This window comes from Somniosus microcephalus, chromosome 6, assembly GCF_052327205.1.
Source record: "Somniosus microcephalus isolate GS21.2 chromosome 6, FLI_Smic_1.0, whole genome shotgun sequence".
Lineage (NCBI taxonomy): Eukaryota > Metazoa > Chordata > Chondrichthyes > Squaliformes > Somniosidae > Somniosus > Somniosus microcephalus.
The window spans coordinates 122,290,800-122,362,888 of record NC_140992.1 but is presented as its reverse complement, the minus strand read 5'-3'; positions in this window follow the sequence as shown (position 1 = coordinate 122,362,888).

Below are 72,089 nucleotides of genomic sequence, written 5' to 3'. Positions count from 1 at the left end.
GCTGGGGAATTTAAATTCAGTTAATTAAATAAAAAACTAGTATCAGTGATGGTAACCATGAAACTATCGGATTGCCGTAAAAACCCACCTAGTTCACTAATGTCCTTTGGGTAAAGAAATCTGCCGTCTTTACCTGGCCTGGTGTAAACATGACTCAAGACCCACAGCAATGTGGTTGACTTTTAACTGCCCTCTGAAATGGCCTAGCAAGCCACTCAGTTGTACCAAACCACTACAGAAAACAAGAGTAAAGCAGAATGGACCACCCGGCATCAAACTTGGCACTGGCTTCAGACATGACAAAAGCACACCCAGCCCAGACAGCCCTGCAAAGCCCTCCTCACTAACACCTGGGGACTTGTGCCAAAATTGGGAGAGCTGCCCCACAGCAACAGCCTGATATAGTCATACTCACAGAATCATACCTTTCAACTAATATGCCAGAATCCTCCATCATCCCAAGAGCAGGACAGACCCACCAGGGGTGGCGGCACAGCAGTATACAGCCAGGAGGGAGTGGCCCTGGAAGTGCTCAACATTGAGTCCGGACCCCATGAAGTCTCATGGCTCCAGATCAAGTATGGGCAAGGAAGCCTCCTGCTGATTACCACCTACTTCAGCTGATGAATCAGTACTCCTCCATGTTCAACACCACTTGGAAGAAGCACTGAGGGTAGCAAGGGCACGGAATGTACTCTGGGTGGTGGACTTCAATGTCCATCATCAAGAGTAGCTCGGTAGCACCACTACTGAAGGACATAGTTGGGCCTCCGGCAGGTGGTGAGAAACCAACAACAGGGAAAAACCTACTTGATCTCGTCCTCATCAATCTACCTGTCGCAGATGCATCTGTCCATGATAGCATTGGTAGCAGTGACCACGGCACAGTCCTTGTGGAGAAGAAGTCCCGTCTTCATGCGAAGGACACTCTCCATCGTGTTGTGTGGTACTACCACCGTGCTAAATGGGATAGATTCAAAACTGTAAGGTTCACAAAATTCTACAGATTCCCCCAAACCAAGAAGAGAAGAGATTTTTGGACTGTTTAAAAGAATATTGGACAAAAGGAGGCTTAAAGTTAAAACCCCAGGATTTTGGTCATTTAAAAAAAAAAGGCATGTCCAGGCCTGTGGAAGGCTGCGACAAAGGAGTTGGAATGGGACACTGTAAAACACACAGTTTGAGTATTTGGCATAGGCCAGATTGTCTGGGAATGTTCTGGACCGTCTCAGTCATTCATACATAAAGACAATAGGCCTACGGAAGGACAGTTCCCGCTAAAAATTACAGAGCCATCAAGAACATGAATAATACAGTACATGCCACTGATCAACAAAAGGGACCCTGACCCCAGCAGTCGAAGACAATCAAACAACATTTTAAACCACTCAGAAAGACATCCAAAAACCACTTCACGCACTTAAGCCAATTTCGAAGCAATCCCAAAACCAGTTAAATAAATGGGACCAATCAAAATTACTGAGCCCGCCCAAAATCTAACAAGATTAGCAGGCTTCGTTTAGTATAAACTAAAGACCTGTCTCCACAAGAAATCAGTTCGATCAGTTCGAGCAGTACAGTTACAGACTTTTCGGAACAACAACAGAGGCACAGCTCATTCGAAAGGCACATCAGCCTCGGGACAATCAATCGACGGAAGGACAACAGAAGGAGAATGGAAAGGAATCGCGGCAACCAAGGGCCCCAAGAAACAAACAAACGACAATATTACCAACAACTAAATAATATTGGGCCACCGCGACCAACAACATAGAAACATTGAAGATAGGCGCAGGAGTAGGCGTAGGCCATTCGGCCCCTCTAGCCTGCTCCGCCATTCAATGCGATCATGGCTGATCATCCAAGTTCAGTACCCGGTCCCTGCTTTCTCCCCATACCCCTTGATCCCTTTAGCCTTAAGAAATATATCCAACTCCTTCTTGAATACATTTAATGAATTGGCCTCTACTGCCTTCTGTGGTAGAGAATTCCACAAGTTCACCACTCTCTGGGTGAAGAAATTCCTCCTCATTTCTGTCCTAAAAGGCCTACCCCTTATCCTTAGACTGTGACCCCTGGTTCTCGATTCCCCGACCATCGGGAACATCCTCCCTGCATCTAGTCTGTCCAGTCCTGCCAGAATTTTATAAGTTTCAATGAGATCCCCTCTCATTCTTCTAAACTCCAGTGAGTACAAGCCCAATCGACCCAATCTCTCCTCATACGTCATTCCTGCCATCCCAGGTATCAGCCTGGTGAATCTTCGCTGAACTCCTTCTGTAATGTATATACCTTTAAGGGGGGAACTACTTTTTACAGCTCATGTATACTGTAGTACCGGCAGTGACCACACCTGTATATAGCACTGAGTAGTAATCTGTATAGTTCAGTTCCAGAGTGAGCCACGTTGAGTAAACACCTGTTGTGCCGTTCTCCTGCAGTCTTGTGTCTTACTACCGATGGACACAACATTGGCAACGAGGCAAATTCGATCCTACCTGCAACTCTGCATCACCTCCCAGGGATTCGTTCCTGGAGACCAGTAGATTGGAGGTCAAGACCAGAGACACGGGCGTCGACCACGGGCAACCGCCCAGTCATCCAGCAGAGACTCGAGAATTGCGGGGGAGGCTGTTGAGAGCCAGGCTTGGCTTTCCAGTTGCGGTAGTCCAGCGAAACAGGCTGGCAACAGGTAGTGTGCAGACCCTTCCCAGACAGCGGCGGGCTAGAGCCCGACCGAGCGGCACAGCAAAGGGCCGAGCAGCGTCGACGGGAGAGAGAGAGAGAGGGCAGAGCGCACAGGACACAGCCAGTGTTCAGGGGCCGAGCAGCGTCGAGGAGAGGGAGAGAGACACGCAGAAACCCGCGAGGCGCCACCATTGCCACGAGGACCGCCGAGATCGGTGTTGGCAGCAGCACAGGAGAAGTGCGCGAAACCTACAGGGCACCGCCATTGCCATGAGGACCACCGAAAGCGACGTTGACAGCAGCGGGGGAGGGAGAAAAGCACGGGAGACGCCATTTTAAGCCATATCAAACCACACCCAAAATGCCGAAGAGTGGCAGTATCACCGCATTTGACAATGAAGTCAAAGATTGGACTACATATGTCGAACGAATAGAGATATACTGCAAGGCAAATGAGGTGTCAGATGACAAGAAAGCGCCGGTATTGTTAAATTTAATGGGTGCAAAGACATATGGCTTATTATGAAATCTAGTAACCCCAGCGAAGCCAGTGGAAAAGAGTTTTGGAGACATAGTGACGATACAACAAGAACATTTAAATGCTACACCGCTGCTGATAGCAGAAAGATTCAAGTTTCACAAACGGAACCAGCATAAGGATGAAAGCAATGCTGAATATTTAACAGACTGCGCAAACTATCGAAACACTGCCAGTTTGGAACGGGACTGGCAGATACCTTAAGGGATAAGTTTGTGTGTGGGCTTCAAAGTGAAGGAACCCAGAAACGGCTTTTATCTGAAAAGGACCTTACGCTGGACAAGGCTTTCAGCATTGCGGTATCATATGAAGCAACAGCACAGGGCGCTGCAGAGATACAACAGAGACCGCAAGAATATGGCACAAACGAAATGTCATTGATGTGCCATCAATAACTCAAAGACAAGAAGTTAAAGGATTCAACTGAAGGCTTTTAATCGCTAAGAACATTGCACGCCATTCCACATCGGATTCGTCTGGCAGAATGACTCATACAGCTCTTGAGACCTTTATATGACAAAAGACAGGGGCGGAGCCAATACACACAATAGGGGAAAAGGGGGCGGTACACACAATACAATGCAGGTAAAACACAGGGGCTGATGAAGACATATATTTCATCACATTCACCCCTTCTACAGATTTAGTCTGTCCGGGGGTGTGATAGTCCTTCCTGAACGTCGCAACAGTACCTCGGGTTCCGACCGGGAGTCCGTGGTGCCCTCCTGGGCATACCCATGTGCTGGGGGTGTTGCAGGTACTTCTGGGGATGGTGAGGATACCTCTGGGGATGGTGGAGGTTCTTCTGGGGGTGGTGAGGATGGGTCGTCGTCGCTTCCTGCCGAGGCGAGGTCCTTTATGGACACGGTGCCCTCACGCCCGTCGGCGTGCTTGATGTACGCGTACTGTGGGTTTGCGTGGAGTAGGTGTACTGCCTCCACGAGGGGATCCGTTTTGTGGCCCCTCACATGCCTCCGTAATAGGACTGTCCCTAGGGTGGAGAACCACGAAGGTAGGGACACTCCCGAGGTTGATTTGCGGGGAAAAACAAACATCTTCTCGTGAGGAGTGGCGTTAGTAGCAGTACACAGTAGCGACCTTATCGAGTGGAGTATGTCTGGGAGGACCTCTTGCCAGCGGGAGGTAGGGAGGCCTTTAGACCTTAGTGCTAAGGTGACCGCCTTCCACACCGTCGCGTTCTCCCTCTCCACTTGCCCATTACCCCGGGGGTTATAACTAGTGGTCCGACTCATGGCTATCCCCTTCGACAGCAGGTATTGGCGCAGTTCGTTGCTCATGAACGACGCCCCCCTGTCAGTGTGGATGTAGTTCGGCATGCCGAATGTGCAAAACAGGCTGCCGAGGCACTTGATGACCGTGGCACTGGTCATGTCTGGGCAGGGGTAGGCGAATGGGAAGCGGGACTCCTCGTCCACAATGTTGAGAAAGTACACATTGCGGTCGGCGGAGGGGAGTGGTCCCTTGAAATCTAAGCTCAGGCGCTCGAATAGCCGTGTAGCTTTGATCAGGTGGGCTCGGTCGGGCCTGTAAAAACGGGGCTTGCATTCCGCACAGGTGCGGCAATCCCTGGTCATAGACCGGACCTCCTCGATGGAATAGGGCAGGTTACGGGATTTTATAAAGAGAAATAGTCGGGTGACCCCGGGTGGCAGAGGCCATTGTGGAGGCCCTGTAGCCTGTCCCCCTGGATGCTGGCACGCATCCCTCGTGATAGGGCGTCGGGGGATTCGTTGAGGGCCTCCGGCCTATATATTATGTCGTACTCAAACGTGGAGAGTTCGATCCGCCACCTGAGAATTTTGTCGTTCTTGATCTTCCCCCTCCGTTTGTTGTTAAACATGAAGGCTATCGACCGCTGGTCGGTAAGCAGGGTGAAGCGTTTGCCGGCTAGGTAGTGCCTCCAGTGCCGCACTGCCTCCACTATGGCCTGGGCCTCCTTCTCTACCGAGGAGTGCCTGATCTCGGGCCCTTGGAGGGTTCTTGAGAAAAAGGCTACGGGCCGCCCATCCTGGTTGAGGGTGGCTGCTAAAGCGAAGTCGGACGCATCGCTTTCGACCTGGAAAGGGATGTTTTCGTCCGCTGCCCGCAGCGCGGCCTTCTCAATGTCGTGTTTAATGCTGTTGAAGGCGGCGTGGGCCTTGGCCGTGAGCGGGAAGGACGTTGATTTCAGGAGGGGACGGGCCTTGTCGGAATAATTGGGGACCCATTGGGCGTAATAGGAGAAAAACCCCAGGCACCTTTTCAGGGCCTTGGGAGTGTTTGGTAGGGGTAGCTCCCATAGGGGGCGCAATCGGTCGGGGTCCGGACCGATTTCCCCGTTTTCCACCACGCAGCCCAGGATACAGAGGCGCGTGGTGCTAAAGGCACACTTATCCTCGTTGTAGGTGAGATTGAGTCTGAGGGCGGTTTTCAGAAATCTCGCGAGGTTCGAGTCGTGGTCTTGCTGGTCATGGCCGCAGATGGTGACGTTGTCTAGGTATGGATAGGTGGCTGTTAACTGGTTCTCATTGACCATGCGGTCCATCTCCCGCTGGAAGACCGAGACCCCATTCGTTACCCCAAAGGGGACACTGAGGAAGTGGTAGAGGCGTCCGTTCGCCTCGAAGGCGGTGTATGGACGGTCCTCCGGCCTAATGGGGAGCTGGTGGTATGCCGATTTTAGGTCGATGGTGGAAAACACCCAGTATTGCGCAATTTGGTTAACCATATCCGCTATGCGGGGCAGAGGGTAGGCGTCTAGCTGGGTGTATAGATTAACCATCTGGCTATAATCTATCACCATCCGCTTCTTTTCGCTACCCTTAACTACTACTACCTGGGCACGCCACGGGCTAGTACTGCATTCGATGATACCCTCCCGCTTGAGTCTTTCTACTTCAGATGCAATGAACCGTCTGTCCTCCCAGCTGTATCGCCTACTCTTGGTCGCTATGGGTCGACAGTTGGGTGCGAGGTTGGCGAACAGAGAGGGCGGCTTGACCTTCAGGGTAGCCAGACCGCACACTGTGAGGGGCGGCTGGGACCCACCGTAGGTAAGCGTGATACTTCGGTGGTGGCACTGGAAGTCCAGACCCAAGATCACGCTCACACAGAGATCTGGCATTATCAACAGTTTAAAATCTCTGTAATCAGTGCCTTTTACCGACAACATAACCGCGCAGAAACCTGTAATTTTTGAGGTATGAGTCTTATCAGCCATGGCGATTTTGCCCTGTGTAGGGACTATCGTTAGTGAAAGTCATTTTACCAGGCTAGGATGAATAAAGCTTTCGGTGCTCCCGCAGTCAATCAAGCATTTAACCTTGTTCCCGTTTACCTTTATGTCCATCATCGATCTAGACAACGGATGCAGCCTGGATTGATCCACTGTGATTGAGGCCACCAGTGGGTCCTGGGGGTCCGTGTAGTCGGGACAAGATGGTGGACTCCATGAGGGTGGACAAGATGGCGTGCAAGATGGCCGCCCACACGGCGCGCACGCAGCGGTGGCGGAGTTGGAGGCGGGGCTCCCTCTGCAGACTTTACTGAAATGTCCTTTCTTCCCGCATTTAAAACAGGTGGTGCCCTTCGCTGGGCACAGATGCCTGGAGTGTTTGTCCTGGCCGCAGAAGTAGCATTTCGGGCCCCGATGCATCGCGGCAGTAGTGGGGCTCCTGGGTGGAGGCTGGGGCTCCGACGGTGCTGGGCTGGCCTGAGACCTGGGAGGTGAAGATGGCTTCCAAGATGGCGGCCCCCACGGCGCGCACGAGGCGGAGTGGGCCGCGTGGCCTGAGGAACAGGATTCAGAGTTCCTCTGGGCCATATCCAGCGATCGCGCTATGCCCATAGCCTGTTTTAAGTCCAGTCCCTCCTTTTCAAACAGTTTCTGCCGAATGTAATTTGAACTGAGGCCCGCAATAAAGGAGTCTCGGATCAGCTCCTCCGTGTACACGGTGGCAGACACGGCCTTACAGTTACAGTCTCTGCCCAGTACTTTTAGGCTTAGCATGAAGTCCTCTAGTGACTCACCATGCCGCTGCGTGCGAGTAGTCAGAAGATGCCTGGCGTACACCTCGTTTATTGGCCGCACGTAGTGGGCCTTCAGAATGGTGCAGGCATCCTCGTAGCTGGTGACATCTCGGATGAGAGGGGAGACCCGATGACTCACCCGGTTTCGCAGGATTCCCCGTTTCACATCTCCGGTGGCGGTCGCGGCTGCTATGGCGGTGGCTGAGGTTTCGATGAAAAATTCGAAGCATTGGAACCAGTGTCCGAACTGTGTGGCTGCAACTGTGGCATGGGGGTCCAGATCCAAGCGCTCTGGTTTCAGGAGTCGATCCATCTTGGTGTTTTAGCGATTAAAATTGATGTGCCATCAATAACTCAAAGACAAGAAGTTAAAGGATTCAACTGAAGGCTTTCAATCGCTAAGAACATTGCACGCCATTCCACATCGGATTCGTCTGGCAAAATGAATCATACAGCTCTTGAGACCTTTATATGACAAAAGACAGGGGCGGAGCCAATACACACAATAGGGGAAAAGGGGGCGGTACACACAATACAATGCAGGTAAAACACAGGGGCTGATGAAGACATATATTTCATCACAGTCATACAGAACAGAGAAGTGCTATCGCTGCGGCAGAACAACACACGACCACAATGATTGCTGGTTCAAAGACAAAGTGTGCAGACAGTGTGGAAAAGTAGGACACATAGCACGAGTCTGCAGGTCAGGAAAGAAAACCAGCAATAAGAAATCTCCAAAAGAAAAGTACAAGAAGGTACATAAGGTGACGGAGAACAGTTCAGATGAACAGAAGAGTGATACCGACTCCGAAAGCAGGGAGCTGAGTTGTCTGAAACTACATAATGTGATCAAAACAGAGGATCACCGAACCATTTGGGTCACTCTCAAGATAGCAGGAGTCCAGGTAAAAATGGAATTGGACACAGGATCAGCCCTAACAGTCATAAACCGACAGGACTACGAGCGGCTATTCTCACACATACCCTTGAGAGACACAAAAATTATTTTGAAGACGTACACGGGGCAAAAAGTCTACCCCAAAGGAAAAATAAGGGTGACCGTTATATGTAACGGTAAGGAAACACCAAAACTAGACCTGTATGTATTGCAAGATGGAGGACCACCATTACTGGGACGTGAATGGATCCGGAAAATACAGCTGGATTGGCATTCCATACAAGCACTGACTGTGGCTGCCAAAAAGGATGACGACGTTACACCTGGGCGACTGTCAAAGATCCTAACCGAAGCGCAAGAAGTGTTCCAGCAAGGACTCGGAACACTAAAAGGCATGACAGCAACAATTAAAATCGAAGAAAACGCAAGCCCAAAAATCTTTAAGGCCAGACCGGTACCTTATGCGATCCACCCAGCCGTCGAAGCAGAGCTGGAGAGTTTGGAACGTTCAGGAGTACTGTCTAAGGTAGACTGGAGCGAGTGGGCTACACCCATCGTCCCTGTGATGAAAAAGTCATTGAGCAGCACGCCTGGGGAACCAAGGAAGGTTCGCATCTGTGGGGACTTTAAGGTAACAGTGAACCCAGTCCTTCACACCGTGCAATATCCACTTCCGCGGATTGAAGATATTTTCACCTCGCTATCTGGAGGGAAACGCTTCACTAAGATTGATCTGGCCCAGGTGTATCTGCAAAAGGAGGTAGAAGAAGCATCAAAAAAATACCTCACAATCAACACCCATAAAGATCTCTAACAATACAACCGGCTGGTATTCGGGGTAGCATCAGCTCCGGCTATTTGGCAAAGGGCAATGGAACAAGTCCTGCAAGGGATCCCAGGGACCCAGTGTTATTTGGACGACATCCTGGTCACGGGCGAAAATGACAATGATCACCTCGCCAACCTGGAGCAGGTGCTCACTAGATTGAAGGAATATGGGCTCCGAGCTAACCGCCCCAAATGCGAGTTTTTAAAAAAACAGATCTCATATTGTGGCCACGTTATCGATAAAGAGGGGTTACATAAGTCCCCAGAAAAGATTGAGGCAGTAGTCAAGGCTCCAGCACCGGAAAACGTGTCACAACTGAGGTCGTTCCTCGGGCTGGTAAACCACTACCATAAGTTCTTGCCAAATTTCTCTACATAGAAACATAGAAACATAGAAGATAGGAGCAGGAGTAGGCCATTCGGCCTCTCGAGCCTGCTCCGCCATTCAATGAGATCATGGCTGATCATCCAAATTCAGTACCCTGTCCCTGCCTTCTCCCCATATCCCTTGATCCCTTTAGCCTTAAGAAATATATCCAACTCTTTCTTGAATATACTTAATGAACTGGCCTCCACCGCTCTCTGTGGCAGAGAATTCCACAGGTTCACCACTCTCTGGGTGAAGAAATTCCTCCTCATTTCAGTCCTAAATGGCTTACCCCTTATCCTTAGACTATGATTCCAGGTTCTGGACACCCCGGCCATCAGAAACATCCTTCCTGCATCAAGTCTGTCCAGGCCTGACAGAATTTTATAGGTTTCGATGAGATCCCCTCTCAATCTTCTAAACTCCAGTGAGTATAAGCCCAATCGACACAATCTCTCCTCATACGTCATTCCTGCCATCCCAGATATCAGCCTGGTGAATCTTCGCTGCACTCCTTCCATGGCAAGAACGTCCTTCCTCAGGTAAGGCGACCAAAACTGCACACAATACTCAAGGTGCGGTCTCACCAAGGCCCTGTACAACTGCAGCAAGACATCCTTGTTCTTGTACTTGAACCCTCTTGCTACGAAGGCCAAAATACCATTTGCCTTCTTAACTGCCTGCTGCACCTGCATGCTTACTGTTAAGTATGTGTATTGTATTGAACAATTAACACAAAGACTTAAACGTATAACTCAAACAGGTCTTTACTGGTTGGAGGTAGGGACTATACGTAGGTCTTTACTTCATGCCCACAGGCGGGAACTGAGGGGAGATCAGTACCCACAGTACTATTTATACCCCTATGGCCAGGAGTGGTACTGCGTATCACTACGCCCTACAAGTAGTGCAGTCCTGTCCATAGGTTCAAAGTAGCACACATATTACATACACAACATTCCTCCCTTCCTAGCTTTACAGTCATCTCCCCATTTAACATAACGTAATAACATATATACATATATAACTTCAGGTTTACATAACAGAATAACATAGATACATAGATAACTTCATGTCAAAACAGATCACAGATTCAGTCTCTGCGGAAAACAGTTCACAGATTCAATCTCTGTGGTGTAGTCGGTTCACGTTGCTGGAGTGACTCATTCAATAGTCCTTCCATGGATTTAACAGTTTGAACTTCCGAACTGAATTGGCTCCGTTCGGAGGGACCACGTGTGTGATCTGGTAGAGGTAATAATGGTTCAGATGGGTCATCTTCTGTTTCGACTTTTCCTTTTCTGCTTCTTGGAGACTCTCTGGGCTCCACTGTCAGCTGCCAGCTGCATGCGCAGTTCCTCCTTCTCTTCCTCCTTTTTCCGTAGTAGAGCCACCTTCTCCCGATGTTCCGTAGGCTTTCGGTGCTCCTCCATGATTTCTGTATGGTGGGAGGCGAAGTTACAAGTTGGGCAGGACAGGACATAGTAATATTCGGTGTCGTCCTGATCTAGGCCAGCGAGAGGGTCTTCTATTTCCTCCATACCCAGCTGGGCGTTAGCCAGCTTTTGTTCCAAGTCCAGACATCTTTCCTGAAGAGACTTCTTCATGCGTACCTCTTCATCCAGCTTTTTCTGGGCTTTCAGCAAGTCGTTTACTAATGACCTCATTTGAGATTTTACTACTTCAACTTCTTTTGGAGATTGATTGATCGGACTATTCAATCCCTCTACCGGAGCAGCTGTTTCAGCGGTCTGTTGTTCTACGTTGACGTGAGTCAGCGTACTTTTGACATCCAAGGGCTGCTCTGTTGCAGTCATCTCAGTCTGTGTTGCCACCTCAGCTCTTCCAATAACCTTTGAGAGCTCCGAACCCCTTTCGTTTGAATATTGAAGTTCGTGTTCAAGTTTTTCCCATTTCAGAGTCCTGTCCTTCAGCATATGCAGGAGTTGGCTGACCGTTAACTCCTCTGACATCAGACGTTTTGTGTGCTCCTGCTCCATTTTCTCCATCAGCTGCTTCTGTTGTCTTTCCAGATTCTCCAACTCTATATCAAAGAACTCTTTCGTTGCATTCAACTCTTGCTCAAAACAGCGAAGCATTTGTTCTAATTGCTGTTGTAGTTTGAAATGGAGTTGAGTTCGAGCCCGGTGTCCCTCAGAAATGGGCACATCAGTAGACTTGCCAGACTCAGAATCCACAGTTAAACTATGTTGTTGTTGCTCAGTGGAATTCTGTGCTGAAACTTTGTCTTTTGCACCTGAGTTGGGCTTACCATCATCCGTTCCAGAGTCTGGGCCGACTATCTTCACCGAGTTCTCACTCGTTATTGTTTGTAGGAAATGCCAGTCCATATTCATTTTCCTAATCCACTCCCATCCTAGTAGTGGAGAACCTCCTTCAGATATCACATATAAGTCCATTATTTGACTGTCTTCGCCCTTGTGGACCACTGCAACCTCTATTTTCCCGATGGGGTACACTCTTTGCCCCGTGTATGTTTTCAATATAATCCCCGTATCCTGTAGGGGAATATGTTGGAATAACTTTCCGTAATCTTTCTTATTTATGACCGTCAATGCCGATCCAGTGTCCAATTCCAGTTTTACTTGGACTCCTTCTATCTGAAGAGTGACCCAAATTGTCTGGAGGTCTGCACCCTTACCAGCGTTGAGTACTCTTAAGCTAGCCAGTTCATTACTGCTAGCATCTGAATCGGACTCCTGTTCGGTCACCTTGTGTACCTTTGCGTATTTTCCTTGCGGTGACTTCTTGTTGCTGGTCTTCTTCCCTGACCTGCATACTCTAGCTATATGTCCAAGCCTACCACAAGTTCTACATTCTTGGTTTTTAAACCAACACTGGTTCTGATCATGCGTTGTCTTTCCACAACGATAACATTTGCCAGAACTCACACCCAATTTGTGTGCACTGAGCTCCGGTGACCGTAGCTGCATTACTGCCGTGCCTCTCGCTGCGGCTTCGTGTGCTGCTGCCATAGTGACCGCCTTCTCAAGCGTCAGCTCATTCTCCTCGAGCAGTCGCTTTTGTGTATCCTGTTTAAATAAACCACACACAAATTTGTCTCGTAGTGCATCTGTCAGTCCCGTTCCAAACTGGCAATATTTCGCTAATTTACGCAGTTCCAGCAAATATTCAGCATTGCTTTCATGCTGTAGCTGCCTTCTGTTGTAAAATTTAAATCGTTCCGCTAGCATCAGCGGCGTGGGGTTTAGATGATCTTTCAGGACAGTAACAATCTCATTGAACGTCTTATCCGCCGGTTCATCTGGTGATAACAGGTGTTTCAATTGCCCGTATGTCTTCGCACCCATTACATTTAATAATGTTACAGCTTTATCTTGGTCACGAATTTTATTGGCCTTACAATAATTTTTTACTCTTTCAACATATATGGCCCAATCTTCGAGGTCACTATCAAAGGTGCTAATATTCCCGTGTTTAGGCATTGTAGATTTGCAATTTCTCAGATTTTATTTTCTTTACTTGTTATCAAAGATGGCGGCTTCCCGCTCTTGCCGTCGTCCTCCGCCCACAAAATGGCGGTTTTCCCACGCTTGGCGGTCTTCACCCGTCCCCCGACGCCGTCTCCCTTCAGCCCCCGAGTGCGGCCCTTATCTTCGCCGCGATCGCCCGAGTGCGGCCCTTATCAGCGGATGCGATCGCTGGATCGCGAAGTGGCTCCCAACCGAAGCGGCTCTTGCTCGCTGCCTCCCGGGCTCTGGCTTACCCGCTCGCGCGTTTCACCGCGGCTCTTATCAGGGATTGCGATCGCCCTTATCTTCTCCAACTTCCCCAGCCCTGTCTTTGCAGCCAACGCTGCACGGCTTACCCCACCACCTAGGTTGAACAAGGAACTGCAGAAAGACTTCTGTCAGTCGCTGGAAGCTGTCAGGATGGCTGCTGCACTCCAGTGCTCAGTCGCTGATGGAGGCTTCAGAGTCCTAAAGCCTGTCGCTTCTAGTGGGGTGGTGATGTTTGAAACCTCTCTTCAACTGCCGCAGGGTAAGAACCTGACTCGTCGCCAGTGTTAAGTATGTGTATTGTATTGAACAATTAACACAAAGACTTAAACGTATAACTCAAACAGGTCTTTACTGGTTGGAGGTAGGGACTATACGTAGGTCTTTACTTCATGCCCACAGGCGGGAACTGAGGGGAGATCAGTACCCACAGTACTATTTATACCCCTATGGCCAGGAGTGGTACTGCGTATCACTACGCCCTACAAGTAGTGCAGTCCTGTCCATAGGTTCAAAGTAGCACACATATTACATACACAACACTTACCTTCAGCGACTGGTGCACAAGAACACCCAGGTCTCTTTGCACTTCCCCTTCTCCCAATCTATTGCCATTCAAATAATAATCTGCCTTCCTGTTTTTGCCACCAAAGTGGATAACCTCATATTTATCCACATTATGGTGCATTTGCCATGTTTCTGCCCAATCACCCAACCTGTCCAAATTGTACTGGAGTTTCATGACATCCTCCTCACAGCATACCCTCCCACCCAACTTTGTGTCGTCTGCAAATTTGGAGAAATTACATCCAATTCCCTCATCCAGATCATTAATATATATTGTGAACAGCTGGGGTCCTAGGACCGATCCTTACGGTACCCCACTAGTCACTGCCTGCCACTCGGAAAACGACCCGTTTATTCCAACTCTTTGCTTTCTGTCCGCCAACCAGTTCTCTATCCAAGTCAATACCTTACCCCCAATCCCATGTGCCTTAATTTTGCACGCTAATCTCTTATGCAGGACCTTATCGAAAGCCTTCTGAAAGTCCAAATACACCACATCCACTGGTTCTCCCTTATCTATTTTACCAGTTACATCCTCAAAAAATTCCAGTAGATTAGTCAAGCATGATTTACCTTTTGTAAATCCATGTTGACTTTGTCCGATCCAGTCACTGCTTTCCAAGTGCTCTGCTATTACATCTTTTATAATGGATTCTAGCATTTTCCGCACTACCGATGTCAAGCTTACCGGTCTATAATTCCCCGCCTTTTCACTACCACCTTTTTTGAATAGTGGGGTAACATTAGCTACCCGCCAATCCATGGGTACCGTTCCAGAGTCTATCGAGTTCTGGAAGATGACCAGCAATGCATCTACTATTTCTAGGGCCACTTCCTTAAGTACCCTGGGATGTAGATTATCAGGCCCTGGGGATTTATCGGCCTTCAGTCCCATCAATTTCCCTAACACCATTTCCCTACAAATACTGATTTCTTTCAGTTCCACCCTTTCATCAGACCCTATGTTTCCAGGCATCTCTGGGAGGTTATTTGTGTCCTCCTTTGTGAAGACAGAACCAAAGTATGTTTTTAATTGGTCAGCCATTTCTTTGTTCCCCATTATAAATTCCCCTGATTCTGACTGTAAGGGACCTATGCTTGACTTCACCAATCTTTTTCTCTTCACATAACTATAAAAGCTTTTACAGTCAGTTTTTACGTTCCCTGCAAGCTTACTCTCATATTCTATTTTCCCTTTCTTAATTAATCCCTTTGTCCTCCTTTGTTGAATCCTAAACTGCTCCCAATACTCAGGATTATTGCTTTTTCTGGCCAATTTATATGCCTTCTCCTTGGACCTTCCCTAATTTCCCTTGTTAGCAATGGTGGGGTCACCTTTTTTGTTTTATTTTTATGCCAAACTGGGATAAACAAATTCTGTAGTTCATCCATTTGGTCTTTGAATGTTTGCCATTGCCTATCCACCATCAACCCTTTGAGTGCAATTCCCCAATCAATCCTACCCCACTCACTCCTCAGACCATCGTAGTTTCCTTTATTTAAATTGAGGACCCTAGTCTCCGAGTCAACTACTTCATTCTCCATCTTAATGAAGAATTCAATCATATTATGATCGCTCCGACCCAAGGGGCCTTGTACAACAAGATTGCTAATTAATCCTTCCTCGTTACATTATACCCAGTCTAAGATGGCCTGATCTCTGGTTGGTTCCTTGACATATTGGTCCAGGAAACCATCCCGTAAACACTCCAGGAATTCCTCCTCCACAGCATTGTTACTAATTTGGTTGGCCCAATCTATATGTAGATTAAAGTCACCCATGATGACTACTGTGCCCTTATTGCACGCTTCTTTAATTTCCCTTTTAATGCCATCCCCAACCTCCGCCTTACTGTTTGGAGGTCTATAAACCACTCCCACTAATGTTTTTTCCCCTTAGTATTTCTCAATTCTACCCATACAGATTCCACCTCATCAGAGCTAATATCCTTCATTACAATTGTGTTAATCCCTTCTTTAACCAGTAATGCTACCCCACCGCCCTTTCCTTTTTGCCTATCTTTCCTGACTATCGAATACCCCTGGATGTTGTGTTCCCAGTCCTGGCCTTCTTTGAGCCACATTTCCGTAATCCCAACCAAATCGTATTTGTTTACTTCTATTTGCACAGCCAATTCATCCACCTTATTACAAATGCTCCTCGCATTAAGACGCAAAGCCTTCAGGCTTGTTTTTTTAACGCTCTTAGACCTATTAGAATTATTATTTACTGTGGCCATGTTTGATTTAAACCGTTGATTTCTCTGACTGCCAATTTTGTTTTTCTCCTTCCTATCTTTTGCTTTTATTCTTGTTTCCCTTTCCTCTGTCTCCCTGCTCAGGTTCCCAACCCCCTGCCATTTTAGTTTAAACCCTCCCCCACAGCACTAGCAAACACTCCCCCTAGGACATCGGTTCCAGCCCTGCCCAGGTGCAAACCGTCCGGATTGAACTGGTCCCACCACCCCCAGAACCGGTTCCCATGTCCCAGGAACTTGAATCCCTCCCCCTGGCACCATTCCTCTAGCCACGTATTCATCTGAAGTATCCTTCTATTTCTACTCTGACTAGCATGTGGCACTGGTAGCAATCCTGAGATTACTACCTTTGAGGTCCTGTTCTTTAATTTATCTCCTAACTCCCTATATTCCACGTTTGGGACCTCATCCCGCTTTTTACCTATACCGTTGGTGCCTATATGCACCACGACAACTGGCTGTTCACCCTCCCCTTCCAAGATGTTCTGCAGCTGCTCGGAGACATCCTTGACCCTTGCACCAGGGAGGCAACACACCATCTTGGAGTCTCGTTTGCGGCCGCAGAAACACCTATCTATTCCCCTTACAATTGAATCCCCTATTACTATAGCTCTACCCCTCTTTTTCCTCCCATTCTGTGCAGCAGAGCCACCCCTGGTGCCAGGAAGTTGGCTGCTGCTGCCTTCCTCTGATAAGCCATCCCCCTCAACAGTACTCAAAGTAGTGTATCTGTTGGAGAGGGGGATGGCCACAGGGGACCCCTGCACTACCTGCCTGCGCCTAGTACTCTGCCTGTTGGTCACTCGTTCCCTTTCTTCCTGTCCAACCTTTACCTGCGGTGTGTCCAACTCCGTAAATGTGCTATTCACGATGTCCTGAGCATCGTGAATGCTCCAATATGTATCCAATCGCAGCTCCAGCACCGCAATGCGGTCTGTCAGTAGCTGCAGCTGGATGCACTTCCTGCACATGTAGTTGTCAGGGACACAGGAAGTTTCCCTGAGTTCCCACATATTGCAGGAGGAGCAGATCACGGGGCCCGGCTGTCCTGCCATGACTTACCCTTTAATTAATTGAATTTAAATTAAATCAATCAATCCCACTAATTACACTACAGTTAACTGGTTTGCCAACAGTCCCTGCTACACTAGAGAGACCTTAGAAACTATAAAACAGAGTTAAAGTTTAAAAAAAGAGAGAAATACTCACCAACCAATCACTTACCTGCTTCCTGGTGATGTCACACTTTGATTACTTTTTACCTCTCTCCCCTGCTGTTGAATTGGTCGGGCCTCGCCTCGCCCCTCCTTTTAAAATTGCCGCGCTGCTTGTACCTCAGGCAGGTCCGCTCTGGTCGGGCGTCGCTGCTCACTCCACTCCCAGGTCAGCCGCTGTGGTCGGGCCTCGCCTTGCTCCTCCTTTTAAAGTTGCCGTGCTGCTTGTACCTCAGGCAGGTCCGCTCTGGTCGGGCGTCGCTGCTCACTCCACTCCCAGGTCAGCCGCTGTGGTCCGGCCTCGCCTCGATCCTCCTTTTAAAGTTGCCGCGCTGCTTGTACCTCACGCAGGTTCGCTCTGGTCTACACCCACTGAACACCCTTCTGCAAACTGGAGTGCCATGGAAGTGGAGTGACGAATGTAAACGAGCTTTCCAGAAGAGCAAAACACTAATCACATCGAAAGAGGTATTGGCCCATTTCAAACCAGCACTACCAATTCGGTTGGCGTGTGATGCGTCACCCTACGGCATTGGAGCGGTGCTGTCGCACAAATTCTCGGACGGCTCAGAGAGGCCAATAGCCTTTGCGTCACGATCACTAACCTCAGCCGAGCGTAACTATGCCCAGATTGACAGGGAGGCCCTCAGCCTAGTGTGGGGAGTGAAAAAGTTCAATCACTATCTGCACGGGCAGAAATTCACCTTGCTGACTGACCAGCAGCGTCTTGTCTCCATTTTTAATCCGAAGAAGGGCGTTCCGGTGATGACTGCGCAACGACTACAAAGATGGTCACTCTTTCTAGGGGCGCACCACGATGAGATTGAATATAAGGGCACGAAACAGCATGGAAATGCTGATGGGCTATCACGCCTGCCACTGCCTACTGCGGAGGAAGCACCAGCAGTGGATCCTGTTGAAATATTTCATTCGACTATAGTTGAATACCTACCGGTAACTAACGCTCGTATAGAAAAGGAGACCCGAAATGACCCGACACTGTCTCGGGTATATGGTTTGACGGTGAAGGGATGGCCAGCACATGGCGACTCGCTGTTGCCAGCATTCTCGACAAGAAGAGAACAGCTGTCAGTGTGCCGGGGGACCTTGATGTGTGGATCCCGAGTGGTAATTCCACCCAAGTTAAGGGATAGAGTGCTCAATGAGCTTCATGAGGGTCATCTGGGAGGGGTAAAAATGAAAAGCCTTGCCAGGGCTTATGTGTGGTGGCCGGGAATCGATAAACAGATCGAGGACCTGACCAAGAGCTGCTCAGGATGCCAGAAAGTCCAAAATGCACCACCACAGGCCCCTCTACACCCATGGGAGTGGCCCTCATCTCCATGGCAACGGGTGCATATTGATTTTGCTGGTCCATTCATGGACTCAATGTTTTTAATAGCCGTGGATGCGTACTCGAAATGGCCTGAGGTCATCAAAATGTCCTCCACCACCACGGAGAAAACTATTGCAGTCCTACGGACCATTTTTGCCAGGAACGGCTTGCCAGAACAGATTTGCTCTGATAACGGACCACAGTTTGTGTCCGAAGAGTTCCGGAGGTTTATGAATAAGAACGGGGTAAGGCATTACACATCTGCCCCGTATCATCCAGCCACAAATGGATTGGCTGAGAGGTTCATACAAACCTTTAAGAAGGCAATAAAGGCTATCTACAATGACAACATTCCGCTGCAGCATAAGGTGGACAATTTCCTGTTCGCCTACCGGAATGCGACACATGCAGTCACCAACCAGGCCCCGGCCATGATGTTCTTTAACCGAAGGTTAAGATCTCGCCTGGATTTGCTCAGACCAAACGTACGAAGAGATGTTGAGAGTAAGCAATTCCAGCACATCCATGAGAAACCAACAAGGAGCTTCAATGTAGGGCAACCAGTCTTGACCCGCGACTACCGAACAGAAAAATGGCAGCCAGGAACGATATGCAGACGGCAGGGCCCACTAATGTACACAGTGGAAGTTGGGGAGTACATCGTGAGACGCCATGCTGACCAGATCCTAGAGTCACAGAAACAAGTCAACCCCATGCCTCTCCCATACGTACCTGGTGAGGAACCCGAAGTACAGGTCGCATCTACCCCAGAAACAGTAGCATCGGAAGCTGATGACCCAACCGACGACAGGGGGCCAGAATCGTCTCCGCACCAAGAGCGAGACACTCGGGAAAGGCGCTATCCAGAAAGGATCAGGAAGCCTCCCCAAAGACTGAATATATAAATGGACTATTTTCAGCTAACATTGTATGTTAAAAGTGTTAATTGTAATTAGTTTGATATTTAATTGTTAAATGAGTGTTATGGTACTGTTAATCTAAAAGGGGAGGAATTGTAATGTATATACCTTTAAGGGGGGAACTACTTTTTACAGCTCATAAATACTGTAGTACCGGCAGTGACCACACCTGTATATAGCACTGAGTAGTAATCTGTACATTTCAGTTCCAGAGTGAGATACGTTGAGTAAACACCTGTTGTACCGTTCTCCTGCAGTCTTGTGTCTTACTACCGACGGACACAACACCTTCCATGGCAAGAATATCCTTCCTCAGATAAGGCGACCAAAACTGCACACAATACTCAAGATGTGGTCTCACCAAGGCCCTGTACAACTGCAGCAAGACATCCTTATTCTTGTACTCAAACCCTCTCGCTATGAAGGCCAACATACCATTTGCCTTCTTAACCGCCTGCTGCACCTGCATGCGTACCTTCAGCGGCTGGTGCACAAGGACACCCAGGTCTCGTTGCACTTCCCCTTCTCCCTATCTATTGCCATTCAGATAATAATCTGCCTTCCTGTTTTTGACACCAAAGTGGATAACCTCACATTTATCCACGTTATATTACATCTTCTGCCCAATTACCCAAACTGTCCAAATCATCCTGTAGTTTCTCGGCATCCTCCTCACAGCACACACGCTCACCCAGCTTTGTGTCGTCTGCAAATTTGGAGATATTACATCTAGTTCCCTCATTAATATATATTGTGAATAGCTGGGGTCCAAGGACCAATCCCTGCGGTACCCCACTAGTCACTGCCTGCCACTCAGAAAAAGACCCGTTTATTCCAACTCTTTGTTTCCTGTCTGCCAACCAGTTCTCTATCCAAGTCAATACTTTACCCCCAATCCCATGTGCTTTAAATTTACACGCTAATCTCTTATGTGGGACCTTATCGAAAGTCTTCTGAAAGTCCAAATACACCACATCCACTGGTTCTCCCTTATATATTCTACCAGTTACATCCTCAAAAAATTCCAGTGGATTAGTCAAGCATGATTTATCTTTTGTAAATCCATGTTGACTTTGTCCGATCCTGGCACTGTTTTCCAAGTGCTCTGCTATTACATCTGTGGTGTATGTGCCTTTAAGAGCCCCTGTGTAGGAGTGCTTTGTGCATTGAGTGCTGCTAGAGTTTTGCTAAGTGGGAGAAAAATCATTTAAGTGTATTTTGTGAATTTTAGTGTGTTAAGAAGTCAATTATTTGAAGTAAGTTTAATTTTTTAAGGGTTTTTTAAACTCTTGGGCAGTTTAAACCGGAAGTAGAATCTGTGTATAAAAGGGGAGGGGCTAGTACAGTGCACAGAGTGCTTTGTGCATTGAGTGCTGCTGGAGTTTTGCTAAGTGGGAGAAAAATCATTTAAGTGTATTTTGTGAATTTTAGTGTGTTAAGAAGTCAATTATTTGAAGTAAGTTTAATTTTTTAAGGATTTTTTAAACTCTTGGGCAGTTTAAACCGGAAGTAGAATCCGGGTATAAAAGGGGAGGGGCTAGTGCAGTGCACGGCGTGCTTTGTGCATTGAGTGCTGCTGGAGTTTTGCTAAGTGGGAGAGTTTGGATAAGTGGGAGGTGAGGGTGTGTTTTTTGCTCTGTTTTGTTCCCCACTCCCAGGCTTAGACAGCACTGCAGAGGTGGAGCAGCGAGACGAGTCAACCAAACAGGCCCCACAGACAGTATTCAAGGAGGAGGTTGGTGATCAGCTGGTTGGATGGTTTTCTTCCTTCTCTTCTCTTTTATACCTTTAGGTTGGTAAGTCCTATTGAATAGTGGTGTGACATTATCATCTATATCCGGGCAGGGTCTTCATAACTAATAATAAGAAATGTAATTAATTATATAGAATGGAGCAGGTGATGTGTTACTGTTGCGAGATGTGGGAGCCGGTGGTCCCCATTGAGGCTCACGGTGATTACATCTGTGACAAGTGTTTGCTGCTAGAGGAACTCAAGTTCCATGTTATGGAGCTTGAGACCGAGCTTCAGACACTGCGACACATCAGGGAGGGGGAGAAGTTCCTGGACTCTATGTTTCAGGAGATGGTCACACCTATGAAGTTAATTACTGCAGATGTAGTCCGTGGTCAGGGACAGGATGGTGTGACTACGAGTGAGGAAGGTACAGGGATCCAGAATGTAGTGTTGAAGGAGACGCAGCCCTTGCTCTTGTCCAGCAGGATCGAGGTTCTTACTCCCTGTGAGGGCAGGAGCAGGGACTGCAGGGAGGATGAGCAACCTGGCCACAGCACCATGGTACAGGGGGCCATTCAAATGGAGGGAGTAAAAAGAAATGTTGTAGTGGTAGGGGATAGTATCATTAGGGGTTAGATAGGGTCCTCTGCAGTCAAGAGCGGGAGTCCTGAAGGCTGTGTTGCCTGCCCGGTGCCAGGGTTAAGGACATCTCTTCTGGGCTGGAAAGAAACTTGGAGTGGGAGGGGGAGGATCCGGTTGTCGTGGTCCATGTTGGTACAAACGACGTAGATAGGACAAGGAAGACGGTTCTGTTAAAGGAGTATGAGCAGCTAGGGGTCAAATTAAAAAACAGAACCTCAAGGGTAATAATCTCTGGGTTATTACCTGAGCCACGAGCGAATTTGGCTAGGATAAATAAAATTAAAGAGTTAAATGCGTGGCTCAAAGACTGGTGTGGGAGAAATGGGTTTTGCTTCTTGGGACACTGGCACCAGTACTGGGACAGGAGGGAGCTGTTCTGTTGGGACGGACTCCACTTGGCCAGTGCTGGGACTAGAGTCCTGGCGAATCATATAACTCGGGCTGTAGAGAGGGCTTTAAACTAATTAGTGGGGGGGAGGTTTCTAGAGAGCAAATAATAGAAATGACAACAGAGAAGGTCATAGATTTAGGTAGCAGTGGGGGAATTAAAAAACAGAATGTGTCAGGAAGGGACAGAAGGTATGGAGTAAAAAGTAAAGTACTAAAAAGGGGAAAAACAGGAACTAACTGTTACAAAATATATTTGAAAGTTCTTTATCTGAATGCACGTAGCATCCGTAACAAAATGAATGAGTTAACGGCACAAATAATGACATATGGGTATGATCTTGTGGCCATTACAGAAACATGGCTGCAGGGTGACCATGACTGGGAATTAAACATACCAGGTTATTTAACAATCAGGAAGGACAGGCAGGAAGGGAGAGGAGGAGGGGTGGCTATGTTAATAAAGGAAGGAATCACTATAATACAGAGAAATGATATTGGGTCAAAGGAGCAGGATAGTGAAACAGTTTGGGTGGAGATAAGGAATTATAAGGGGGGAGAAACACTAGTGGGTGTAGTCTATAGGCCTCCGAACAGTTGCAACTCTGTTGGACGGAGTATTAATCAGGAAATAGTTGAGGCTTGTAATAAGGGAACAGCTATAATTATGGGGGATTTTAATTATCATATTAACTGGACAAATCAAATTGGGCAGAGCAGCCTTGAGGATGAGTTCATTGAGTGTATTAGGGATGGGTTTCTTCAGCAGTATATAACTGAACCAACCAGGGGGCAAGCAACCTTAGATTTGGTCCTGTGTAATGAGACAGGATTAATTAAAAATGTCCTAGTAAAGGATCCCCTTGGAATGAGTGACCATAACATGGTTGAGTTCCATATTCAATTAGAGGGTGAGAAGGTTGGATCTCAAACAAGCGTGCTGAGCTTGAATAAAGGAGACTATGAAGGTATGAGAGCGGAATTAATTAGAGTGGACTGGGAAAATAGATTAAAGGGTAAGACGGTACATGATCAGTGGTGTACATTTAAGGAGTTATTTTACAACTTCCAAAAAAAATATATTCCACTGAGGAAAAAAGGGCGTAAAAGAAAAGATAGCCATCCGTGGCTAAGTAAAGTAATTAAGGATAGTATCCGACTAAAAACAAGGGCATATAAGGTAGCCAAATCTAGTGGGAGGATGGAAGATCGGGAAGTCTTTAAAAGACAGCAAAAAATAACTAAAAGATTGATTAAGAAAGGGAAGATAGATTATGAAAGTAAATTAGCAAAAAATATAAAAACAGACAGTAAAAGTTTCTATAGTTATATAAAAAGAAAAAGGGTGGCTAAAGTAAATGTTGGTCCCTTAGAGGATGAGACCGGGAAATTAATGGTGGGAAACATGGAGATGGCAAAAACACTGAACAATTCTTTTGTATCAGTCTTTACAGTAGAGGACACTAAGAATATCCGAACACTGGACAAACAGGGGGCTCTAGAGGGGGAGGAACTAAATACGATTAAAATCACTAAGGAAGTGGTACTTGGTAAAATAATGGGACTCAAGGCGGATAAACCCCCTGGACCTGATGGCTTGCATCCTAGGGTCTTGAGGGAAGTAGCGGTAGGGATTGTGGATGCATTGGTAATAATTTTCCAAAACTCACCTCGACTCAGCAAAGGTCCCGGCAGATTGGAAAACTGCTAATGTAACACCCTTATTTAAAAAGGGTAGTAGGTAGAAGGTTGGAAACTATAGACCTGTTAGCCTAACATCTGTGGTTGGTAAAATGTTAGAGTCCATTATTAAGGAGACAGTAACGGGACATTTGGATAAACATAATTTAATAGGACAAACTCAGCATGGTTTCATGAAGGGGAAGTCATGTTTGACAAATTTGCTTGAGTTTTTTGAGGAAGTAACATACAGGGTGGATAAAGGGGAACCAGTGGACGTAGTGCATTTAGACTTCCAAAAGGCATTTGACAATGTGCCACACAAAAGATTATTGCTCAAGATAAAAAAATCACGGGATTGGGGGTAATATTCTGGCGTGGGTGGAGGATTGGCTCTCTAACAGAAAGCAGAGAGTTGGGATAAATGGTTCATTCTCAGATTGGCAACCAGTAACTAGTGGTGTTCCGCAGGGGTCAGTGCTGGGTCCCCAACTCTTTACAATCTATATTAACGATTTGGAGGAGGGGACCGAGTGTAACATATCAAAGTTTGCAGATGATACAAAGATGGGACGGAAAGTAGTGAGTCAGGAGGACATAAAAAACCTGCAAAGGGACATAGACAGGCTAAGTAAGTGGGCAGAGATTTGGCAGATGGAATACAATACTGGAAAGTGTGAGGTTATGCACTTTGGCAGGAAAAATCATAGAGCAAGTTATTATCTTAATGGCAAGAAACTGGAAAGTACTGTCGTACAAAGGGATCTGGGGGTCCTGGTGCACGAATCTCAAAAAGTTAGTATGCAGGTGCAGCAAGTGATCAAGAAGGCCAATGGAATGTTGGCTTTTATTGCTAGGGGGATGGAATATAAAAACAGGGAGGTATTGCTGCAGTTGTACAAGGTATTGGTGAGACCGCACCTGGAATACTGCATACAGTTTTGGTGTCCATACTTAAGAAAAGACATACTTGCTCTCGAGTCAGTACAAAGAAGGTTCACTCGGTTAATCCAGGGGATGAGGGGGTGGTCATATGAGGAGAGGTTGAGTAGATTGGGACTCTACTCATTGGAGTTCAGAAGAATGAGAGGCGATCTTATTGAAACATATAAGATTGTAAAGGGGCTTGGTCGGGTGGATGCGGTGAGGATGTTCCCAATGATGGGTGAAACTAGAACTAGGGGGCATAATCTTAAAATAAGGGGCTGCTCTTTCAAAACTGAGATGAGGAGAAACTTCTTCACTCAGAGGGTGGTAGGTTTGTGGAATTTGCTGCCCCAGAAAGCTGTGGAAACTACATCATTAAATAAATTTAAAACAGAAATAGATAGTTTCCTAGAAGTAAAGGGAATTAAGGGTTACGGGGAGCGGGCAGGAAATTGGACATGAGTCTAGGTTCAGAATGGTCATGACCCTGTGGGTAGTGGAGTGGGCCCAGGGGCCGTGTAGCCTGGTTCTGCTCCTACTGTGTTCTAATTCTGTGTTAGATTTCAGGAGATGGGTTTATTCCTGTTCCTGGCTGGGGTGGAGATCGCCTTTACAGAAGGTAAGTACTGTAGAAAATATAGGGACAGAGTGATCTCCTGGAAGAATTTCGATCGCCTAGATGGGTCGGAGAGGAATTTCCCAGATTTTTTTCTCCCAAATTGGCCATTGGGTCTTTATCTGGTTTTTCGCCTCTCTCGGGAGATCACATGGGTTCGGGTGGATGCAGAGTGATAGAAGATTTGAGGTTAGGATCAGATCAGCCATGATCTTATTGAATGGTGGAGCAGGCTCGAGGGGCCGATTGGCCTACTCCTGCTCCTATTTCTTATGTTCTTATGTACTGTAATGCCGGTAGTGGCCACTCGGGCTATATAAGCCTGTATAGTGTCTTGTATCTTTCAGTTCACCTCCAGACTTTGTTCAGTAAACACCTGTTAAACCAGCTCCTGCATTCCGTGTCTCCATTAACACACGGATACAACAGTGGCGATGAATTGGAAACGGACTTACCTGCATTCTGGCAGCACCTCAAGGAGATCGATTCCTCAGACGAAGGTCGAAGAAAAAAAAAGAAAAAACTCTGGTTTCACCAGCTAGCCGGGCTGGTGGCAGGTACTGCAATAGTCCTTCCTGGGCGGCGGGCTGGGGCTCGATCGGCTGGCTCTGCAGCGGGGCCGAGCAACGAAGGCGGAGGCAAACAGAGACGGAGGGTGGAGCACTCGGGAGACGGCCGGCGCTGCAAAGCAGGTCGGCGTTCGGACCAAGCAGAGGGAGGGAAAAGTCCCAGAGAGTCCTGCGGGAACGAGTCTCCAACTATTAAAAATATCTGTATAAATAAAAACCGCGGAGAACAGCGTTGTCAGCAGCGGCGGGAAAGCGCGGGAGGCGCCATTTTTTCTCGGCAGGGAAGAAAGGAAAGCGCGGGAGGCACCATTTTTTTTTCAGGATGCCTAAGACTGGCAATATTACTGCTTTCGATAGTGATGTAGAGGATTGGACCACATATGTGGAAAGAGTGGAGGTATATTGCACAGCGAATGAAATAGAGGATGATAAAAAGGCATCGGTACTTCTAAATCTAATGGGCGCAAGGACATACGGGCTGTTACGAAACTTAATCACTCCAGCCAAACCGATGGACAAGAATTTTAAAGAGATTGTTGATACCCTACAGGAGCACTTAAACCCAACACCGCTGCTGATGGCGGAACGATTCAAATTCTTCAGGAGGAATCAGCACAAGAATGAAAGTAACGCTGATTACCTCACCGAATTAAGAAAGCTGTCAAAGCACTGCCAATTCGGGGCAGGACTGGCAGATTCTCTTCGAGACAAATTCGTCTGCGTTCTCCTAAGTGAAGGAACACAGAAAAGGCTACTTTCTGAGAAAGATTTAACACTGGACAAAGCTTTCAGTGTGGCTGTATCATACGAAGCAGCAGCAAGAGGAGCTGCAGAGATACAGCAAAAGCCACAGGACTTCGGCACCTAGCAGAGGGGGGGAAAAGTCCCAGAGAGTCCGGCGGGAATGAGTCTCCACCTGTAAATAATTTTTTTTTTTAAAAACCGCGGATAACAGCGTTGTCAGCAGCAGCAGCCGCTGGAAAGTGCGGGAAGCGCCATATCTTTTCTGCAGGAAAGAAAGAAAAGCGCGGGAAGCGCCATTTTTTTCCAGGATGCCTAAGGCTGGCAATATTGATGCTTTTGATAAGGATATAGAGGATTGGACCACATATGTGGAAAGAGTGGAGAAATATTGCACAGCGAATGAAATAAAAGATGATAAAAAGGCATCGGTACTTCTAAATCTAATGGGCGCAAGGACATACGGGCTGTTACGAAACTTAATCACTCCAGCCAAACCGATGGACAAGAATTTTAAGGAGATTGTTGATACCCTACACTGCCAATTCGGGACAGGACTGGCAGATTCTCTACGAGACAAATTCGTCTGTGGTCTCCTAAGTGAAGGAACACAAAGAAAGCTACTTTCTGAGAAAGATTTGACTCTGGACAAGGCTTTCCGTGTGGCTGTATCATACGAAGCAGCAGCAAAAGGAGCTGCAAAGATACAGCAAAAGCCACAGGACTTCGGCACCCATGAAATGACATGGGGTTTCGAGAGATGTTATCGCTGCGGCAGATCCACCCATGACTAGAGGGACTGCTGGTTCAAGGACAAAGCATGGAGGCAATGCGGAAAGATGGGACACATTACACACGTATGCCGATCTGGAAACAAAAAATCCACTGACAGAAAAAAAATCAATGAAGAAAAGTACAGAAAGGTACAAATGATGACAGACAGTAGCTCCAAAGACCAGAAGAGCGATAGCGACTCCGGAAACAAGAGACTAAGCTGTCTCAAATTACATAATGTAATTGCCAAAGAAGATTACCAGACCATTTGGGTTACCCTCACGATAGCGGGGTCCCCAGTTAAAATGGAGCTAGATACTGGATCAGCTCTGACCGTCATAAGTCGACGGGATTACGAGCGGCTATTTCCGCATATACCTTTGAAAGACACATCCATTATCTTGAAAACATATACGGGGCAGAAAGTATACCCCAGAGGGAAAATAAGGGTTCCTGTTGTATACAACGGCAAGGAGATACAGAAGCTGTATTTATACATTCTGCAAGATGGTGGTCCACCGCTGTTGGGACGTGAATGGATCAGGAAGATACGTTTAGACTGGCACTCCATTCAGGCACTGACGGTGACCAGTAAGAAAAAAATGATGATGACGTCATACCTGAACGATTAAAAGACATCTTGGCCAACGCCAAAGAAGTGTTTCAACAGGAACTAGGAACCTTGAAAGGCGTCACCGCCTCAATAAAAGTGGAAGATGCGGCAATTCCCAAGTTTTCTAAGGCAAGGCCGGTGCCATACGTAATTCGTCCAGCAGTCGAGGCAGAGCTGGAGAATTTGGAAAAGGCAGGCGTGTTATCCAAGATAGATTGGAGTGAGTGGGCAACACCCATCGTCCCGGTCATGAAGAAAACGTTGAATAATGATAAAGCTGAAGAACAGAGAAAAATTCGCATCTGTGGGGACTTCAAGGTGACTGTAAACCCGGTCCTTCACACGGTACAGTATCCTCTTCCGAGGATAGAAGATACTTTCGCCTCACTATCCGGAGGGAAATGTTTCACCAAAATTGACTTGGCACAGGCATATCTACAGATGGAAGTTGAGGAGGCCTCTAAAAAGTATCTCACGATAAACACACACAAAGGCCTGTACCAGTACAATCGACTGGTTTTCGGAGTAGCATCAGCTCCAGCTATCTGGCAAAGAGCTATGGAGCAAGTCCTGCAAGGGATTCCGGGGACTCAATGCTACCTAGACGACATCCTTGTAACAGGAGAAAACGACAACGAACACCTTGCCAATTTGGAGCAGGTGCTCACTAGGCTGAGAGAACGGGGCCTACGAGTAAATCGCCCCAAGTGTGAATTTTTCCAGAAACAAATATCTTATTGTGGCCACATAATTAACGAAGAGGGGTTGCATAAGTCACCTGAAAAAATTGAAGCGGTCATAAAAGCCCCAGTACCTGAAAATGTCTCACAATTAAGGTCGTTCCTGGGATTGATAAATTACTATCATAAATTTTTACCAAACTTGTCAACTGTTCTGCACCCTCTTAACGAACTGCTACAAACGGGAGTAAATTGGAAATGGAGCGAAGACTGTAAACGTGCCTTCCATAAATGCAAAGGCTTGATCACGTCCAAGGAAGTTTTGGCTCATTACAACCCATCACTGCCAATCAGACTGGCGTGCGATGCATCCCCTTACTGCGTAGGAGCGGTATTATCGCATAGATTCTCTGATGGCTCGGAGCGGCCGATAGCTTTTGCGTCATGCTCATTGAACTCAGCTGAGCGTAACTATGCCCAGATCGACAGGGAAGCACTCAGCCTGGTATGGGGAGTGAAGAAATTCAACCATTACCTACACGGACAAAAATTTACCTTGTTGACTGACCATCAACCCCTCGTCTCCATATTCAACCCTAAAAAGGGCGTTCCCATTATGACAGCGCAAAGGCTACAGAGGTGGTCCCTTTTCCTAGGGGCACACCAATATGACATAGAATACAAAGGATCAAAACAGCATGGAAATGCTGACGGTTTATCGCGTCTACCGTTGCCAATAGTAGAAGAGGCACCTACAGTGGACCCAGTGGAGATGTTCCACTCAACCATAGTGGAATGTCTACCAGTAACAAATTCTACAATTGAAAATGAAACGAGAAATGACCCGACTCTCTCACGAGTCTACGATTTAACAGTGAAGGGATGGCCAGCACATGGCGAACCACTGTTGCCAGCATGCTCGCAACGAAGAGAACAGCTGTCAGTGTGCCGAGGAACCTTGATGTGTGGATCCAAAGTGGTGATTCCACCCAAACTCCAGGATAAAGTGCTAAGGGAGCTTCACGAGGGGCATCTGGGTGGAGTGAAAATGAAGAACCTAGCCAGAGCGTTTGTGTGGTGGCCAGGTATCGATGGAGACATCGAAGAAATGACCAAGGGCTGTCTAGGATGCCAGAAGGTCCAAAACGCCCCACCACAAGCCCCTCTACATCCATGGGAGTGGCCCTCATCTCCATGGCAAAGGGTACACATCGACTTTGCTGGTCCATTTATGGACTCAATGTTCTTAATCGCGGTTGATGCACACTCCAAGTGGCCGGAGGTAATAAAGATGTCCTCCACCACCACGGAAAAAACCATCACAGTATTAAGGACCATATTTGCCAGGAATGGGCTGCCTGAACAGATCTGTTCTGATAATGGACCGCAATTTGTGTCCGAAGATTTCAGGAAGTTCTTAAAAAACAATGGGGTTAAGCACTACACGTCCGCCCCATACCATCCCGCCACCAATGGATTGGCTGAAAGGTTTGTCCAGACCTTCAAGAAGGCCATAAAGGCCATGGGTAATGAAGACATAAATCTACAGCATAAGGTAGATAACTTCTTGTTTGCATACAGGAATGCAACACATGTGGTTACAAACCAAACTCCCGCCATGATGTTTTTCAATAAAAGACTAAGATGCCAGCTGGATTTGATCAAGCCAAACATCAGAAGGGACGTAGAGAACCGGCAATTTCAAGGCATGAATGAAAGGCCAACTAGAACCTTCCAGATAGGTCAACAAGTTTTGGCCCGGGACTACCATACCGAGAAATGGCAGCCTGGAACTATTTGCACACGACTAGGACCGCTGATGTATACCGTGGACATTGGAGAAAGCATAATAAGGCGCCATGCTGACCAGATCATAGAGTCATCCGAAAAGGGACAACCTACACCACAACTCTATACGCCTAATGATGAAGCAGAGATACCCATAGTATCTACCTCCGATCCGGTGATACTGGAACCAGATGAACCCGACACTGGCATTCAAGCCGAATCGACCTTGCCAAAAGAACCTACTACACCACCGAAAACTACTACACCACCGAGGCGTTATCCGGACCGAGTCAGGAAGCCTCCAGAGAGCTGACTTATAATTGATTAACTGCAGCAAATGTGTAGATTATTGTTCTTTTAAACATGTTAATTAATGATTACTTAAAATGTTATGTACTGGTTGTCTAAAAGGGGAGGAATTGTGGTGTATGTGCCTTTAAGAGCCCTGTGTACTGTAATGCCGGTAGTGGCCATTCGGGCTATATAAGCCTGTTTAGTGTCTTGTATCTTTTAGTTCACCTCCAGACTTTGTTCAGTAAACACCTGTTAAACCAGCTCCTGCATTCCGTGTCTCCATTAACACACGGATACAACAACATCTTTTATAATGGACTCTAGCATTTTCCCCACTACCGATGTCAGGCTTACCGGTCTATAATTCCCCGTTTTCTCTCTACCACCTTTTTTAAATACTGGGGTTACATTAGCTACCCTCCAATCCATGGGAACTGTGCCAGAGTCTATAGAATGTTGGAAGATGACCAGCAATGCATCATCTAATTCTAGGGCCACTTCCTTAAGTACCCTAGGATGTAGATTATCAGGCCTTGGGGATTTATCGGCCTTCAATCCCATCAATTTCCCTAACACCATTTCCCTACAAATACTGATTTCATTCAGTTCCTCCCTCTCATTAGACCCTATGTTCCCCGACATCCCTGGAAGGTTATTTGTGTCCTCCTTTGTGAAGACAGAACCAAAGTATGTTTTTAATTGGTCAGCCATTTCTTTGTTCCCCATTATAAATTCCCCTGATTCTGACTGTAAGGGACCTATGCTTGACTTCACCAATCTTTTTCTCTTCACATATCTATAGAAGCTTTTACAGTCAGCTTTTATGTTCCCTGAAAGCTTACTCTCATACTCTATTTTCCCCCTCTTAATTAATCCCTTTGTCCTGCTTTGCTGAATCCTAAACTGTTCCCAATCCTCAGGTTTGCTGATTTTTCTGGCCAAGTTATATGTCTTCTCCTTGGATCTTATGCTATCCCTAACTTCCCTTGTTAGCCATGGTTGCACCACCATATTTGTTTTATTTTTATGCCTGACAGGGATGAACAAATTCTGTAGTTCATCCATGCGATCTTTATATGTTTGCCATTTCCTATCCACCCTTTAAGTAACATTCTCTAATCCATCCTAGCCAACTTGCACCTCATACCATCATCATTTCCTCTATTTAAATTCAGGACCCTAGTCTCTGAGTCAACTACTTCATTCTCCATCTTAATGAAGAATTCTATCATATTATGATCGCTCCTCCCCAAGGGGCCTCACACAACAAGATTGCTAATTACATAATACCCAGTCTAACATGGTCTGATCTCTAGTTGGTTCCTCGACATATTGGTCTAGGAAACCATCCCATATACACTCTAGGAATTCCTCCTCCACAGTATTGTTACTAATTTGGTTAGCCCAATCTATATGTAGATTAAAGTCACCCATGATAACTGCTGTGCTCTTATTGCACACATCTCTAATTTCCCATTTAATGCCATCCCCAACCTCCGCATTACTGTTTGGGGGTCTGTATACAACTCCCACTAATGTTTTCTGCCCCTTGGCATTTCTCAGCTCTACCCATACAGATTACACATCATCAGAGCTAATATCCTTCCTTACTATTGTGTTAATCTCCTCTTTAACAAGCAATGCTACCCCACCTCCTTTTCCTTCTTGCCTGTCCTTCCTGGATGTTGAATTCCCAGCCTTGGTCACCCTGGAGCCATGTCTCCATAATCCCAATTATATCATATCCGTTTACCTCTATTTGCACAGCTAATTCATCTACCTTATTACAAATGCTCCCCGCATTAAGACACAAAGCCTTCAGGCTTGTTTTTTTAACACTCTAAGTCCTTTAATTATTATAATTTACTGTGGCCCTGTTTGATTTACACCCTTGATTTCTCTGCCTTCCACTTTTGCTTTTCTCCTTCCTGTCTTTTGCTTCTATCCTTGCTTCCCTTTCCTCTGTTTCCCTGCACAGGTTCCCAACCCCCTGCCATTTTAGTTAAACCCTCCCCACCAGTACCAGCAAACAATGTAGTAAATAGTGAAAGGGATAGTAGCAGACTTCAGGAGGACATAGACAGACTGATGAAATAGGCAGACACAGGGCAGATGAAATTTAATGCGGGTAACTGAGAAGTGATGTACTTTGGGAGAAACAACATGGAGAGGCAGTATAATCTAAATGTTACTATTTTGAGGGGAGTGCAAGAACAGAGGGACCTGGGGGCGCATATTCACAAATCTTTGAAGGTGGCAGGGCAAGTTAATAAGGTGGTTAAGAAAGCATATCGGATACTTGGCTTTATAAATAGGGACACTGAATACAAAAACAAGGATGTTGTGGCAAAACCACCAATGATCTTCTGTACAAATGCATAACTGTCTTTAACCCAATGCAACAGCATCTGTGTTTGTTGGCTGAGTGTAAATAAGCTTTCTGCAAAAGCCCTGAAACAATGTGATGACGTCATCACGTTGGTCACGTGATGCCCCGAACGGCGGGAAATGTGATGACGTCATGACGTCAGAGAGTGGGAGGTTCTAAGCCCAGACCTCGTGTAACAAGCTGCTGAAAAGACCTGTTTGCCGTTGCTACTGCATGTTTTTGTTTTGTTCACTTGTTTGATTAAATTCAGTTGAATTATTGAACTGACTCAACTTCAGTCGGCGGGAATCCTGAGCGGCAGAGCGGGGTATAAAAGTCCCAGAGACCAGGTAAGGCCTCACAGCGTCGGCGGGAAACCTGAGCGGCAGAGCGGGGCTCTAAAAGGCCCCAGAGACCAGGTAAGGCCTCACAGCGTCGGCGGGAAACCTGAGCGGCAGAGCGGGGCTATAAAAGGCCCCAGAGACCAGGTAAGGTTTACCAGTCTCCAGCCTGGAAGGAGAGAGGTAAAAAGTAATCCAAGTGTGACGTCACCAGAAAGCGGGTAAGTGATTGGTTGGTGAGTATTTCTCCCTTTTAAGCTTAAATCTCTTTGGTTTATAGTTCTAAGGTGTGATATTCACCATTTAAAATCGGGACAGAGGATATTTAAGAATAATATTAATAAATTTAATTAATTACATAGAATGGGAGATCAGGTGATGTGTTGCTGCTGCAATATGTGGGAGCTGGTGAACACCATTGATGCTCACGGTGATCACATTTGCAGTAAGTGTTGGCTGCTCGAGGAACTCCGGCTCCGTGTTGAAGAGCTGGAGTCCGAGCTTCAAACACTGAGACACATCAGGGAGAGGGAGAGTTACCTGGACTCTGTGTATCACGAGGTAGTCACACCAATTAGATTAATTAATTCAGATGTAGTCCGTGGCCAGGGTCAGGATGGTGTGACTAGAAGTGAGGCAGGTACGGGGATCCAGGAGGTAGTGTTGGAGGAGCCGCAGCCCTTGCACTTGTCCAACAGGTTCGAGGCTCTTACTCCCTGTGGGGACAGGAGCAGGGACTGCAGGGAGGATGAGCAACCTGGCCACAGCACCGTGGAGCAGGGGGCCATTCAAGGGGGGGGAGTTGAAAGAAATGTTGTAGTGGTAGGGGATAGTATCGTTAGGGGGATAGATAGGGTTCTTTGCAGCCGAGAGCGAGAGTCCCGAAGGCTGTGTTGCCTGCCCAGTGCCAGGGTTAAGGACATCTCCTTTGGACTGGAGAGAAACTTGGAGTGGGAGGGGGAGGATCCAGTTGTCATGGTCCATGTTGGTACCAACGACATAGATAGGACAAGGAAGGAGGTTCTGCTGAGGGAGTTTGAGCAGCTAGGGGCCAAATTAAAAAGCAGAACCACAAGGGTAATAATCTTTGGATTATCACCTGAGTCACGAGCAAATTTGGCTAGGACAAATAAAATTAGAGAGTTAAATGCGTGGCTCAAAGACTGGTGTGGGAGAAATGGGTTTTGCTTCCTGGGACACTGGCACCAGTACTGGGGCAGGAGGGAGCTGTTCCGTTTGGACGGGCTTCACTTGGCCAGTGCTGGGACTAGGGTCCTGGCGGATCATATAACTAGGGCTGTAGAGAGGGCTTTAAACTAACTAGTGGGGGGGAAGTTCCTAGAGAGCAAATAATAAAAATGACAACAGAGAAGGTCATAGACTTAGGTAGCAGTGGGGAAATTAAAAACCAGAGCGTGCCAGGAAGGGGCAGAAGGTATGGAGTAAAAGGTAAAGTAATAAAAAGGGCAAAAGCAGGAACTAAGTGTCACAAAACATCTTTGAAAGTTCTCTATCTGAATGCACGTAGCATTCGTAACAAAATAGACGAGTTAATGGCACAAATAACTACATATGGGTATGATCTTGTGGCCATTACAGAAACATGGCTGCAGGGTGACAATGCCTGGGAATTAAAAATACCAGGTTATTTAACGATCAGGAAGGACAGGCAGGAAGGAAGGGGAGGTGGGGTGGCTATGTTAATAAAGGAAGGAATCACTGTAATACAGGGAAATGATATTGGGTCAAAAGATCTGGATAATGAAACAGTTTGGGTGGAGGTAAGGAATAATAAGGGGAAAAAAACACTAGTGGGCGTAGTCTATAGGCCTCCAAACAGTGGCAACTCTGTTGGACGGAGTATCAATCAGGAAATAGTTGAGGCTTGTAATAAGGGAACATCTATAATTATGGGGGATTTTAACTATCATATTAATTGGACAAATCAAATTGGGCAAGGCAGCCTTGAGGATGAGTTCATTGAGTGTATTAGGGATGGGTTTCTTGAGCAGTATGTAACTGAACTGACCAGGGGGCAAGCAACCTTAGATCTGGTCCTGTGTAACGAGACGGGATTAATTAAAAATGTCCTAGTAAAGGATCCCCTTGGAATGAGTGACCATGACATGGTTGAATTCCATATTCAATTAGAGGGTGAGAAGGTTGGATCTCAAACAAGCATGCTAAGCTTGAATAAAGGAGACTATGAAGGTATGAGAGCGGAATTGAGTAGAGTGGATTGGGAAAATAGATTAAAGGGTAAGACGATACATGATCAGTGGTGTACATTTAAGGAGTTATTTTACAACTTCCAAAAAATATATATTCCACTGAGAAGAAAAGGGTGTAAAAGAAAAGACAGCCATCCGTGGCTAAGTAAAGAAATTAAGGATAGTATTCGACTAAAAACAAGGGCATATAAGGTAGCCAGATCCAGTGGGAGGATAGAGGATTGGGAAAACTTTAAAAGACAGCAAAAAATAACAAAAAGATTGATTAAGAAAGGGAAGATAGATTATGAAAGTAAATTAGCAAAAAATATAAAAACGGATAGTAAGAGTTTTTATAGTTATATAAAAAGAAAAAGGGTGGCTAAAGTAAATGTTGGTCCGTTAGAGGATGAGACCGGGAAATTAATGGTGGGAAATATGGAGATGGCAAAAACACTGAATATTTTACATCAGTCTTTACAGTAGAAGACGCTAAGAATATCCCAACACTGGACAAACAGGGGGCTAAAGGGGGGGAGGAGCTAAACACAATCAAAATCACTAAGGAAGTGGTACTCGGTAAAATAATGGGAGTCAAGGCGGATAAATCACCTGGACCTGATGGCTTACATCCTAGGGTCTTGAGGGAAGTGGCGGTAGGGATTGTGGATGCATTGGTAATAATTTTCCAAAACTCCCTGGACTCGGCAAAGGTCCCGGCAGACTGGAAAACTGCTAATGTAACACCCTTACTTAAAAAGGGCAGTAGACAGAAGGCTGGAAACTATAGACCGGTTAGCCTAACATCTGTAGTAGGTAAAATTTTGGAGTCCATTATTAAGGAGACAGTAACAGGACATTTGGATAATCATAATTTAATAGGACAAAGTCAGCATGGTTTTATGAAGGGGAAGTCATGTTTGACAAATTTGCTGGAGTTTTTTGAGGAAGTAACGTATAGGGTGGATAAAGGGGAACCAGTGGACGTAGTGTATTTAGACTTCCAAAAGGCATTTGACAAGGTGCCGCACAAAAGATTATTGCTTAAGATAAAAAATCACGGGATTGGGGGTAATATTCTGGCATGGATAGAGGATTGGCTATCTAACAGAAGGCAGAGAGTTGGGATAAATGGTTAATTCTCTGACTGGCAATCAGCAACTAGTGGTGTTCCGCAGGGGTCAGTGCTGGGTCCCCAGCTCTTTACAATCTATATTAACGATTTGGAGGAGGGGACCGAGTGTAACATATCAAAGTTTGCAGATGATACTAAGATGGGAGGGAAAGTAGTGAGTGAGGAGGACATAAAAAACCTGCAAGGGGACATCGACAGGCTAAGTAAGTGGGCAGAGATTTGGCAGATGGAATACAATACTGGAAAGTGTGAGGTTATGCACTTTGGCAGGAAAAATCGTAGAGCAAGTTATTATCTTAATGGCAAGAAACTGGAAAGTACTGAAGTACAAAGGGATCTGGGGGTCCTGGTGCACGAAACTCAAAAGGTTAGTATGCAGGTGCAGCAAGTGATTAAGAAGGCCAATGGAATGTTGGCTTTCATTGCTAGGGGGATAGAATATAAAAATAGGGAGGTATTGCTTCAGTTGTACAAGGTATTGGTGAGACCGCACCTGGAATACTGCGTACAGTTTTGGTGTCCATACTTAAGAAAGGACATACTTGCTCTCGAGTCAGTACAAAGAAGGTTCACTCGGTTAATCCCGGGGATGAGGGGATGGACATATGAGGAGAGGTTGAGTAGATTGGGACTCTACTCATTGGAGTTCAGAAGAATGAGAGGCGATCTTATTGAAACATATAAGATTGTGAAGGGGTTGGATCGGGTGGATGCAGGGAAGATGTTCCCGATGATGGGTGAAACTAGAACTAGGGGGCATAGTCTTAGAATAAGGGGCTGCTCTTTCAAAACTGAGATGAGGAGGAACTACTTCACTCAGAGGGTGGTAGGTCCATGGAATATGCTGCCCCAAAAAGCTGTAGAAGCTACATCATTACATAAATTTAAAACAGAAATAGACTGTTTCCTAGAAGTAAAGGGAATTAAGGGTTACGGGGAGCGGGCAGGAATTTGGACATGAGTCTAGGTTCGGATCGGTCATGGCCCTGTGGGTAGCCGAGCGGGCCCAGGGGCCGTGTAGCCTGATCCTGCTCCTATTTCGTGTGTCTAATTCTGTTAGATTCAGGAGATGGTTCTGTGATAGTGGATTGGCGGTTAGGATCAGATCAGCCATGATCTTATTGAATGGCGGAGCAGGCTCGAGGGGCCGATTGGCCTACTCCTGCTCCTATTTCTTATGTTCTTATGTTCTTATGTTCAGTGCTTCAGTTAGGGATAGATCGATTCCTACATTGGTGACCCCGAAGCTTCGCGGACAAAAGTTCGAGAACAAGATGTATGTGAACACAGCGAGTTTGAAGCTCCCTCAGTTTTGGGAACAACAGGCAGCCGCCTGGTTCGTGCAAGTGGAGGCTCAGTTCCAACTTCGGAACATCGTGCTGGATCAGACCCGTTACCTTTACGTGGTCTCCGCACTGGACAGCTCGACGGCTTCCCGAATCATCAGCCTGCTGGAGAACCCGCCCGTGGATAACAAGTATGAAACACTTAAGGCGCGCCTTATGCAAATATTCGGTCTCACGAAAGCAGAGCGCGCACGACATTTGCTCGCACTCCCCGGGTTAGGCGAGGCTAAGCCTTCCGAGTTGATGAGCCAAATGCTCACACTCCTCGGGTCTGAGCCACAGTGTTTTCTGTTTCGGGAACTGTTCCTGAGCCAGCTCCCTGAGCAGGTACAAGCAGCCCTCGCCAGGTCAGAGGCTACGGATGGCGTAGCGCTCGCGGCCGAAGCCGACACCATTCACGCGGTGATGCAACAGTACTGTGCCACTTCGAAGTGTCCCGCCTCGAGGAACCCCGCCTCGGCGCCTCCACAGACCGGCTTCTGTTAATACCATGCCCGGTTCGGACCGAAAGCCAGATACTGCCGACCCCCATGTAGTTTCGTGCCACCGGCACCGAGAAAGCAGCAAAACCGTGCGCGAGAACGGAAGAACAACACCGAGGTTGGGTTCGCATCCACAATGACGGTTGGTGATTCCGGGAAATTGTTGTATATCCCCGACTCCATTTCGAGCCGGCGGTTCTTGTGCGACACGGGTGCCCAGTGCAGCATCTTCCCCGCTTCGCCCCTTGACGTCGGGTCCGGGAGGCGTGGTACTCCACTACAGGCCGCCAATGGCAGCGCTATCCATACGTTTGGGATGCGGCGAATCCGGTTGTGCCTCGGCGGGCAACTTTTCCACTGGAAGTTTATAACCGCCAAAATACCACTAGCAATCCTCGGCGCTGACTTTTTCTGTGCTAATAACCTACTGGTCGACGTATGTAATCGCCGCCTGATTCACGCTGCCTCATGGGCCCCCATCCCCTGTTTTTGGGGCTCAGGCGCGGCCCCCGCGCTCGCCTGCGCCGAGTCGACACCCGACGACTTCACCCGCCTGCTCAAGGAATTTCCGGAGCTCACTTGACCCACATTCTCGGCGACGACCGCCAAACATGGTGTTGAGCACCACATCGCGACGACCGGCCCCCCGGTTTATGCCCGCGCTCGACGTTTGGAGGCCAGTAAACTCGAGGCCGCGAAGGCGGAATTCGCTACCATGGAGCGTTTGGGCATCGTTCGCCGGCCCGATAGTCCCTGGTCATCTCCGCTGCATATCGTGCCAAAGCCAGGCGGTGGGTGGCGGCCCTGCGGCGATTATCGGCACCTCAATGAGGTCACGATTCCGGACCGGTACCCGATACCGTACATCCAGGATTTTTCCGCTCATTTAGCAGGCAATTCGTTTTTTTCCAAGATCGACCTCGTCCGGGGTTACCACCAGGTGCCCGTCCACCCTCAGGACGTCCAGAAGACGGCGGTCATTACCCCGTTTGGACTTTTCGAATTCTTACGAATGCCTTTCGGTCTCAAAAATGCAGCGCAGGCGTTCCAACGCCTCATGGATTCGGTGCTACGGGACCTCAAATTCCTTTTCGTGTACCTTGATGACATCCTCGTCGCCAGCGCTTCAAAGGAGGAGCATCTACGGCACCTGCGCATCCTTTTCCGCCGCCTCCAGGAGCATGGCCTTATAATTAATCCACACAAGTGTCAATTCGGACTGAGGCAGATCGATTTTCTGGGCCACCGCATCACGGCAGAAGGGGCATTGCCACTCCGGGTGAAAGTGGCAGCCATCGCTGCGTTTCCACGGCCACAATCCGTCAAAGCGCTCCAAGAATTCCTCGGCATGGTAAATTTTTACCATCGATTTGTCCCCCGGGCCGCACAGCTCATGCGGCCGCTCTACGAGGCACTCCGAGGGAAGCCGGGGAAAGAACCTGTGTCTTGGACGCCGGAGATGGACTGCGCTTTTGGGGACACGGAGGCCCTCGCCAACGCGACCATGTTGGCGCACCCGCTGCCTGGTGCCACCATCACGCTCACGACGGATGCATCGGACTACGCCGTCGGCGCCGTGCAAGAGCAATGGTTCGATGGGACATGGCAACCGCTGGCGTTTTTTAGTCGCCAGCTGCGTAGTAACGAACGTAGCTACAGCACGTTCGACCGGGAGCTGTTGGCGTTGTTCCTGGCCATCCGCCACTTTCGCTTTTTATTGGAAGGATGCCAATTCACCGCGTTTGTCGATCACAAGCCCCTGACGTTTGCCATGGCAAAGACGACTGAGCCATGGTCAGCCCGGCAGCAACGACAACTCACCTTCATTTCTGAGTTTACCACCGACATCCGGCACGTGGCTGGGAAGGACAACGTGGTTGCCGACTGCCTCTCGCATGCGACCATCCAGGCCGTCCAACTGGGGCTCGATTATTCGCTCATGGCAGCTTACCAAGCGACTGACCCGGAAACGCAAGCTTTCTGCTCTGATTCGTCCTGCCTGCAGCCAGCAGATGTGCCTTTCCATTCGGCCGGCACCTCCTTGCTCTGCAACATCTCCCTGGGAGACCCACGCCCGATCGTTCCGTTGTCTTGGCGCAGGAAAGTATTCGATGTCGTTCACGGACTTGCACACCCGGGCGTGCGGGCTTCACAGAAATTGTTAACGTCCAAATTCGTCTGGAGGGGAATGAGAAAAGATGTGCGCGACTGGGCCAAGACCTGCGTTGTGTGCCAGAGGGCGAAGGTACAGCGCCACGTCAAAGCTCCTGTCGCCATTTTCGAGGTACCGGAGCGGCGATTCGATCACGTTCATGTCGACCTCGTGGGCCCACTACCGCCGTCACAAGGGTTTACACATCTTCTGACAATCGTCGACCGTACCACCAGGTGGCCGGAGGCCATTCCTTTAATGTCCACCACCTCCGCGGATGTCGCCCGAGCTTTTCTTTCGTCCTGGGTTGCTCGTTTCGGCGTTCCATTGGACATTTCATCGGACCGTGGGCTGCAGTTTTCATCTGCTTTGTGGAACGCCGTGGCTTCAGGTTTGGGCACCAAGCTCCATCAGACCACAGCTTACCATCCACAGGCCAACGGGTTATGCGAACGCTTTCACCGCTCTTTGAAGGTGTCACTGCAGGCCACCCTCCAAGGGACCGCATGGGTGGATAAGCTGCCATGGGTGATGCTCGGGTTGTGCACAGCGCCTAAAGAGGACCTGCAGGCATCGGCCGCTGAACTAGTTTATGGCCAGCCACTCAGGGTGCCCGGCGACTTTCTTCCGTCACCGACGCATCCGTGGTCAGCAGCTGAACAACTGGAGGCTCACCGGGCCGCAGCGCACTCTTTCCAGCCCATTCCGACTTCACAGCATGGACTGCCCGCGTCACATGTTCCACTGGAGCTTATGAGGGCTAAATTTGTTTTCGTCTGACAGGATGCCCACCGTAGTCCTCTCATGCCTCCATACGCAGGCCCTTTCTGAGTACTACAGGCGGGCGCCAAGAGTTTTCTAGTGGACGTCGGAGGTAAACCCGACCACATTTCCGTGGACCGCCTCAAGGCTGCACACCTGGATCTCGAGCAGCCAGTCGAGGCAGTGCAGCCGCCACGTCGTGGCTGACCGCCTGCGAGCGCCGCGCCTGGCCCATTGGCCCCGCAACCCAGCTCATCTCCTGCACCATCCATTCCTCTCCGGGAGTATCGGAGTCGCTCCGACAGGATTGTCCGACCTCCTCTGCGATTGACCTTTGCGATTAAAGACACTTCTGGGAGGGCGCATGTGGCAAAACTGTAAAGTCTGTGGGTTGTCTAGCGAAGTAATACACAGACTACAAGAGTAACTTTAACAGGACTTTACTATTCGAAGGTCAGGGCGAATCTGCCCAATAAATCCTGACACCGCACTTATATACCGGTGTGGTCACCGTTGGTATTACAGTATACAGCAGCCAAGGCAAAGTAGTGCCACACATAAAATAGTTCTCTTAAAGGTGGACGGGTACATACAGTAGTTCTCTTAAAGGTAGAATAGTTACATACACTACAATCCTCCCTTTTTAGCTTACAACATACTTATTCCCCATTAACATAACATCATAACATATATACAACTTTATGCAAAACAGTTCACAGATTCAGTCTCTCTGGAGGTTTCCTGACTCTATCCGGATAATGCCTCAGTGGTGTAGTAGTTTTCGGCGGGGTAGTAGGTTCTTCTGGTAAGGTCGAGTCGGCTTGAAGGACAGTGTCAGGTTCATCTGATTCCAGTATCACCAGATCGGAGGTTGGTGTTCTGGGTATCTCTGCTTCAACATTAGCAGTGTAAGGTTGTGGAGTAGGTTGGCTCTTTGTGGATGACCCTATGATCTGGTCAACATGGCGCCTTATTATGCTGTCACCAATGTCCACGGTATACAGCAGCGGCCCTAGCCTTTTTACAATAGTTCCAGGCTGCCATTTCTCGGTACGGTAGTCCCGGGCCAAAACTTGTTGACCTATCTGAAAAGATCTAGTTGGCCTTTCATTCATGCCCTGGAATTGCCGGTTCTCTATGTCCCTTCTGACGTTTGGCTTAATCAAATCCAGCCGGCATCTCAGTCTTCTATTGAAAAACATCATGGCGGGAGTTTGATTTGTGACCGCATGTGTTGCATTCCTGTACGCCAACAAGAAGTTATCTACTTTATGTTGTAAGTTGATGTTTTCATTACCCATGGCCTTTATGGCCTTCTTGAAGGTCTGGACAAACCTTTCAGCTAATCCATTGGTGGCGGGATGGTATGGGGCTGACGTGTAGTGCTTGACCCCATTGCTTTTTAAGAATTTCCTGAATTCTTTGGACACAAATTGCGGTCCATTATCAGAACAGACCTGTTCTGGCAACCCATTCCTGGCAAACATGGTCCTTAATACTGTGATGGTTTTTTCCGTGGTGGTGGAGGACATCTTTATTACCTCCGGCCACTTGGAGTGTGTATCCACCGCTATTAGAAACATTGGCCTAGAAATTCACTGGCCTTAGCGCCGCTTTTGAGGCGCTAGAGGGCCTAGCGCCGAAGTTATGGCCAGTTTAGAAATTGACAGGGGCCCTAAATCGGCGTTAGGCCGGTAGCGCTGCGCCGGCACCGATGACGTCATCGGTGTGCGCAGCGTCCCGGTTGCCATGGTAACCCGCCCGAACTCGGAAATTGAGTTGCGGCCGCCTCGCCCGTGGCAGCCGCAAGCAACGTTCTGGCAGAGGTGCCTTACAGAACTTTGCGCCGGCGCATTAAAGGCCCCGCGGCGGCCGTCCGCTTTCCCGCCGGCCGCCTGGCCGCAGCTCCCTCCCCGGACTTCCCCCCCCCCCCCGGAACAGAAGCAAGCCCGGCACTTGTCCGAGGTGCCGGGCTCATTTTAAAAAAGATTATCGCGGGCCGCGGCCGGGTGCAGGCAGCTCCTCCTTAACGGAAGGAGGAGGCCTGCACTTCCCGAGCCTGCCGCACCGCAGTGGGCGCCGCAGCGCCGGAATAGCACCGCAATGCGGCGCATGGCGCCAGTTTTGAGGCACTGAGACCCCTCAGTAGCGCCGGCAGCCGTTTGGGCGCGGCGCTACTGAATTTTTGGTGCACGCAGGGGGACTTAGCGCCGGCACTAACTTCCGGCGCTAAAGCCCTCGCTGCGCCAAAACCGAATTTCTAGGCCATTGAGTCCATAAATGGACCAGCAAAGTCGATGTGTACCCTTTGCCAAGGAGATGAGGGCCACTCCCATGGATGCAGAGGAGCTTGTGGTGGCGCGTTTTGGACCTTCTGGCATCCTAGACAGCTCTTGGTTATTTCTTCGATGTCTCCATCAATACCTGGCCACCACACAAACGCTCTTGCTATGTTCTTCATTTTCACTCCACCCAGATGCCCCTCGTGAAGCTCCTTTAGCACCTTATGCTGAAGTTTGGGTGGAATCACCACTCTCGATCCACACATCAAGGTTCCTCGGCACACTGACAGCTGTTCTTTTCTTTGCGAAAATGCTGGCAGCGTTGGTTCACCATGTGCTGGCCATCCCTCCACTGTTAAATCGTAGACTCGTGAGAGAGTCGGGTCATTCCTTGTTTCATTCTCGATCATCGAATTTGTCACTGGTAGACATTCTACTATGGACGAGTGGAACATCTCTACCGGGTCCACTGCAGCCGCCTCTTCACTACCGGCAACGGTAGGCGCGATAACCCATCAGCATTTCCATGCTGTTTGGAGCTTTTGTATTCGATGTCATATTGGTGTGCCCCAAGTAACACGGACCACCTCTGTAACCTTTGCGCTGTCATAGTGGAAACGGCCTTGTTAGGGTTGAATATGGACACCAACGGCTGGTGGTCTGTCAGTAATGTGAACTTCTTGCCCTGCAGGTAATGATTGAATTTCTTTACACCCCACACAAGGCTGAGGGCCTCCCTATCTATCTGGGCGTAATTTCGCTCAGCGGAGGTCAATGATCGGGACGCAAATGCGACTGGCCTTTCCGAGCCATTTGGGAACCTGTGTGAAAGTACTGCTCCAATTCCATAAGGGGAAGCATCACAAGCTAGCCGAAGAGGTAACGTTGGGTTGAAATGAGCCAACACTTCCTCAGAGGTAATCAACACCTTGCGAAAGGCCTTTTTACAGTCCTCGCTCCACTTCCATGGCACTTCTTTCCGCAACAGAGTATTCAGCGGATGCAACACCGTGGATAAATTTGGCAGAAACTTGTGATAATAATTAATCAACCCCAGAAACGATCTCAACTGTGATACGTTTTCTGGAGCGGGGGCCTTCACGACAGCTTCTATTTTGTCAGGCGACTTGTGTAGCCCCTCTTGGTCAATGACATGACCGCAGTACGAGATCCGTTTCTGGAAGAACTCACATTTCTGGCGATTAATTCAAAGGCCATATTCCTTCAACCTGGTGAGCACCCGTTTCAAATTTGTGAGGTGTTCCTCTTCGTCTTCTCCCGTAATCAGGATATCGTCCAAGTAACACTGCGTGCTTAGAATACCTTGTAAGACCTGCTCCATTGCCCTCTGCCAAATTGCTGGAGCCGAAGCTACTCCAAAAACCAGTCTATTATAACGATACAAGCCTCTGTGCGTGTTGATTGTGAGATACTGGCGCGACTCTTCCTCGACTTCCATTTGTAAGTATGCTTGTGCCAGGTCTATCTTGGTGAAGTGTTGCCCGCCAGACAATGAAGCAAAGATATCTTCAATCCGCGGAAGCGGGTATTGTACCGTGTGAAGCACCGGATTAACTGTGATCTTGAAGTCTCCGCAGATGCGGACCTTTCCCAGTCCCCCTGGCTTGTTACTTGATGAAGACTTCATGACGGGAACAATGGGCGTGGCCCACTCACTCCAGTCCACCTTAGACAGTACCCCTGAACATTCAAGCTCTTCCAGTTCTGCCTCCACAGCAGGTCGTATCGCGTAAGGTACCGATCTGGCTTTGAAAAATTTTGGGCTTGCATGTTCTGCAATCTTGATTTTTGCTTTAATTCCTCTCAGTGTTCCCAGTCCTTGCTGGAATACCTCTTTAGCTTCGTCCAATATTCTGGACAACCGTTCAGGTTTGACCTCTTCCTTTCCGGAATCTACCGTCATTGTGTTTAGCGAATGCCAGTCTATCTTTATTTTCCTGATCCATTCCCGTCCCAGAAGTGGTGGACCTCCCTCGGGCAGCACATACATGTCCATCCTTTGGTGATCTTTGCCCTTGTATCTCACCTTGACTTCTATCTTTCCGATGGGGTATACTTTGTGCCCCGTGTATGTCTGCAATACCATCTCCGTATCCCGTAGGGGAATATGTTTGAATAACTTTTTGTAATCATGCTTATTCATGACCGTCAGCGCCGATCCGGTGTCCACTTCCATCTTCACTTGGACTTTTGCAATCTGTAGTGTGATCCAGATAGTTTGTCGGTCAGCTTCTTTACTCACATTGTGAATCCTCAGACTACCCAGTTCCTTGCTGTTGGAGTCTGTGCCTGAATTCTGTTTATCTGGACTCTTCCCAGTCACCTCATGTACCTTTCTGTACTTCTTCTGCGGTGACTTATTATTGCTGGTCATCTTTCCTGCCCGGCATACCTTAGCTATGTGGCCAAGCTTGCCACATTTCCTACATTCCTGGTTTTTAACCCAGCATTGGTTCTGGTCGTGTGTTGTCTTCCCACAACGATAACATTTCGTTGTACTCGAAGTCATTTGATCCACTCTGAGTACCGCTGTCTTCCGCTGCATTTCTGCCGTGCCTCTCGCTGCGGCTTCGTGCGATGCTGCAATAAGGACAGCCTTATCAAGTGTAAGATTGTTCTCTTCGAGCAGTCGTTTTTGTGTTCCTTCCTTCGACATTCCGCACACGAACTTGTCTCTCAGTGCCTCTGGCAGATTTACTCCAAACTGGCAGTATCTTGCTAGCCTCCGCAGTTCAACCAGGTACTCCGCGTTGCTTTCCTCTTTTCGTTGCATTCTCACGTAAAATTTAGATCGTTCCGCTAACATCAGCGGTGCGGGGTTAAAATGATCCTTCAGGACAGCAACAATATTAGCGAAAGACTGATCTGCCGGTTTAGCTGGTGATAGAAGATGCTTCAATAACCCGTATGTTCTCGCACCCATTAAGTTCAGTAAGGTTAGAGCTTTTTCATAATTTGCTAACTTATTGGCCGTACAATATATCTCGATGCGTTCTACATACAATCTTCCACCTCGGCATCGAACCCGTTGATGTTACTATGCTTAGGCATCTTCACCTCTTCCTGAGAAACAACAACAATATTCTTTAACTTTTTCTGTTTTATTTTTCCAAGATGGCGGTTTCCCGCGCTTATCTTCTTTCCCTGCCCAATTTCAAAATGGCGGTTCCCGCTTCTGTCTTCTTCCCCGCCTACTGGCGGCTTCCCGCGTTTCTTCCCCTGGCGGGAGGGGTAAGCTTTCCCTCGGGCGACGGCCGCTGGCTTTCGCGGTTCGCAGCCTGTGCGTCGGCTTCAGCGCGTTCCCTTCTCTCGGCAGGGCAACCGGCGCTGGGTACAACCCGTTGGCGGCGAACAGTTTCAGCCGCTGGGCTGGTTCTCGCTCGGCCTTCCTTGCTCGGGCTCTGTCTCTCCCGCTCGCTCGGGCTCCCAATCGCGCCTCCCAGCCCTCTTGCAGTCCGGTGCTTCCCTCCCCGGCTGCGGCTGAGTTCTCCGCGGTTTATTTATTTTATCTCTTCCCGCGCCCTACGATCCCGGTCGCCGATTTTCGTGGCCCCGGTCGCTGCCGGCCTTTTTCGCCGGTCGCGATCTAGCTGTCTCACGACGCCGTTGCGTCTCCCAGCCCGCTTGTACCGCGGCTTCCGTGCTCCACGCTGCCCCCGTCTCAGTGCCTCTGGGCCCGACTTCTGTCCGGCTCCTTTCCCCCCCGACCGTGGTCGAGTTCACCGCCCTTCTCCTTCGTTGATTTTATTTATTTTCCCTTTACTCACAGTCACCATGGCCGACTTGCTTCTCGTGCTGCTCGGCTCAAGCACCACCGTGGCAGAAGGGACAATCCGTGCCTGTTGCTGATGGAAGGCTGCGTGTCTGAAGTCTTCCTTCTTTCTTGCTGTGCAGACTCGAGTTTTCTCTCAGCAGAACGACGAGGGCGGTTGCCTCTTCTCGACGCTTCGTTAACTGCTTCGGACGTATTGCTGCACGCAGGGTAAGATCGAACTCATCGCCACTGTAAAGTCTGTGGGTTGTATAGCGAAGTAATACACAAACTACAAGAGTAACTTTAACAGGACTTTACTATTCGAAGGTCAGGGCGAATCTGCCCAATAAATCCTGACACCGCACTTATATACCGGTGTGGTCACCGTTGGTATTACAGTATACAGCAGCCAAGGCAAAGTAGTGCCACACATAAAATAGTTCTCTTAAAGGTGGACGGTTACATACAGTAGTTCTCTTAAAGGTAGAATAGTTACATACACTACAAAAACCACCAATGATCTTCTGTACAAATGCATAACTGTCTTTAACCAAATGCTACAGCATCTGTGTTTGTTGGCTGAGTGTAAATAAGCTTTCTGCAAAAGCCCTGAAACAACATGATGATGTCATCACGTTGGTCACGTGATGCCCCGAATGGCGGGAAACGTGATGACGTCATGACGTCAGAGAGTGGGAGGTTCTAAGCCCAGACCTCGTGTAACAAGCTGCTGAAAAGACCTGTTTGCCGTTGCTCCTGCATGTTTTTGTTTTGTTCACTTGTTTGATTAAATTCAGTTGAATTATTGAACTGACTCGACTTCAGTGCTTTAGTTAGGGATAGATCGATTCCTACAATGTGATGCTAAACCTCTACAAATCACTGGTTAGGCCTCAGCTGGAGTATTGTGTACAATTGTGGGCACCACGCTTTAGGAAGGATGTCAAGGCCTTGGAGAGTGTACAGAGGAGGTTTACCAGGATGATACAAGGGATGAGGGACTTCAGTTGTGTGGAGAGAGTGAAGAAGCTTGGATTTGTCTCATTAGGGCAGAGAAAGTTAAGGGGAGACCTAATAGACGTATTCAAAATTATATGGGTTTTGATAGAGCAAGTAGGGAGAAACTGTTTCCTCTGGCAAATGTGTCAGTCACCAGAGGTCATAGATTTAAAATGATTGGCAAAAGAACTAAAGGAGAAATGAGGAGCCATTTTTCACACAGAAGGCTGTTATGATCTGAACGCACTATCTGAAATGCTGGGGGAATCAGATTCAACAGGAACTTTCAAAAGGCAATTGGACATGTACTTGAAGAGAACTCATTTGCAGGGTTATGGGGAAAAAGCTAGGGTGTGGGACTAATTGGACAGCTCTTTCAAAGAGCCAGCACAGGCACAACAGGCCAAATGGCCTCCTTCTGTGCTGTATGATTCTATGGTCTACTTGGTCACAGCCCTTGTCCTTTCTGACACAATGCATGTCCAGCTCCCTGGGCAGCAGCAGGCACACAGCAATTTGGATCTCCTGGGACCTGATGGTCGAGCTTGCTGCAATGGGCCCAACGGGAAATTTAATCTGCAATGCACTCGAAAATATGGTTCACAGAGGAATTCATTTTTGTTTTATTGTAGGCGTCACTGGCAAGGCCACATTTATTGCTTGTCCCTAATTGCCCTTGAGAAGGTGGTGGTGAGCTGCCTTCTTGAACCGCTGCAGTCCCTGAGGTGAAGGTACTCCAATAGTGCTGTTAGGGGGGGAGTTCTAAGATTTTGACCCAGCAACGATGAAGGAACGGTGATATATTTACAAGTCAGGAAGGTGTGTGATTTGAAGGGTGATTTGGAGGTGATGGTGTTCCCATGCGCCTGCTGCCCTTGTCCTTCTAGGTGGTAGAGGTCGTGGGTTTGGGAGGTGCTGCCGAAGAAGCCTTGGCGAGTTGCTGCAGTGCATCTTGTAGATGGTGCACACTGCAGCTACAGTACGCAGGTTGTGGAGGGAGTGAATGTTTAAGGTGGTGGATGAGGTGTCAATCAAGCGGGCTGCTTTGTCCTGGATGGTGTCGAGCTTCTTGAGTGCTGTTGGAGCTGCACTCATCCAGGCAAGTGGAGAGTATTCCATCATACTCCTGACTTGTGCCTTGTAGGTGGTGGAAAGGATTTGGGGAGTCAGGAGGTGAGACACTTGCCACAGAATACCCAGCCTCTGACCTGCTGGTTCAGTTAAGTTTCTGGTCAATGGTGATCCCCAGGATGTTGATGGTGGGGGATTAAGCGATGGTTATGCTGTTGAATGTCAAGGGGCAGTGGTTAGACTCACACTTGTTGGAGATAGTCATTTATGTGGCGCGAAAGTTAGCTGCCACTTATCAGCCCAAGCCTAAATGTTGTCCAGATCTTGCTGTATGCTGGCATGGATTGCTTCATTATCTGAGGACTTGCGTCTGGAACTGAGCACTGTGCAGTCATCAGCGAACATCCCTATTTCTGACCTTATGATGGAGGGAAGGCAATTGATGAAGCAGCTGAAGATGGTTGGGCCTAGAACACTGCCTGATTTTCCCCCTGATTCACATTGACTTCAGTTTTACTAACAACGAGAATCAGAGACCCCTGAAAGGCGTTATCCAACTCGAATCAGGAGGCCTCCTCAGAGACTGAATCTTTGAACTGTTTTGCATGAAGTTGTATATATGTTATTATGTTATGTTAAATGGGGATATAACTGTTAAGCTAAAAAGGGAGGATTGTGGTGTATGTAACCTGTTCCACCTTAAGAGAACTACTTTAAGAGATGTACTACTTTCTCTTGGCTGCTGTATACTGTAATACCGGTGGTGACCACACCGGTATATAAGTGTTGTGTAAGGATTTGCTGGGCAGTTCAGCCCTGACCTCCGAATAGTAAAGACCTGTTAAAAGTTATTCTTGTTGTCTGTGTCCAGTGATTGATCCTAAACATAACTGGGACACACAGACTCAACAGTGGCGACGAGTCCGATCTTACCCTGTGGCAGTTTTACATCCAAGGCAGCTTCGTCCTCAGAACGGGCGTCGAGAAGAGGCATCCGCCCTCATCATCCTGCTGAGCACCATCACACGGGAGGCATCGAGAACCCGGGTTAAAAAGAAAAAGAATTCTGACCACAAAGCCCTCCATCAGCGACAGGCAGTGATCATCCCTTCTACCACGGTGGTGGGTAAGCCGATCAGCGACACGAGCAGAAAGTCGGCCGCGTTGGCTGTGGAGTAGGGGAGGGAAAATGGAGGAATAAGGGCGGAGAGCTCGACCACGGCCGGTAGAAAGGGCCGGGCTGCAATCGAGGCCGAGAGGCGCAGCGACTGGGGCAGCTTAAGGCTCGAGAGCCACGGAGAACTCAAACGCAGCCAGTGTACAGGACCGGGCTGCAAGCGGGGCTGCGAGGCAAAGCAGCGTCGGGGAGTTGAGAAGCTTAAGGCACGAGAGCCACAGAGAATTCAAACGCAGCCGGTGTAAAGGACCGGGCTGCAAGCGGGGCTGCGAGGCAAAGCAGCGTCGGGGAGTGAGAACCGCTGGGGAGGCGAGAACGGCAGCAGCAAGGCAGTCGCCATTGCAGCCAGCGGGGGAAGAAGGCAAACGCGGGAATCCGCCATTGTAGTTGGCGGGGGAAGAAGACGAGCGCGGGAAAGATCGCCAAGCACGGGAAGCCGCCATTTTAGTAGGCGGGGGAAGAAGACAAGCGCGGGAAGCCGCCATTTTGAGAAAAAGAAAAATTAAAAAAAAAAAAAAAAATTGCAAGGATGCCTAAACATTCGAGCATTAATACCTTTGATAGCGATATCAAAGATTGGACCACGTATGTAGAACGCATGGAAGTGTATTGTAAAGCAAATAAGGTACCAAATGATGAGAAAGCACTAACCTTATTAAGCTCAATGGGTGCGAAAACATACGGGCTATTGAAGCACCTTCTATCACCAAATAAACCAGCGGATCAGACTTTCACGAATATTGTTACTGTCCTGAAAGATCATTTAAACCCCACGCCGCTGATGATAGCGGAACGATTTAAATTTTACAGAAGAACGCAGCTGAATGACGAAAGCAACGCTGAATTTTTAATTGAACTGCGTAAGCTAGCAAAGTACTGTCAGTTTGGAACAGGACTAGCAGATGCGCTGAGAGATAAATTTGTGTGTGGATTGTTAAAAGAAGGAACACAAAAGCGACTGCTTGAGGAGAATGAGCTTACGCTTGATAAAGCTGTCACTATTGCAGCATCGCACGAAGCCGCAGCGAGAGGCACTGCGGAAATGCAGCTACGGTCACCGGAACTCAGCACCAATCAAATGGTCTTGAGTACAGTAAAATGTTATCGTTGTGGAAAGACAACGCACGATCAGAACCAGTGCTGGTTCAAAAACCAGGAATGCAGAAAATGTGGCAGGCTTGGTCACATAGCTAAAGTATGCCGGTCAGGAAAGAAGACCAGCAACAAAAGGTCACCGCAGGAAAAGTACAGAAAGGTACACAAGGTGACAGAGAACAGTTCGAACGAACAGAAGTCAGATTCAGACTCCAGCAGTAATGAACTGGGTAGTCTAAGAGTACACAATGTTGGTAAGGAAGCAGACCTCCAAACAATTTGGGTCACACTTCAGATAGCAGGAGTCCAAGTGAAGATGGAATTGGACACTGGATCGGCATTGACGGTCATGAATAAGAAAGATTACAAAAGGTTATTCCCACATATTCCCCTACGGGATACGGAGATTGTATTGAAAACATACACGGGGCAAAGGGTATACCCCATCGGGAAGATAGAGGTAAAGGTGGTCCACAAGGGCAAAGAAAGCCGAGGAATGGACTTATATCTGCTACCTGAGGGAGGTCCACCACTACTGGGACGGGAGTGGATTAGGAAAATGAATATGGACTGGCATTCCTTAAAAGCACTAACGGTAGATTCCGGTACAAAAGATGTCAAACCTAAACGATTGTCCAGAATATTTGACGATGCTAAAGAGGTGTTCCAACAGGGACTGGGAACACTTAGAGGAATTACGGCAAACATCAAGGTTGAAGAACATGCAAACCCGAAATTTTTCAAAGCCAGACCTGTAAAGTCTGTGGGTTGTTTAGTTAATTAATACACAGACTCCAAGAGTAACTTAAAACAGGACTTTACTATTCGAAGGTCAGGGCGAATCTGCTCAATACTTCCTGACACAGCACTTATATACCGGTGTGGTCACCGTCGGTATTACAGTATACAGAAGCCAACAAAGTAGTGCAACACCTAAAGTAGTTCTCTTAAAGGTGGACGGTTACATACAATAGTTCTCTTAAAGGTAGACGGGTACATACACTACAATCCTCCCTTTTTAGCTTACAACATACTGATTCCCCATTAAACATACATTATAACATATATACAACTTTATGCAAGACAGTTCACAGATTCAGTCTCTCTGGAGGTTTCCGGACTCTGTCCGGATAACGCCTCGGTGGTGTCGTAACTTCCGGCGGGGTAGTAGGTGCTTCTGGCAAGGTCGATTCGGCTTGAAGGACAGTATCAGGTTCATCTGATTCCAATATTACCAGATCGGAGGTAGGTGTTCTGGGTATCTCTGTCTCAACATTAACCGTGTAAGGTGGTGGAGTAGGTTGGCCATTTGTGGCTGACCCTATGATCTGGTCAACATGGCGCCTTATTATACTGTCCCCCATGTCCACCGTATACATCAACGGCCCTAGCCTTTTTCCGATAGTTCCAGGCTGCCATTTCTCGGTACGGTAGTCCCGGGCCAAAACTTGTTGACCTATCTGAAAAGATCTAGTTGGCCTTTCATTCATGCCCTGGAATTGCCGGTTCTCTACGTCCCTTCTGACGTTCGGCTTAAGCAAATCCAGCCTGCATCTTAGTCGCCTATTAAAAAAACATCATGGCGGGAGTTTGATTTGTGACCGCATGTGTTGCATTCCTGTACGCCAACAAGAAGCTATCCACCTTATGTTGTAAGTTAATGGCTTCATTACCCATGGCCTTTATGGCCTTCTTGAAGGTCTGGACAAACCTTTCAGCCAATCCATTGGAGGCGGGATGGTATGGGGCTGACGTGTAGTGCTTAACCCCATTGCTCTTTAAGAATTTCTTGAATTCTTCGGACACAAATTGCGGTCCATTATCAGAACAGATCTGTTCCGGCAGCCCATTCCTAGCAAACATGGTCCTTAACACTGTGATGGTTTTTTCCGTGGTGGTGATGGACATCTTTATTACCTCCGGCCACTTGGAGTGTGCATCCACCGCTATTAGAAACATTGAGTCCATAAATGGACCAGCAAAGTCGATATGTACCCTTTGCCAAGGAGATGAGGGCCACTCCCATGGATGCAGAGGAGCCTGTGGTGGCGCGTTTTGGACCTTCTGGCATCCTAGACAGCTCTTAGTGATTTCTTCGATGTCCCCATCAATGCCTGGCCACCACACAAACGCTCTTGCTAGGTTCTTCATTTTCACTCCACCCAGATGTCCCTCGTGCAGCTCCTTTAACACCTTCTGTTGAAGTTTGGGTGGAATCACCACTCTAGATCCACACATCAGGGTTCCTCGACACACTGACAGCTGTTCTTTTCTCTGCGAAAATGCTGGCAGCGTTGGTTCGCCCTGTGCTGGCCATCCCTCCACCGTTAAATCATAGACTCGTGAGAGAGTCGGGTCATTTCTTGTTTCGTTTTCGATCATCGAATTTGTTACTGGTAGACATTCCACTATGGATGAGTGGAACATCTCTACCGGGTCCACTGTAGTCGCTTCTTCTACTATCGGCAATGGCAAGCGCGATAACCCATCAGCATTTCTATGCTGTTTGGACCTTTTGTATTCGATGTCATATTGGTGTGCCCCAAGTAACACGGACCACCTCTGTAACCTTTGCGCTGTCATGGTGGAAACGGCCTTGTTAGGGTTGAATATGGACACCAACGGCTAGTGGTCTGTCAGTAATGTGAACTTCTTGCCCTGCAGATAATGATTGAATTTCCTTACGCCCCACACAAGGCTGAGGGCCTCCCTATCTATTTGAGCATAATTTCGCTCCGCGGAGGTCAATGATCGGGACGCGAATGCCACTGGCCTTTCCGAGCCATTTGGTAACTTGTGTGAAAGTACTGCTCCAATTCCATAGGGGGAAGCATCACAAGCTAGACGAAGAGGTAACGTTGGGTTGAAATGAGCCAACACTTCTTCAGAGGTAATCAACGCCTTGCTTCTGCGAAAGGCCTTTTTACATTCCTCACTCCACTTCCATGGTACTTCTTTCCGCAACAGAGCATTCAGCGGATGCGGCACCGTGGATAGGTTCGGCAGAAACTTGTGATAATAATTAATCAACCCCAAGAATGATCTTAACTGTGATACGTTTTCCGGAGCGGGGGCCTTCACGACAGCTTCTATCTTGTCAGGTGACTTGTGCAGCCCCTCTCGGTCAATGACATGACCGCAGTACGAGATCCGTTTTTGGAAGAACTCACATTTCTTGCGATTAACTCGAAGGCCATATTCCTTCAACCTAGTGAGCACCAGTTTCAAATTTGTGAGGTGTTCTTCCTCGTCTTCTCCCGTAATCAGGATATCGTCTAAGTAACACTGCGTGCTTGGAATTCCTTGTAATACCTGCTCCATGGCCCTCTGCCAAATTGCTGGAGCCGAAGCTACCCCAAAAACCAGTCTATTATAACGATACAAGCCTCTGTGTGTGTTGATGGTGAGGTACTGACGCGACTCTTCCTCGACTTCCATTTGTAAGTATGCCTGTGCCAGGTCTATCTTGGTGAAGTGTTTCCCTCCAGCCAACGAAGCAAAGATATCTTCAATCCGCGGAAGCGGGTATTGTACCGTGTGAAGCACCGGATTCACTGTGATCTTGAAGTCTCCGCAGATGCGGACCTTCCCCGGTCCCCCTGGCTTGTTACTTGGTGAAGACTTCATGACGGGAACAATGGGCGTGGCCCACTCACTCCAGTCCACTTTTGACAGTACCCCTGATCGTTCAAGTTCTTCCAGTTCTGCCTCCACAGCAGGCCGTATCGCGTAAGGTACCGATCTGGCTTTGAAAAATTTTGGGCTTGCATGTTCTGCAATCTTAACCTTTGCTTTAATTCCTCGCAGTGTTCCCAGTCCTTGCTGGAATACCTCTTTAGCTTCGTCTAATATTCTGGACAACCGTTCAGGTTTGACATCTTCCTTTCCGGAATCTACCGTCATGGTGTTTAGTGAATGCCAGTCTATCTTTATTTTCCTGATCCACTCCCGTCCCAGAAGTGGTGGACCTCCCTCAGGCAACACATACAGGTCCATCCTTTGGTGCTCTTTGTCCTTGTATCTCACCTTGACTTCTATCTTTCCGATGGGGTATACTTTGTGCCCCGTGTATGTCTTCAATACTAGTTCCGTATCCCGTAGGGGAATATGCTTGAATAACTTTTTATAATCATGCTTATTCATGACCGTCAATGCCGATCCGGTGTCCACTTCCATTTTCACTTGGACTTTTGCAATCTGTAGTGTGATCCAGATAGCTTGTCGGTCAGCTTCATTACTCACATTGTGAATTCTCAGACTATCCAGTTCCTTGCAGTTGGAGTGTGAGTCCGAATTCTGTTCTTCCGGACTCTTCCTAGTCACCTCATGTACCTTCCTGTACCTCTTTTGTGGTGACTCATTATTGTTGGTCTTCTTCCCTGACCGGCATACCTTAGCTATGTGACCGAGCTTGCCACATTTCCTACATTCCTGGTTTTTAAACCAGCATTGGTTCTGGTCGTGTGTTGTCTTCCCACAACGATAGCATTTCGTTGTACCCGAAGTAATTTGCTGCACCCTGAGTGCCGCTGCCTTTAGCTGCATTTCCGCCGTTCCTTTCGCTGCGGCTTCGTTCGATGCAGCAATAAGGACAGCCTTCTCAAGTGTAAGATCGTTCTCTTCGAGCAGTCGTTTTTGTGTTTCTTCCTTTGACATTCCGCACACGAATTTGTCTCGCAACGCCTCTGTCAGATTCCCTCCAAACTGGCAGTGTTTCGCTAGTCTACGCAGTTTGACCAAGTATTCTGCGTTGCTTTCGTCTTTCCTTTGCGTTCTCGCATAGAATTTGAATCGTTCCGCCAACATCAATGGTGTGGGGTTCAAGTGATCCTTCAGAACAGTCACAATCTCATCGAAAGTCTGATCCGCCGGTTTAGCTGGTGCTAGTAGATGCTTCAAGAGCTCGTATGTCTTCGCGCCCATCGAGTTTAGCAAGGTTATAGCTTTGTCATCTTCTTCTATTTTCTTGGCCTCACAATAGATCTCAATGCGTTCCACATACGTGGCCCAGTCTTCTACCTCGGAATTAAAATCATTGATGTTACCCCGCTTAGGCATCTTCCTCTCTTCCTGATAACACCACGAATTATTTCTTTAAAAAATTTTTTTTTTTCCAAGATGGCGGTTCCCGCGAAAATGGCGGTTTCCCGCGCTTATCTTCTCTCCCCGCCCACTTCAATGGCGGTTCCCCGCTTCTGTCTTCTTCTCCGCCTAATGGCGGCTTCCCGTGTTTCTTCCCCTGGCGGGAGGGGTACACTTTCCCCACGGGCGACGGCCGCTGGCTTTCAGGTTCACAGCCTGCGCGTCGGCTTCAGTGCTTTCCCTTTTCTCGGCAGGGCAACCGGCGCTGGGTACACCCCGTTGACGGCGAACAGTTTCAGCCGCTGGGCTGGCTCTCGCTCAGTTCCCCTTGCTCGGGCTCTGTCTCTCTCCCGCTCGCTCGGCTCTACCGGCGCTGGGTACACCCCGTTGACGGCGAATAGTTTCAGCCGCTGGACTGGCTCTCGCTCAGTCTCCCTTGGTCGGCTCTGCCTCTCCCGCTCGCTCGGCTCCCAATCGCGCCTCCCAGCCCTCTCGCAGTCCGGTGCTTCCCTCCCCGGCTGCGGCTGAGTTTTTATATCTTCCCGCGCCTACGCTCCCGGTCGCAGCGCTTCGTGGCTTCGGTCGCTGCCCGGCCTTTTTCGCCGGTCGCGGTCTAGCTGTCTCACAACGCCGTTGCGTCCCCAGCCTGTCTGTACCGCGGCTTCCTTGCTCCACGCTGCCCCAGTCTCAGCGCCTCTGGGCCCGACTTCTGTCCGGCTCCTTTCCCCCTCGACCGTGGTCGAGTGCACCGCCCTTATCCTCCGGTTATTCTTTTTACTTTTCCCTTACTCACAGTCACCGTGGCCGCCTTGCTTCTCGTGCTGATCGGCTCACTCCTCACCGTGGCAGAAGGGACAGTCAGTGCCTGTTGCTGATGGAAGTCTTTGTCTCTGAATTCTTCCTCCTTTCCAGCTCTGCAGACTCGAGTTTTCTCCCAGCAGAATGACGAGGGCGGTTGCCTCTTCTCGACGCTCGTTAACTGCTTCGGAATTATTGTTGCCGCAGGGTACGATCGGACTCGTCGCCACTGTAAAGTCTGTGGGTTGTTTAGTTAATTAATACACAGACTCCAAGAGTAACTTAAAACAGGACTTTACTATGCGAAGGTCAGGGCGAATCTGCTCAATACTACCTGACACAGCACTTATATACCAGTGTGGTCACCGTCGGTATTACAGTATACAGAAGCCAACAAAGTAGTGCAACACCGAAAGTAGTTCTCTTAAAGGTGGACGGTTACATACAATAGTTCTCTTAAAGGTAGACGGGTACATACACTACAAGACCGGTACCTTATGCAATACAACCTGCTGTGGAAGCTGAGCTGGAGGGGCTAGAACGTTCAGGAGTACTGTCTAAGGTAGACTGGAGTGAGTGGGCCACGCCCATTGTCCCCGTCATGAAGCGTTCATCGAGCAACAAGCCGGGGGAACCGGGGAAGGTTCGCATCTGTGGAGATTTCAAGATCACTGTTAATCCGGTGCTTCACACGGTGCAGTATCCGCTTCCGCGGATTGAGGATATCTTCGCTTCGTTGTCTGGCGGGAAACACTTCACCAAGATAGACCTGGCGCAGGCGTACTTACAGATGGAAGTTGAGGAAGAGTCACGCCAGTATCTCACGATCAACACGCATAGAGGCTTGTACCGGTATAATAGACTGGTTTTTGGAGTGGCATCGGCTCTGGCAATTTGGCAGAGGGCCATGGAGCAGGTATTACAGGGAATTCCAGGCACACAATGTTACCTGGACGATATTCTGATTACAGGAGATGATGACGAGGAACACCTTGCAAACTTGGAACTGGTGCTCACCAGATTGAAAGAATATGGTCTTCGAGTTAATCGCCAGAAATGTGAATTCTTTCAGAAGTGGATCTCGTACTGTGGTCATGTCATTGACCAGGAGGGGCTTCATAAGTCTCCTGACAAGATTGAAGCTGTTGTGAAGGCTCCCGCTCCGGATAATGTATCCCAATTGAGGTCGTTCCTAGGGTTGATTAACTATTACCATAAGTTTCTGCCAAATTTATCCACGGTGCTGCACCCGCTGAACGCTCTTTTGCAGAAGGGAGTACCATGGAAGTGGAGCGAGGACTGTAAGAGGGCCTTTCGCGAAAGCAAGGCATTGATCACCTCAGAGGAAGTGTTGGCTCACTTCAACCCAACGCTGCCTATTCGTTTGGCTTGTGATGCTTCTCCATATGGTATTGGGGCAGTACTCTCACACAAGTTGCCAAATGGCCAGGAGAAGCCAGTTGCGTTCACATCCAGATCATTGACCTCCGCTGAGCGCAACTATGCTCAAATAGATAGGGAGGCTCTCAGCCTTGTGTGGGGAGTAAAGAAGTTTAATCATTACCTGCAGGGCCAAAAGTTTACACTTCTGACAGACCACCAGCCATTGGTATCCATTTTTAACCCTAAGAAGGGTGTTTCGGTGATGACAGCACAGAGACTCCAGAGATGGTCCCTTTTCCTAGGGGCATATCAATATCAGATAGAATTCAAAGGTACAAAGCAGCATGGTAATGCTGATGGGCTGTCGCGCCTGCCACTACCTACAGAGGAGGAGGCACCGACGGTTGACCCTGTTGAGTTATTTCACTCGACCATCATCGAATGTTTACCAGTCACCAATGAAAGTATTGAAAGAGAAACCAGGAACGACCCGACACTGTCCAGGGTCTACGAAGTGACAGTGAAGGGATGGCCAGCACATGGTGATCCACTGTTACCGGCATTCTCAGCAAGACGAGAACAGCTGTCCGTCTGTCAAGGAACATTGGTGTATGGAACAAGGGTGATTATTCCTCCTAAGTTAAGAGAGATTTCTAAAGGAACTGCATGAAGGTCATCTGGGGGGAGTCAAGATGAAAAGCCTTGCTAGGGCTTATGTGTGGTGGCCGGGTATCGACCAACAGATAGAGGAGCTGACGAAAAGCTGCTCAGGGTGCCAAAAAGTGCAAAATGCACCTCCGATTGCACCGCTGCATCCATGGGAATGGCCTTCAACCCCATGGCAACGTGTACATATTGACTTTGCTGGTCCATTCATGGACTCCATGTTTTTAATTGCGGTGGACGCACATTCTAAATGGCCAGAAGTGATTAAGATGACTACCACTACCTCGGAAAAGACGATCGCGGTGTTAAGAACGATATTTGCAAGAAATGGATTGCCAGAACAAATATGTTCAGACAACGGACCGCAGTTCGTGTCAGAAGAATTCCAGAGATTCATGAAGAAGAATGGGGTGAAACATTATACCTCTGCCCCATATCATCCGGCTACAAACGGGTTGGCTGAGAGATTTGTACAAACGTTCAAAAAAGCGATAAAGGCCATGAGCGAAGATCAGATTCCACTACAACACAAGGTGGACAAATTCCTACTGGCATATCGAAACGCCACCCATGCAGTGACAAACCAAACTCCTGCCATGATGTTCTACAACAGGAGGTTGCGGTCCAGGTTGGACTTGTTAAAACCAAATGTGCGGAGGGAAGTTGAAAACAAACAGTTCCAGCATATAAATAACAAGACCACTCGGAGTTTCGAAATAGGACAACCAGTGTTAGCCCGGGATTATAAAAACGAGAAATGGCAATCTGGAACAATTCGGGCCAGACAAGGACCCCTGATGTACACGGTAGATGTTGGTGAAAATGTAATACGGCGTCATGCTGACCAACTGGTAGAATCGAGAACAAGGGTCGAACCCATGGTTACGGCAGAGACAACCGTGGAAGAAGTTAGTGAACCTGAAGCATCTACCTCAGAAGTGAATGTACCTGATGATGATGTCCAATCCATAAGAGACCAACTAGATGAGTCACCCCAACAACGAGAATCAGAGACCCCTGAAAGGCGTTATCCAACTCGAATCAGGAGGCCTCCTCAGAGACTGAATCTTTGAACTGTTTTGCATGAAGTTGTATATATGTTATTATGTTATGTTAAATGGGGATATAACTGTTAAGCTAAAAAGGCAGGATTGTGGTGTATGTAACCTGTTCCACCTTAAGAGAACTACTTTAAGAGATGTACTACTTTCTCTTGGCTGCTGTATACTGTAATACCGGTGGTGACCACACCGGTATATAAGTGTTGTGTAAGGATTTGCTGGGCAGTTCAGCCCTGACCTCCGAATAGTAAAGACCTGTTAAAAGTTATTCTTGTTGTCTGTGTCCAGTGATTGATCTTAAACATAACTGGGACACACAGACTCAACACTGGCGGAACCCAAACTGAGCATCAGTGAGCAGGTTATTGGTGAGTAAGAGCTGCTTGATTGCACTGTTGGCGACACCTTCCATCACGTTGCAGATGATTGAGAGTAGACTGATGGGGCGGTAATTGGCTGGGTTGGATTTGTCCTGCTTTTTGTGGACAGGCCATACCTGGGCAGTTTTCCACATTGTTGGTAGATGCCAGTGTTGTAGCTGTCTGGAACAGTTTGGCTAGAGGCACGGCTAGTTCTGGAAAACAAGTCCTCAGCACGAGAGCCAGGATGTTGTCAGGGCCCATAGCCTTTGTTGTATAAAGTGCGCTCAGTCATTTCTTGATACCATGTGGAGTGAATCGGATTGGCTAAAGACTGGCTTCTGTGATGGTAGGGACCTCAGGAGTAGGCCGATATGGATCATCCCCACGACATTTATGGCTGAAGATGGTTGCAAATGCTTTATCCTTGTCTTTTGCGCTCACGTGCTGGGCTCCACCATCATTGAGGATGGGGATATTCATGGAGCCTCCTCCTCCTGTTAGTTGTTTTATTTGCGATTTTGAGTCATAATCCTGGAACTCCCTATTTAACAGTGCTGTGGGAGCACCTTCACCACATAGACTGCAGCAATTCAGGAAGAAGATCCTCCACCACCTTCTCGAGGGCAACTAGGGACTAGCACACTTATCTCTGAGTCAGAAGGTTGTGGGCTCAAGCCCACCTCCAGAGACTTGAGCACAGAATCCAGACTGATGCTCCAGTGTAGTACTGAGGTGGTGCTGCACTGCCGGAAGTGTCATCTTAAACCAAGGCCCTGCCTGCCATCTCGAGGACGTGGCACTATTTCGAAGAGCTGCGGAGTTCTCCCCAGTGTCGTGGCCGATATTTATCCCTCAGCCAACATCACGAGACAACAGATTTACTGGTCATTATCAGATTGCTGTCAATGGGACCTTGCTGTGCGCAAATTAGCTGCTGTGTTTCCTGCATTAGAACAGTGACTACACTTCAAAAAGTACTTCATTGGCTGTAAAGTGCTTAGGAGGTTCTTTCTTTTTTCAATGAATCTTCAGCGGTGGCAAAGCAATCAGAGCTTGAGTGTGATCCCACTGGCTACCCTGCCTCTAAGCTGCCCACTGCCCAACTAAGAAAGCATTCCACCCCCTTTAAGGAGAGACGGTCTGGTGTTCTCTTCTCTGTTTGGATGTTTACAGAAAAGTGAGTGTGTTTTATTAACGTGACAAGACAATTCCCTTCGTCTCTCCATGCAGCTCCTCTGGAAGGTGCCAATTGGCAAGACTCCAACCAAAACCCAGGGTGCTTCACTCCTTCAAGAAGCTGAGGAGTCTTTTGGGAAGGAAGCTGACTCCTGAGGAGAAGAGTAAATCACAGCTGCTAATGTCAGGGTATCATCAGAGAGGGAGACAAGTCGTAAAGCTATTTAAATATCTCCCGGGCAGAAACTGTGAGGCTCCGCCACAACGCTATACCGTTGCATGCATCCAGCACCAGCAGCTCAGCCGTGCAGTTCCTGCTCTAATGAGCTGTAGTTATTTATATTTTTCCCCAGGTCCTCCCTTCCTCTCCTGAAATGGATATCTCTTGCTGGAGATACCATCTGAAGACATCAGCAGCCCTCCGGTACCTCACTGATTCTTTCTGTGTACCCTGGAGAGAGAGGAGATTTTCAACAGTGGAAAGCATCACTCCTGACTCTGGCCTATCCTCACCTGTCACGTGTGATACATACATATTTTTAACTGAACACTAGATGGCCCTCTGATGGGAGTAAGCATACGGTAGCAAGTACAAACCAAGGTCTCCCTTATATTGCTAATATTCTAGAGGGTCTGGAGATAAAAGCAACCAGTTATTACCACACCAATTTGAGCATTTATTCGGACAGATTATCACCCAGCAAAGATCACTGAATAGTAATCAGGTGCTGGAACCCTGAATGGTTTTACCCCATCCTTGGCCGGGGGAGGGGGGGGAGAATAAATGGGGATACAGTTTGACAGGTTCCTGGGCCTAGTGTCCATCGACCATGACCCAGCAACTCATGTGGGCAGGCTATTCAACCAAGACTCTGGCTGATTTTTCTCTTCCTGCTCCTAAGCCAGGGGGCAGTTCTAATGTCGCTATCACTGTCTGGTAAGATCAGCTAACTCAGCACAGACATGGAAACATCCCTGGGGCTCTCATAGCCCCTATGCCTTAGCAACTGACTGGATAGATTCACTGAGTCATCGGGAAGAACTTTGCGTACACATGGAGATGCGTGTACACACACATGCTTATGTGCATGTTCAAACTTCCCCTGTTGCTAAGCTGAGGACATCACACTCGCTAAAATATTCTCAAAGTGAGGCTGGCTAATATTTATCCCTCAGGCAACATCACTACAAACAGTTTACCTGGTCATTATCACCTTGCTGTGCTCAAATTGGCTGCCACGTTTCCTGCATTACAACAGTGACTCCGCTTCATAAAATACTTTATTGGCTATAAAATGCTTTGAGATGTCTGAGGTCGTGAAGTTCTTCATTGCATTTTCAGCCAAGAGGAAAATACTAATTTAACTAAATAAATTCCTTCAATATTGTTCAATTTCACCGCTGCATGGCCAGCTGTCGGCGCCAATGGGTTGCGCTGGGTGTCTGCAGGATGGGTTACTTTCCAGGTCTGCAATCTGTACGATTCTGTACGTGATCTTCAAATTTGCAGAAAAAAGGTTCAGAATATAACTAAAATGCTGATTATTAAATGCACAAGAACAGACGGATGGGATACAGCAACAGCCAAACATTAAGCCCACGCAACGGTATTGTTGCGGTTAGAGTACAGGTGTCAATATTATTTACATTTCTTGGTACAATGAAATTATCAGGTGGCATAATATAAATTGCCAATTCTGGCCTCTTGCGCATCCCCGATTTTTAATTCGCTGCACCATTTGCAGCCGTGCCTTCAGCTGCCTAGGCCTGAAGCTCTGGAATCCCCTCCCGAAACCTCTCCGCCTCTCTTTCCTCCTTTAAGACTCTCCTTAACATCTACCTCTTTGACCAAACTTTTGGTCACCTGTCCTAATATCTCCTTATGTGGCTCGGTATCAAATTTTGTTTGGTAAGGCTCCTGTGAAACACCTTAGGACGTTTTACTATGTTAAAGACATTATATAAATGCAAGTAGTTATTGATGTAGTAAAAGACGTATTTCACTTCTTGTTTTGCAAATGATGCATGCAATTTTACGCTAAACAATTCTCAATTTCTTTCAGGTAAACTAAGCTCAGACCAAAAACTAATTGCTCGGGTACCCTGCTTCTTCTGACAACAATAACAAAGGCCTAACCAGGCCTGACCTGCTGGGACTACACTACGATCACTGGGTCTGGTCCAGTGGGACTGCAGGGAAATGATCTCCGGGTCTGGTCCAGTGGGACTGCAGAGAAACGATCTGCGGATCTGGTCCAGTGGGACTGCAGGAACATGATCACTGGGTCTGGTCCAGTGGGACTGTAGGGAAACGATCACCGGGCCTGGTCCAGTTATCCTGCTTTGAGGCATCCATCAGCATGAAGCCAATGTGAGCTCTTGGACAACTTGCCTTTGAGCTGGGCAACTCATTTTTTTCTTAAAAATGGATCAGTGCTAAAGGAGAAATCTGAGAAGAAAAAGTATTTGAGGGAATGGTGGTTTACTCTGAGCTGACAGGACAGAATGTGTCCAGTAAGAGGGGCACTGACTTCATGAAAAAGTTTTCGGCAAACTTATTTTTTAACCTAGGGAGGAGGAAGGGCCGTCACAGCCCAATGAATTAATGTCACATTTTGCCACGACTTGCAACATTACATTGTGAGTTTAACCAAATCGATGAAGACATCGCCCCCTTTAAAAAGCAGCAGCTTGTGCACTGCAGTCGGTCGCAGTGCTTCTCATTGGGTACCTTTCCAGAACTAATTAAGTTCTCAATCAACTTGTTCCTGGTTAATTTATATTAAACGGTGTTTACAAATGAACCCTTTATTTGTAATTTCATGGCAGAAAAGAGTGTTTTTTTACAGTGAAGATGATGTTGCAGTTTGGACAATCTCTTAACCTTCATGACCCGTCTACACTGCTGCTCCCAATCTCCCTACCTCCTTCTAACCGAAACCCAACCGTAAGCATGTAGTGAATGGGAGAGATTGTATCTCAGGGTGAACAAAGTTGCCTTTTAGCACAGAGCTAAAGATGACAAAGTATGGGATGCCCACTATACACTCCTGGGCCCAGAACTTCCAGGGAGGCAGGGGGCCTTTTGGGGGCAGATCTGGGGCAAAGTGGAACTTCTGCCTGCTCATGGATGTGCCCCTGACCCCAACCCATATCCTGGGAGCAGGAAGAATTACACTTTACAGGTGCTATTGAGGATGGGAATGCGAGTGGGGGAGGGGGGTTGAAGATTATGCTGTGGCATGTCGCTTCAACATTAGTGGTCCCATAGACCCGGCCAATTCTATTTAAAATAATTTTAGGTGCTTTTGCTTTGCCATCAGGCTGATTCATCAAATGTTTTTGGGGAAACTGACCTTTTAAATTATAATTCTCCCTACTCCCACCCAAGGCACGTAGCACCACTCGACATCAGGGATGCTACACCCAATTCTCACCCCACCAACCACCCAATCAACTCAGACAAACCACAGGAAGAATATGAAACTCTTAACTCCACACCACCTTCCTGCCTCTCATCCCAGGAATCAACCGAGTGAACTTTCGCTGCATCCCCTCTAAGGCAAGTATATCCTTCTTTAGGTAAGGAGACCAAAACTGTACACGGTACTCCAGGTGTGGTCTCACCAAAGCCCTATATAATTGCAGCAAGATTTCCTTACCATTTGCCATTCTAATTGCTTGCTATACCTCTTTACGAAATAATGTTGTTGGAGCTGCACTCATCCAGACAAGTGGAGAGTATTCCATCACACTCCTGACTTGTGCCTTGCAGGTCGTGGAAAGTGTTAGATCCGTGTATCTTGATGTTGTGTGTCCTTCAATAACTAGACAAGAGACTGCAGGGAACAATCAACAGGTGTTTACTGGATGAGGGTTACTCTAAAACTAACTGTACAGATCCCTACTCAGGGTTTATATACAGGTGTGGTCACTGCCGGTACTACAGTATACATGAGCTGTAAAAAGTAGTTCTCCCCTTAAAGGTACATACACTACAATTCCTCCCCTTTTAGATTAACAGTACCATAACATTCATTTAACAATTAACACTTTTAACATGCAATATTAACTGAAAATAGTCCATTTATAAATTCAGTCTTTGGGGCGGCTTCCTGATCCTTTCTGGATAGCGCCTTTCCTGAGTGTCTTGCTCTTGGTGCGGAGGCGATTCTGGCCCCCTGTCGTCGGTTGGTTCATCAGCTTCCGATGCTACTGTTTCTGGGGTAGATGCTACCTGTATGTCGGGTTCATCACCAGGTACGCGAGACATGGGGTTGACTCGTTCCTGTGACTCTAAGATCTGGTTGACATGGCGTCTCACAATGTTCTCCCCAACATCCACTGTGTACATTAGTAGCCCCTGCCGTGTGCATATCGTTCTTGGTTGCCATTTCTCTGTTCGGTAGTCGCGGGCCAAGACTGGTTGCCCTACATTGAAGCTCCTTGTTGGCTTCTCATTGATGTGCTGGAATTGCTTATTCTCAACATCTCTTCGTACATTTGGTCTGAGCAAATCCAGACGAGATCTCAACCTTCGGTTAAAGAACATCATGGCCGGGATCTGGTTGGTGACTGCATGTGTCGCATTTCTGTAGGCTAACAGGAAATTGTCCACCTTATGCTGCAGTGGAATGTCGTCATCGCACATGGCCCTTACTGCTTTTTTAAAGGTTTGTACGAACCTCTCAGCCAATCCATTTGTGGCTGGATGATACGGGGCGGATGTGTAATGCCTTACCCCATTCCTTTTCATAAATTTCCGAAACTCTTCGGACACAAACTGTGGTCCGTTATCAGAGCAAATCTGCTCTGGCAAGCCGTTCCTGGCAAATATGGACCGTAGGACTGCAATAGTTTTCTCCATGGTGTTGGAGGACATTTTGATCACCTCAGGCCATTTCGAGTGCGCATCCACGGCTATTAAAAACATTGAGTCCATGAATGGACCAGCAAAATCAATATGCACCCATTGCCATGGAGAGGAGGGCCACTCCCATGGGTGTAGAGGGGCATGTGGTGGTGCATTTTGGACCTTCTGGCATCCTGAGCAGCTGTTCTCTTCTGGATGAGAATGCTGGCAACAGTGAGTCACCATGTGTTGGCCATCCCTTCACCGTCAAGTCATATACCCGAGACAGTGTCGGGTCATTTCGGGTCTCCTTCTCTATATCCGCGTTAATTACTGGCAAGCATTCAATTATAGTCGAATAAAATATTTCGACAGGGTACACTGCTGGTGCTTCCTCCGCAGTAGGCAGTGGCAGGCGTGATAGCCCATCAGCGTTTCCATGCTGTTTCGTGCCCTTATACTCGATTTCATATTGGTTCGCCCCTAGAAAAAGGGACCATCTTTGTAGCCGTTGCACAGTCATCTTCGGAACGCCCTTCTTTGGATTAAAGATGGAGACAAGTGGTTGGTGGTCAGTCAGCAAGGTGAACTTCTGCCCGTGCAGATAGTGGTTGAATTTTTTCACTCCCCACACTAGGCTGAGGGCCTCCCTGTCAATCTGGGCGTAGTTACGCTCGGCTGAGGTTAGTGACCGAGACGCAAAGGCTACTAGCCTCTCCGAGCCGTCCGGGAATTTGTGCCACAGCACTGCTCCAATACCATAGGGTGATGCATCACACGCCAACCGAATTGGTAGTGCTGGGTTGAAATGAGCCAATACCTCTTTTGATGTGATCAATTCTTTGCACTTCTGGAAAGCTTGTTTACATTCGTCATTCCACTTCCATGGTACCCCCGTTTGCAGTAGGGTGTTCAGTGGGTGTAGTACTGTAGACAAATTCAGCAAGAACTTATGGTAGTAGTTCACCAGCCCGAGGAACAACCTCAGTTGTGACACATTTTCCGGTGCTGGAGCCTTGACTCCTGCCTCAATCTTTTCAGGGGACTTATGTAACCCCTCTTCATCAATAACGTGGCCACAATACGAGATCTGCTTCTGGAAAAACTCGCATTTGTGGCGATTAGCTCGGAGCCCATATTCCTTCAATCTAGTGAGCACCTGCCCCAGGTTGACGAGGTGATCACTGTCATTTTCGCCCGTGACCAGGATGTCGTCCAAATAACACTGGGTCCCTGGAATCCCTTGCACGACTTGATCCATTGCCCTTTGCCAAATAGCCAGAGCTGATGCTACCCCGAACACCAGCCGGTTGTATTGGTAGAGACCTTTATGAGTGTTGATCGTGAGGTACTGTTTCGAGGCTTCTTCTACCTCCATTTGCAGGTACGCCTGGGCCAGATCAATCTTAGTGAAGCGTTTCCCTCCAGATGGCGAGGCGAAAATATCTTCAATCCAAGGAAGCGGATATTGTACCGTGTGACGGACTGGGTTCACTGTCACCTTAAAGTCCCCACAGATGCGAACCTTCTTTGGTTCCCCAGGCATATTACTCAATGACCTCTTCACTACAGGAACGATGGGTGTAGCCCACTCGCTCCAGTCCACTTTGGACAGTTCCAAACCTTGCAGCTCTGTTCGACGGCTGGGCGGATCGCATAAGGCACCGGTCTGGCCTTAAAAACTTTGGGCTTGCATTTTCCTCTATTTTGATCGTCGCTGTTATGCCTTTTAGTGTTCCGAGTCCCTCCTGGAGCACTTCTTGTGCGTCAGTTAGCATTTTTGACAGTCGTCCATGTAGTGTATGTATCTTTAAGAGAGAACTACTTTTACAGCTCCTGTATACTGTAGTACCGGCAGTGACCACACCTGTATATAAGCCTTGAGCATGCCTCTGTATCCCCAGTCTTGAGACTACCCTACTCCAGTAAACAACCTGTTGATTGTTAAGTTACAGCATCCGTGTAGTTATTGAAAAACATCATACTCTCAGAATCACGGATCTAACAGTCCAGGTGTGACGTCGTCATCCTTTTTGGCATCTACAGTCAGTGCTTGTATGGAATGCCAATCTAGCTGTATCTTCCGGATCCATTCACGTCCTAGTAGTGGTGGTCCTCCATCTGGCAATACATATAGGTCCATTTTTGGTGTTTCCTTGCCGTTATATATAACGTTCACCCTTATTTTTCCTTTGGGGTAGACTTTTTGCCCCGTGTACGTCTTCAAGACAATCTCTGTATCTCTCAAGGGTATATGCGAGAATAGCCGCTTGTAGTCCCTTCGGTTTATGACTGTTAGGGCTGATCCTGTGTCCAATTCCATTTTCACTTGGACTCCGGCTATCTTGAGCGTGACCCAGATAGTTTGGTGGTCCTCCGTTTTGATCACATTATGTAGTTTCAGACAACCCAGCTCCTTGCTTCCGGAGTCTGTATCACTTTTCTGTTCGTCTGAACTACTCTCCGTCACCTTATGTACCTTCTTGTACTTCTCCTGTGGAGATTTCTTGCTGCTGGTTTTCTTTCCCGACCTGCAGACTCTTGCTATGTGTCCTACTTTTCCACACTGTCTGCACACTTTACAGCAATCATTATGGTCGTGTGTTGTTCTGCCGCAGCGATAGCACTTCACTGTTCCGTATGACATTTCATTTGTGCCATATTCTTGCGGTCTCCGTTGTATCTCTGCAGCACCCCGTGTGGCTGCTTCGTGTGATACTGCCATGCTGAAAACCTTGTCCAGCATAAGATCCTTTTCTGATAGAAGCCGTTTCTGGGTTCCTTCACTTTGAAGCCCACACACAAACTTGTCCCTTAAAGTATCTGCTAGTCCCGTTCCAAACTGGCAGTGTTTCGATAGCTTGCGCAGTTCCGTTAAATACTCAGCATTACTTTCATCTTTATGCTGGTTCCTTTTGTGAAACTTAAATCTTTCTGCTATCAGCAGCGGTGTGGGGTTTAAGTGGTCCTGTAGGATTGACACTATGTTTTCAAAATCCTTTTCCACTGGCTTCTCTGGGGTTACTAGGTTTCGCAGTAAGCCATACATTTTTGCACCCATGGAATTCAACAATACTAGCGCTTTCCTGTCATCTGGCACTTCATTCACCTTGCAGTACACTTCTATGCATTCTACATATGTCACCCAATCTTCGACTTCATTGTCGAACGCTGTGACACTGCCACTCTTCGGCATCCCTGGGTGTGGTTAGACTTGCTCAAAATGGCGTCTCCCGCGCTCTCCCTTCTTCTCCGCTGTGGCTCAAAATGGCGTCTCCCGTGCTTTCCTTTCTTCCCGCGCTCTCCCTTCTTCTCCGCTGTGGCTCAAAATGGCGTCTCCCGCGCTCTCCCTTCTTCTCTGCTGCGGCTCATAATGGCGTCTCCCGCGCTCTCCCTTCTTCTCCGCTGCGGCTCAAATGGCGTCTCCCGCGCTTTCCTTTCTTCCCGCGCTCTCCCTTCTTCTCCGCGGACGCTACTCGGCCCTTGAACACCGGCTGCGCTCTGCGCTTTTTCCTGTGCGCCTCTCTCGTTGATGCCGCTCGGTCCTGAACACCAGCTGTGCTCTGCACGTTTTCCTGCGCGCCTCTCTCGTTGACGCCGCTCAGTTCTGAACACCGGCTGCGCCCTGTGCGCTTTACCCTCTCTCTCTTCTCCCGTCGACGCCGTTCAGTCTTGAACACCGGCTGCGCCCTGTGCGCTCTACCCTCTCTCTTATCCTTTCGATGCTGCTCGGCCTTTTTCTGTGCCGTCGGTCGGCTCTAGCCGCCGCTCTCCGGGAAGGGTCTGCGCCGTACCTGTTGCCAGCCCGTTTCGCTGGACCACCGTGACTGGAGAACCAAGCCCAGCTCTCAACAGCCTCCTCTGCGATGCTCAAGTCTCCACTGGATGGTCGACGCCCGTACTTCTGGACTCGGCCTTCTTCTTTCACTGTTCTCCAGGAGCGAATCCCTGGGAGGTGATGCAGAGTTGCAGGTAAGTTCGAATCTGCTCGTCGCCAATGTTAGATCCGTGTATCTTGATGTTGTGTGTCCTTCAATAACTAGACAAGAGACTGCACGGAACAATCAACAGGTGTTTACTGGATGAGGGTTACTCTAAAACTAACTGTACAGATCCCTACTCAGGGTTTATATACAGGTGTGGTCACTGCCGGTACTACAGTATACAGGAGCTGTAAAAAGTAGTTCTCCCCTTAAAGGTACATACACTACAGAAAGGCTTTAGGGAGTAAGGAGGTGAGTCACTTGCTGCAGAATAGCCTACCTTTGACCTGCTCTTGTAGCCAGAGTATTTATGTGGCTGGTCCAGTTAAAGTTTCTGATCAATGGTCATCCCCAGGATGTTAATGGTCGAGAATTCAACAATAGTAATGCCATTGAATGTCAAAGGGAGGTGGTTAGACTCTCTCTTGTTGGGGATGGTCATTGCCTCGCACTTGTGTGGCACGAATATTATTTGCCACTTATCAGCCCAAGCCTAGCTGTTGTCCAGGTTTTGCTGCATGCGGGCACGGACTGCTTCATTATCTGAGGAATTATGACTGGAACTGAACACTGTGTAATCATCCATGAACATCCCCTCTTCTGACCTTACGATGAAGAGAAAATCATTGATGAAGCAGCTGAAGATGGTTGGGCCTAGAACACTGCCTTGAGGAACTC